Genomic DNA, 66525 nt, shown 5'->3' on the forward strand with positions numbered 1-66525 from the left:
ATATTTGTAGCTCTGAAAATAACAATATTGAATTTAATGCCTGAATCGGAATCATGATAAATTGTTTTTTTTAGCTCTTTTACAAACTAGACTCAACATCAAGGGTATCTGGCTAATTCTCTTCTTACTGTTTATTTGGGGAAAAGGGTAAATTTAACCTGTGTTTGGACACTTGTGTGACTGCAGGATTGTATTATTCAACAGGTGAATGTTCCACAGGTTTGATTCCCTGCAGTCTTGCGGTGACCGTTCTGCATTTTTACCCGTTCCTCTCCAGCTCCTGGCTGTCCTTTTACCCATGTTTTTGTGGAGGATCTTCTCTCTAGCCTCATGCTCCACTGCTGCAATGTTTGGCGTGTGAGATGAAAAGCCGCTCCACCACCAACAGAGCTGAATGGTCATTGTGAGGTTCACAAAGGCGGCTGCAGGGGAACACAAGACTCACTCGTCTCAATGGTTCACTTTGGGAGCTCAGACAAAGGCGTAAAAAACACAGATAGAGGCTCCAAAAGAGAAGCACCACTCGAATCTGAGGGACTCATCTGGGATTGTGCTCTCTGTTAAAGACGCCATCAATCACCCCATCAGTCGTGCTCCGGCTGACTTGATTTACATGTTCGCACAGAAGCATCAATCATCCCAAACCTGCAGAAGTGTTCCCAAAAAGCTGAGAGGGAAAGTTTACCTCACCTGACCTGCCACCTTCACTTAGCATCATGAGGTTGTGGTGCGTTTAGGCGCTAAAATGTTGTCAGGAGAGAAGCGGACATGTCGTTCAGGATGAAAACAAATCCCACGCTTTGAGTCTTGGTCAGTGTTTGCAGGAGACGGCTTGATTAGACCTGTTGTGCATGAAAATTACAAATCTGACAGGATAAATGACAGTATTTAAAAAAAAAATACAATCACAATAGATAAGGGTGGTATTTCTTATCTCCTTATGTTTTCCAGCAGAGCCCTGATGACTTCATAAGCACAGGAGACATGCACATGGAAATTTCAGGGCTGAAGAACACATTTAAGCTCCGTTTGAAACTCAAACCAAATCAATTTTACACCCACTCCAAGTCGTCTTCTTCTTCTGTTGGCTACTCTCTTTAGAGGTCGCTACAGTGGATCATCCAGCTCACCATATCCCAGCATCCTCCTCTGTGACTCAGGCTTTCAACTTGTTTTTTTTTTAACAATCAGCTCTGAGTGTCAGTATTACAGGATCTATCATAGCTTCAGTTAAATGCTCCAGTTTAATGTCTGTGGTGTCGTTGAACAGAAACAAACATTGATATCCTGCAAGTTTGATCTGTTTCTGATCGTTCTCTGGAGAAAACTTAAAAAAGTGCATTTTGGGTAAATTTTCAAGGCTCGTATTATCATGTTGCATAAATAGTTGCCCACAACAGGTTAGAGCATATGAAAGGCCTCCCTTTCACCTACATTTAGACACCAAGATCATCTAAATCCTTCTAGCTCAAAGCAATTTTCTAATAGAGTCGTTTTATGGATCATTCAGTGTCTGAGTTTGACCTATGAAAGTTGACCAAAAAGTTACATGTTTCTGCATGTGTTTGAACCCAGACTGAGATGAGATATCCCTGCTTTGGGTAGATCTCTAATGCAGTGGTTTTCGTTTTATTTCCGGAGCAGTCCCACTCAAAAAGCTGACATGATGAGTGGAGAGCGAGCAGGCAGAGGAGGGGCTGGGTGGAAACCTGCAGACAGACAAACGAGGAGCACAAGTAGAGCCAGGAGGAAAGGAAAGTGTTGCCTGTATTCAGTGAGCACATGTGCCGATCTTCAAATACTGCAGGTAAAAGACACGCCTCACAAACACAGAGGAAGCTAACCTGTGATACACTGGCCGACAGTCAAAGCAAAGTGGTTCAGGAATAAACTTTTAAAAGAAAATGTCCAGTTAAACTAAAGAAGAATCTTAAAATTTTAAATTCAACTAAATTTTGGCTAAGTTACATGAAATTTGTGAATTAATTGGTGACACTTAAATCCCACATGCTTTGGTCTGTTAGTTTTGTTAGTTTGCTACTGGAGCTGTGTCTGTTAAGTGATGTGAAGCCAAGCGCACTTTAACCGAGCGCATGGTTCACTATTGAAGTTCAAACATTTGACCGGTGTGCTGTGGTGAGACCAACTCGACCATGTTGTGCTGAAGTTAGTGTGAAAATGGTGCAAAACGTTTATCCACCGTTTCCAGGTTTTACTACGTTTCATGTGGCATGCAACAACCCGTGAGCAGTGTTGGTCAAGTTACTTGAAAAAAGTAATCAGTAACTAATTACTGATTACTTCCCCCCAAAAGTAATCCCGTTACTTTACTGATTACTTATTTTCAAAAGTAATTAATTACTTAGTTACTTAGTTACTTTTTAAAAACACAATTTACAACCTGAAGAGGTGATAAAGTGATAGATCTTTCAGCCCAATTCTACTTTTTCTGCATAATCCATCATACAAAATGTAATCAAATGGAAAAGTCTCTTTTTAAAACTTGTTTTATTAGTTTTAATCTTTTAACTTTATGCATCAAGTAAAAATTTAATTATATGCAACATTCTCTGACTTGAATAAATTAGTTTAACATTTAAACCTATTTTCTACACATTCCAGCACATAAAATAAAATATTTTTTGTGTTTACACTCAGTCTTTCAAATAGATGCAAGTAAAACACAGCAGAAAATAAATAAAGTCAAAGACTCAGCGGTCCTGTTGCTCTATTTTCACCTGTAAAGCAGGACTGCGGTAGGCGGAGGTTTACCCTGGTGCAGGTGTGCCGCGGTCAGTTGAAGAATCCGCGAGTTTCTCTGTGAATTTCCCATTACGTGGTAGCGCACTCGGTGCTTGCTTGGAAGTTTAGGGGTTTTTTCGCTGTAAAAAGAAGTTTTCTTCCCACGCACGATGGACGCTAATGTTTTTGTCACTTTGTATGGAATCAAACTCAAAGTAAGGTCAGTACTTCCATGCTTTAAACGCTGCATGCTCATACTCTCTCCCACAATAGATATGTGATCCATTGTTGATCTGCACACAGCTGTTGTCACTAACGGCGCACTCGCTTACGTCACTGTCATGAGACATTCTTGCAAAAAATCACGGTTTTAGTAACGCAGTAACGCAGCGTTACTACGGGAAAGTAACGGTAATCTAATTACCGTTTTTGCAATAGTAATCCCTTATTTTACTCGTTACTTGAAAAAAGTAATCAGATTACAGTAACGCATTACAAGTAACGCGTTACTGCCCATCTCTGCCCGTGAGCTACACTTTTCTCTTCTTCTGTGGTGTATGTAAACTTACATTAATTAGGCGTTGTATGTATGACATCCTATTCACAATTATAATATATTTGAAAACAGAATAGAATTTAATTTTTTATTTATTTATTTTGCTTTAGTTGTGAAGGCACCATGTGACTATCCTCCTCACTGCTGCTGATATAATGATGCTTTGCAGTGAGACTTGCTGAACACATCCATGTGGTTTCAGTCCTGAACAGGTGAATGAGGTTTTGAATATTAATCAGACACTGATAATTATAATAATAAAAAATGTGAACATTTCTGAGTAGCCTTGTGACAAACCCGTCACCGCGTCATACCGAAGACTGGAATGAATATAAAGTAAAACTAATAAACTAAGACATATTAGTAAAAACACACTGAGGACTAAATTGAGGACAGAGGACTAAATAGAAATTATAAACAGAGACACAGGCGCACATCGATCCGACAGACAGGAAGTAAAAACTGAAAGAAGATGCACAAGAGAAAACCAACTTTGAGAGTATAACAAGTGATAGAAGCACAGAGACAGAGGGACACTGGGCAGAGGAGAGAATAAGATCCCAAAACTCAAAGCCAGGAAAAAAAAAAAGAGTAAAATCAAAACCAGGACCACATTTTAAATTTTTAACAAAAACCCAGAAACTCATTCGTAAAGAGGTCAGACCATGAGTCGGCATGAGGGAATGAGAGTGTGTCATAAACCTGCAAACACAGGCACAGGAAAGCGCACGGATAAGACCTGAGAGATAATTTTAGTTCAGCACAAAACGTTTTGTGTGTAATTATCTGAAAGAACGCGAATCTGAGGGACTCTTGGAGATTGCTCTGCTCCAGCCTGAAGTGTGTTGATGTCCACCGCTTGCAGAAGCAGCGGTCGTTTGTTTTGGAAACAAACAGCACATTTTTCTTGTGCGTCCTGTCAGCAAGGACGGACGGACGGAGGAGGAGGACGAAGCAGTGATTATTCCTCCCTCAGAGTCCTCCCATCTGTCCCCGTTTCTGCTGGCCTCAGCCTCTTTCACTGCGACTGACAGGAGGGGGGTCCACCTCACCTCTCTTCCACCCCCCCCCATACACACACAAACACACACACACGCATATACACACCTCATCCCACCAAACCCCACCCCGCAGACCCCCGATTGTGTTCCTGTGCACCAAAGCACTCTTCTATAGCTTTTTGATTGGCTTTCAATCCCCACACCACTGACAAGGTTCTGTATGGGAGGAGTGTGCGTGTGTGTGTGTGTCTGTGTGTGTGGTGGGCTTACTAAGGAGATTTAGTGAAGGGCAAGGGGGGCACAGAGGTGATTTTTCAGGGGGAGGAGGAGGACGAAAGTAAAAACTGGGACAGATGGGGCTGATTGTTGCTCTTTACGCAAATTAAGGAGCGAGACATCTGCAGAGAGACGGAGCAGCCGACCGAGGCAATTAAGACAGAGGAGAGAGAGTCCGTTCCACAAGTGAGAATACGTTCAGTTCACAGTCAAACCCTGGAACAAGAAAACAGCAAATTTATGCAAAAATTTAAAAAACAGCCCTGACAATTCTGAAAATGTCTTATTTGAGAGTGACTCTGAGCTGAGCTGCCTTTGACCCTTCACAGTTTTCCTCGCTGTCCAAATAACTCATTTAGCAAAGTCTGAAATGGAATTCATTAGTGTGTGTGCAGCTTTCTTCTTCAAAGAGTCCAGAATAAAAAAGAGTTTAGAGTAAAAAGTCCAACTAATGGGAAAACTTCAGAGATCACCTTAAACGACTTCCTTCAGATCACACACTTTTTTATGTGGCGTCGTCCTTTTCATCACATCTAACAATCTTTTAATCATTTGTGTATCATTTTTAAAAGTTTCATGTATAATTTTTCACTTTTAATTGAATTAAATTTAATAACCATGAAACTTGAAACTCAGATTTTAAAGGTGCTTTATGATTAAATGTATTATTATTGTAATAACTCGATCATTTCAATATTAGATGCAATGCTTTTCTGCCCCTTTGTGCTCCTGGTGCGTGCACACACACACACAGTCCTCCATTGTAATGTGAGCCTGATTGAATCTCTGCATCTCCCACACTTGTTGACATTGTTCTTGCGCCATGTCTGCATGTCCTTTTTTTAAACCACAGCAACAGAAAATCCTGCTCTCTGATTGGCCGGGAGCAACAGCATCTCCTCCAGCTCAATCCAGTGAAAGGATTCAGATTCATTTCAGATGTGAAGTTTTCACAAACACACAAGCTTTGCTTCCAAGAAGAAAGCATCACAAACTGAAATCTTGAGTTACATTTTATAAATCTTGAATGTATAAACGTGTGAAACCATGGCACCTTTTGAGCAGATCTGATAAATTAAAAACTTGCAGGAGGTTTAAGCTCAGCGTAAATCCGCAAACAAGTCGGTCTCTAAAAAGAAATTCTCAGAGCGTACAGCAGGAAATTTGCGAACTTTAACTTTTAAAGTTAACTTTTAACTTTTTCTGAAGCTCTGATCTCAAATTTGGGGTAAAGCTGGTGAAAACAGGATGTCCACTGAGAGATACAAAGTTGCAGCCGGCCTCAGAGCCTTCTGGAGGTGCATCTAAAGATGACCTTGATGAGGTATGATTATAATTCATAATTTTAAAGGACCTTAAAATAACTTTCAAGTTAACTCTATCACCCAGAAAATAAACGGAGTAAAATAAGTGGTCAAAAAAAAACAAGCTGGAGGTGGTGGAGAGCGGAAATCCAGAAGACAATGGGAGACGAGAAAAAGGGAAGCAAGGAAAGGGATACACCAAAGCACCTGGCAAAAATGAAACACAAGACAACACAAAAAAAGAATTACTAAAAATAAAAATACCAACCAAATCTCAACGACAAGACCTTGAGATCACAGTGACTACAGAAGTTTCTCTGCTGTGTGTCACGTGTGAGACAGGAAAACCGCCACAATGCTGTCCAGCAACAGAGTTAACATTTTTAACCGTGCTAAGTAGCATCCCAATAAAATCCCAGAATTTCAACCACAAAAACTGGAGCTCAGACTTTTTGAATGATTTGTCAATACAATTAACCTCCCAGCAGCCGTATTACTGGTCAGATAAAAGGCTCCAACAGCACAAAGGGGTCCAGAGGTCCAGTTCAGGGACTGCAATTAGCTGAGGTGAAGCCAGCAGACAGCTAGCAGCTACAGCTGGCTGTCAGTCAAAGAGGCCACGCCCCTAATATTGCAACCATTAATTGGACTCTTCCAGTTACAGTAAGTGCAGCAGAGCTGAAGCAGGAAGTTAGTGATGGTTTCATTTCCCTTTAAAGTCATGTGGTTAGACCTGCTGGTTTGTTCCTGACCTTCTTGTGAGTTCTTGTGACTCTTTCCTGTTGAACTTCCTGTTTTGTGTCAGAAAAGATGACCAAACTACTAAAAAAAGAGCTGCAAAGCTAAATGAATCAACCTGCATGTCTTGTGAAAAGAAAAGCAGAAGAGGCAGGAGGAGAGTGATGGAAGAGAGGAGCAGCTCAGCTCTCTGCAGCGATCAGAGGTCGCAGCATAGGCGAGCAGTGTGCTGGATTTAATGTGAGCTTTCTTCCCTTTTTGTCTCTGCTTGTTTTGTTTGTTCCACTGGCGCACACACTTGGAGACCTTGTGTGACAAAGCAAGGTCATCGGCAGGATTACTGCAGTCGGACGCTGCTCTTATTGGACCGTTTGGAGCTGCAGCAGCAGCGGAAGAAGAAGAAAACGTTAGCCATAGGGTAATCTTCAAAATAAAGTTTAAGCCATCAGTTATTCTGCGTGTTTTGTAATGACACTGTTTTTGTTGTAAAGTGGGTCCAACAGTCTGAACTCATGAATTCTCCTTTGTTTCATATGTAGGTTTGCAGACTGACACACGAGCGTGAACAAAGACTGAATCTCTGCTGCTGAATCGTTAATCCCAAACAAGGCCTGAGCCTCTTCATTCACTGTCAGCAAAGCAACAATACAACAGCCCCCTCCACCCCCAGAATGTCTAAACACGCACACACACTCACTTCTAAAAACACTGTAAATCATCAACTACAGCATGCCCCAGCTATAATAGGTGCTGAGTTTTCACAATGTTGCTCTCCTAATGGGATTTTTACCATCAATCTGAACATGTAATCTAGTTACACTGGCTGTAAGGGTCACATTTTCAATGACTCTTTGACATTTCATTTTTAACATGGCCTGCAAGTGTGATATAGACTCTCTGCTGCAGGAAGCATGCTATATTTGCAACCTGTTGCCCTTCATTTTTTTTAAAACAACCAAATGAAGCCCAGCTGTGAAGTTACGGCATCTCAAAATGCCTCATTCTGTCGAGGAAATCTGAACGCATTCAGATGGTGATGCACAAAAAACTGGTTATAATCGGCTGCTAACTCATATGTAGTCAGTAAATGTTTTTTCTGTCTAATCCAGTAACAAATTGAAGCAATTTCCCCGTCTCCTTCATTAGATCATCAAACTGTGACAGAGCTGAATGTAACGAGAGTCACAAACTGCAGTGTGCTTGGATTGTGAGATAAGAAAGAGACAAAGTGCAGTACGGACAGTTTCCAAAAAAGAAGAGCCAGACATAAATCTGATAAGCAAAGATTCAAAGACACGAGGAAGCCAGAAACACTACAGTATCCCTGTAGTGTACCCCAATGATAGGTGACAATCCATAAGTAAAAACCATGTTTTTCACATTATTTTTTAAATATTTTAAACCATTAAACCCCTCCCACATTCTTGTAAACCCTCTCTGCACTCTTAAACACTTTTGAGACACATCCTTACGAAAAGTTATCATCCAAGTCAAGAGCCTCGACCAGGTTTCTGCTCATCACTGATTCAGATGAACCGTGGCTTTAGTTTTTGTTCGCTCTCCTGCCACCCATGCACATACCCAACGGCCCCATCTTTGCCACAATACCCTCCCGGGGAGCTCTGCTTTACCCTCAAACTCTGTTATCTGTAACTGTCACATACAGAGTAGCCCAAAGCTTTCGGTTGTTGATCAGACACAAGTGAAATGTGAAAACGGTGCATGATACTCTGCCATTCGTACTTCCTGAAAAGGCTGCAGCTGGAAAGTGATAAATGTTTGCAGATATCCAGAACTTCCTTGGCATGATCTGGATCACGATACCAAGCGCCCCCCTTCTGTCTTCCAATCTGGTGGCTTGAGCACCTCGTCTGACACATCTTTTCCCAGCAGGTCAGTCACCTCAGAGCGTGGGGACACAAAACACAAACCCTGGAGTCAAAAGGGTGTCGAGAGAGACAGAAAGAAAGGAGAGAATCCCTCCTCAGTCCAGAGATAAGAGCCCTTTGTTATCTCCGTGTTGCCTCACAGGAAGCTTTTGTGAACCGACTCAGAGGTGATATTAACTCTCCGAGCTAGGATCACTTCTCTCTCCAGACACTGTGCCATTAATCCAGAATCACAGAGAAAGATCTGGAATAAGAGCGAGCCGAGTAAAACCTAATCCGGTGGTTCACTTCTGAGTTCAGGAAACACATGAGCCCCGAACGCCTTTAACCTTTTTATTAGTTACACCTGTGAGTCTGATAGTGCAGCAGGTAATGAAAAATCATCTGGTGACACAAATTAAAAGGCTTCATTCCTGTTTACGATTAAATCTCATTGCTAAATATCTCAGTCCAGCACCAGATGCACTCAGTAATTAGCTTACTTCATGGTGTTTGATAATCTATCCACTAAATAAATAATTTCAACAGATTAAACTACAAAATGTTTGTATTCTGCTGTAGATTTCTCAGTGCTTAAATAGCTTTCTAGATTTCTTAATACATTTTTAATGCTAGACTTATTGATTAATAAACAATACAAAATTCTTGATAGATTCAATTGACTGATTTATTAAAAGACTTCATAGACTCCTTGATCAATACACTTCAATAGATTTCTTCATAGGTGATTTTACAACAGGTTTTTTAACTAGCTTGATTTGACAATAGATCCCTTCATGCATCTTGATAGACATCTCGATCTTGATAGATTTCTTCATCGCCTTCTCGGTCGATTTCTTGATAATTAAACTTTTTGATGAACTAATTGATCAACTGGTTTCTTTGTGTGTTTATTCTTTATTTGATATTTGATAAATCAGTCTACCGATATATAAAGGGATGCTTTTATATGTTAACTCTCTGAAGGTCAGTTTTTTATACTGATCCCTAAGTTTCAGTTTTTTTAAACTTTACACCTCATTCTTCTGCCTGTATTGAGAACAAACCTTTCCCATTTTCAATTCTCAAAGCATTTTTTCGTCATATGGACAAAGCTTTTGCCCCAAATTAACTGTAAATTACCAGTTTGACACGTTAAAGCCCGGGAGAGAAAAACTGATAAACCAAGCAGGTGTTTTACCACCAACGAGGTCTCTGCAGAAATGTGCTGTGGTTTAAAGAGATGAGGGGACTTTCTGGAAGCTAAATCAGCTTCAGTCTGCTCAGCAGCAGCTTTAATGAATCCTTCTGGGATCCTTTCACACTTGTAAAGGAGCCGGTGGGAGCGAGGAGGTTTTAACAAGCTCTGTTTGTTCATGAAGGAGGCTCCGGCGTGATGATCTGCTCTCAGCTCGGAGATAATACCGAGGGCAAACGGCACACAGAAAGGACCGGCCTGATTGGGAGTGAAGAGCTGTTAATGAGATGGAGGCTGCTGGTGGAGAGTCGGCGTATTGTGCTGAAGGGTGGTCCGAGGACACGGAGCCGGGTTCAAGAGGCCAAGACCGTCTCACTGAGAAACCATTTTTTTATGACCAGGAAAAACTGAACAGGTTCTACAGCAGAGACAAAGAGTAGCATCACGTCGAAGCAAAACTCTGATGGCTTAAAGAACATTTTCAAAGTCATGCTCCTCAGACGGCAAACAGCTGAGGTCACTGACGAGCTTCAGGTGCTTGGACAACTGATGTAATCAAAGAAAGAAAGACATTTACCAGAAAACCAAATAACATTAAGATAAGAAATGATTCAGGTTTACGTATATTTGATCTTCATTTAGCTCATTCTTGGAGGATTTTTGAAATCACAGAAATCTGGTGTGTAGCAGACGAGAACATGAAGAAAAATAAAGACAAATAAACCTCAAATCCATCAGAAAGCAAAGACACTGCTGATGAACTTTAAGCACTCGCACTGATCCTACTTTTAAAGACAGTGAATACATTATAATTACATTCTAAATGTGTTGTTATATAACGGAGGAGTGGCCTCTTTGGCTGACAGCTGGATGGTCACGCAAGCGGCTGTAGCTGCTTGGCTTCAACTAAGCCAATTGGAGTCCCTGAACTGGACCTCTGAACCGTGTTTGTGCTGTTGGAGCCTTTTGATGCGATTATCTGACCAATAATGTGCCTGCTGGGCAGTTAATTGTACAAATAAACATTTAAGAAGTCTGGGCTCCAGTTTTGGTGAAATTCCAGGATTTTACTTGGAGGTTACTCAGCACTTAGCATGGTGTAAAATGGTAACGCTAAGGCTAAAAATATAGAAAAATAGTGGATGGTGTTATGGTAGCTACATAGGTATTCAAATGACTACTTTTGGGATATTTTCACAGTTTTCCTTTCTCACATGTGACACACAGCAAAGAAAGTCTGTAGCTGTCACAGTTTTGGGTTCTTTGGTAGAGTTTATAGAGAAATTTATTTAGATTTTATTTTAGATTTTTATTAATATCCTTTCTTGTGTTTCCTTGTTCATTTTTTCCTGGTACCTCTGGTATTTCCCCGTTTGCCTCCCACTATTTTCCATATTTCTGCCTTTTACCCCTCTACCACCTCCAGCTTGATTTTCTCACCACTTGCTTTGGTGAGTGAAATTCTAGGATTTTATTTGGATGTTACTGACGCTTAGTAACAGCATCACTCCACCGTTGCATCACTTCTGACAACAAAAATCTTACATGGTGATGTCACAAGCTCCATAGTCAAGGGTTCTGAATGTGAAGTGTCCATCTTTGATATACAGTCTGTGGGAACAGTGCACCTACTTTTTCTGGTTCTGGTTGAAATTTTGAGTTATGGATGGCAAAAACATGTATTTTTTTTCAGAGGTGGAAACAAGTTTCCATACTTTTCTCCCATATAAGAGTAGAGCAGAAGGTCCGGTAGCGCTTCTCCATCTTCAGTGAACCTGCTGCAAACTCTGCTGAACCTGTGAACGCAGCCGGGTGTGGACATGAAGACGAAACAGATTCAGTTTCAGTTTTCAGTCTGACGCCTCAGGATGTTTCAGGGTTCACTGGACTGGATCTCTCTCTCTCTCTCTCTCTCTCTCTCTCTCTCTCTCACACACACACACACACACACACACACACACACAGTGCAGGATCTCCATCCTTATGAGGTCTTTCCATTGACTGGGCTCAATCCTGAGGCCCCCCCCCCCCCCCCCCCCCCCCACGTATGTGTGTGTGTTTGAATTAATGTGCGCGTGAGCGAAGTGTGTTTGTGCAGATGCTTTTTCATTCAGGCTGGCAGTGAGAATGAACTTAATCCTCTAAGCTCTTGTCGGGGCTTGTCCTCGTTCTCTTCAATAAAGCAAGAAGAGGAAAAAAAAAACTAAAGCGATGAAACTTTAAAAACAAAATCCCCAAAACAATTCCACAACTTTCTGATTTACAGGCTGTTTACTGAAGCCGTGAAAGAAGAAGACTCGAAAAGGAAATGTTGCACCTTCAGTAGCACTGAACTTAAAGTTATGGATGTCCACAAAGTCCTGTTTGGCAGCCATCTTGGAACAAATCCAGGAGGTTATTTTGAAGCCTCAGTTTAAATGCAAGCAAGTTAAGTGCAAAGTGGTTCATACTTATAGTAATAACACTCTAACACCTTGTAAAGGCTGTAACCCTGTTACTGCTGGTTTGGTTAGAAAGAGATCAGCTTTTGCTTTAATGCAAATGTAATTTCATCTCTTTGGACTCTTCTGGAGAAAAATAAACCACTACCATCCTCCCTGAACCCAAACAAGACCTGCTGGAGTCTGAGCAGAGCCAGGAAAACTGGTCCAGAGAGGTGCAGAAGTGGTGGTTCCTCTGCAACCCCCATCATAGGGGCAGACCGTGTTTGTCCAGTACTGATCGTCTGGTAACTTCAGCATACACTAAAATCTAAAGGTCAAATTAATGTTTTACCTGTTTTATTTTTGTATTTGCCCAAATACACAATGTCTTCTGATCCTACAACTTTAAATCTAGGAGAAACAGTGCAGATTTGAACTCTTTTGGTCCTCAAAAACAAAGGCATTATCACTTTTAGGTTCTTAGGAGGTACATTTAACTAACTACCTGCGGGGATAGAAATGTGTAGCACATGTGTGCCTGTGTTTCTGAGACCTGTAAGCTGATTTCCAGGATCTGATTAGAAGGGAAAACTAATGAAGCACACTGTCAGTAAAAATTTCACACATTCATTCATTAAATGTGTTTTTCCTCACTTTTGGAGAAAAGACACAAAGCTTTGCATTTTTACCTACATTTATAAACCAGGATCATCTTCAAGAGTTAAAATGTCAGTCCGGAAAATGTCATGCATACATCTCAAGGCTAAAAAAATGATGGAAAAATGATTTGAGTTAAAAAACTCTAAATTAAAGTTGTTACTGTTGTAAGTACTGAAAGTGTGGTGGAAACATTTATTGTATGGTTTCATTAAATTTACTACTCAGCTGACTGTGAGGGGGTCTGGTGGGTGGCACTGAGTTCTGATGGACCACCATTGGTTTCCCAACATGTCCTTACTCTGTTTTAGTCTCGTAAAAGCTGAAACTCAGTCTGTCTGTGTTTGACATTTGAAATGAAAAGCCTGTAAACGTGCGTTCCAGCCTCCTGACTTTGCTGACACTCGGTCATCATACTTGCTCTTGGACTTGTGTTGAACTCGACTGAGGTGGTCTGATCAGACACAGCGCTGCTCTTCGCTGCAGCTGTCCACACATCACAGACAAAGTCAGGAGTGTTTCTACCTCGTCCAGCTGCCTCACAGTGTGTGTGTGTGTCACCTCAGGGCATTTTGTCACTTAAGAGTGGGACATTTGGCTGATCGGTTTTCCTCCCCCTGAAGTGCACGCTTCAAAGGCCGGATGAGCAGATTAGAGGTCAGGATGGGCTCAGGACTAACTGATTTAGGAAGGTTTAGGCTTCAGTCTGAAATCCATCCTCTTTGTTTGGCCTCATCGCCCCACCGGCTCTGTTCCTGTTGGCAGCTTCTTCTCGCCTCTTTAATTCGTTTTTCTCTGCTTCAGTAAGCTACAGGGGCCTACACGGGACAATAATTGATCCTCATGTTCGCATGAGATCAGTAAATACATGCAGCGAAGCCCAGAGGACACAGGTAACCAATACAGGAGACTTTTCCTGCCCTTCAGAGAGAAAGTTGATTTCTTCAGTTTTACTTCTTGTTGGGGTTTTTGTTTTTACTTTGAAGATTTTAGATGTTTGACTTTTAATTCTCGTACTCCTGTTTAAAGTACTGAGGTTGTTATTCTTGCACCTGTGGACAGGATCGTCTGTTGTTCTGGAGAAGCAAACCTAAAGACGCTCTGCAGAGAAACGTAAAAGTCTGCTGCCACCTGTTGTTCACTCAGAGCATCGCATCCTGTAATATCTCTTACAGGGAGATGTCATGGTTTCACAACATATAAATAACCGTTAATACAAAACAGTTATCACTAAATGGTTGTATGTTTAGTTTAGTTTCCAGAATGAGTTTTAGTTCAGTTTTTATTTGTTTCTTTATTTGTTTTATTTGTTTGTTACGAGTTTAAGTGTTCTGTAAAAACATTTGAGACAACGTAAAATCCCATTCTTAAAAATCCTTACATTTTCTTTTTTCTCTTTTATTTAAGTTAATTGAAGATTTTCACACTGTTTTATAATAATAATAATAATAATGGATTGTATTTATATAGCGCTTTTCAGGACCCTCAAAGCACTTTACAATTCCACTATTCATTCACTCTCACACTGGTGGAGGCTACAGTTGTAGCCACAGCTGCCCAGGGGCAGACTGACAGAAGCGAGGCTGCCATATCGCGCCATCAGCCAACACCAGTAGGCTGTAGGTGAAGTGTCTTGCCCAAGGACACAATGACCAAGACAGACAGAGCAGGGGATCAAACCGGCAACCTTCCGGTTACAAGATGAGCATCCCAAGCCCCTGAACCATGGTCGCCCTTAGTGCAATTTTAAATTACTTTTCATTTGTTAGAAAATCAGGTAATTCCATCATAACTACAAAAGCAAAGAGAAGTTTAAGAATCTCGGGGTCTTGTTCACAAGTGACGGGAGAAGGGAGCGGGAAATCGACAGACAGATTGGTGCAGCAGCTGCAGTGAGGCAGACGCTGTACCGGTCTGTTATGGTGAAGAGAGAGCAGAGTGTAAAAGCAAAGCTCTCAATTTACCAGTTGATCTACGTCCCTACCCTCACCTATGGTCACGAGCTGTGGGTAGTGACCAAAAGAATGAGATCACGGATACAAGAGGCAGAAATGGCTTCCTCCAAAGGATGGCTAGCCTCTCCCTTAGAGATAGGGTGAGTTCCACCATCCGGGAGGGGCTCAGAGTAGAGCCGCTGCTCCTTCACATCGAAAGGAGCCAGTTGAGGTGGTTCAGGCATCTGACAAGGATGCCTCCTGGGTGAGGTGTTCCGGGCATGTCCCACAGGACACGCTGGAGAGAATCTCTCGGCTGGCCTGGGAACGCCTTGGTGTTCCCCCAGACAAACTGAAGGAGGTGGCCGGGAAGAAGGAGGTCTGCGCTTCTCTGCTTAGGCTGCTGCCCCCACGACCTGGCCCCGGATAAGCAGACGAAGATGGATGGATGAAAATATGACTCAGAGCTAAAAGATAATCCTCGTGTAAAAAGGAGACCCATCATATGCTCTGACTTGTTTTGAGCTGCCATACAGTGGGGCAAAAAAGTATTTAGTGAGCCACCGATTGTGCAAGTTCCCCCACTTAAAATGATGACAGAGGTCAGTAATTTGCACCAGAGGTACACTTCAACTGTGAGAGACAGAATGTGAAAAAAAAATCCATGAATTCACATGGTAGGATTTGTAAAGAATTTATTCGTAAATCAGGGTGGAAAATAAGTATTTGGTCACCTCAAACAAGGAAAATCTCTGGCTCTCACAGACCTGTAACGTCTTCTGTAAGAAGCTTTTCTGTCCCCCACTCGTTACCTGTATGAATGGCACCTGTTTGAACCCATCATCTGTATAAAAGACACCTGTCCACAGCCTCAAACAGTCAGACTCCAAACTCCGCCATGGCCAAGACCAAAGAGCTTTCGAAGGACACCAGGAAAAGTATTGTAGACCTGCACCAGACTGGGAAGAGTGAATCTACAATAGGCAAGCAGCTTGGTGTGAAAAAATCAACTGTGGGAGCAATCATCAGAAAATGGAAGACATACAAGACCACTGATAATCTCCCTCGATCTGGGGCTCCACGCAAGATCTCATCCCGTGGGGTCAAAATGATCATGAGAACGGTGAGCAAAGATCCCAGAACCACACGGGGGGACCTGGTGAATGACCTGCAGAGAGCTGGGACCAAAGTAACAAAGGTCACCATCAGTAACACACTACAACGGCAGGGAATCAAATCCCGCAGTGCCAGACGTGTTCCTGCTGCTGAAGCCAGTGCATGTCCAGGCCCGTCTGAAGTTTGCCAGAGAGCACATGGATGATACAGCAGAGGATTGGGAGAATGTCATGTGGTCAGATGAAACCAAAGTAGAACTTTTTGGTATAAACTCAACTCGTCGTGTTTGGAGGAAGACGAATACTAAGTTGCATCCCAAGAACACCATACCTACTGTGAAGCATGGGGGTGGAAACATCATGCTATGGGGCTGTTTTTCTGCCAAGGGGACAGGACGACTGATCCGTGTTAAGGACAGAATGAATGGGGCCATGTATCGTGAGATTTTGAGCCAAAACCTCCTTCCATCAGTGAGAACTTTGAAGATGAAACGAGGCTGGGTCTTCCAACATGACAATGATCCAAAACACACCGCCCGGGCAACAAAGGAGTGGCTCCGTAAGAAGCATTTGAAAGTCCTGGAGTGGCCTAGCCAGTCTCCAGACCTCAACCCCATAGAAAATCTGTGGCGGGAGTTGAAAGTCCGTGTTGCTCGGCGACAGCCCCAAAACATCACTGCTCTCGAGAAGATCTGCATGGAGGAATGGGCCAAAATACCAGCTACTGTGTGTGCAAACCTGGTAAAGACCTATAGTAAACGTTTGACCTCTGTTATTGCCAACAAAGGTTATTTTACAAAGTATTGAGTTGTATTTTTGTTATTGACCAAATACTTATTTTCCACCCTGATTTACGAATAAATTCTTTACAAATCCTACCATGTGGATTCATGGATTTTTTTTTTCACATTCTGTCTCTCACAGTTGAAGTGTACCTCTGGTGCAAATTACTGACCTCTGTCATCATTTTAGGTGGGGGAACTTGCACAATCGGTGGCTGACTAAATACTTTTTTGCCCCACTGTATATCTCACATGTTGATATGAGCATAGAACATTTACCTGAAAATGCACTTTCTGAAGTTTTCTTCAGTAAATCATCAGAAAATAGATCAAACATCTGGAGTACAGAGTACAGAAAAAGTGAGCATTTTGTCTTGGAATGGATGCAAAATTTACTTTCTTGCTGATTTTTAATAAAAAATAATTGTGTTTTCAGGTAAAATGAAGATAAAGGTAAAATTTTGTATGTCTTCATTAAATTTCTAATGCTACTGAAACAAAATTGTAGTTTGTTACTCTTGATTTTCCTGATGTAGGTGTGTTAATGTGGCGCTGTTCAGACTGAAATCAGAATCCTGTCTCAGAGTGATGCTGCAAAACCAGCTCATGCATCACTTGGACTACAGTAATTAGTTTTATGACAAAGGCAGTAAAATGCATGAGGGAGGACGTGACAAAGAACAGAGCGAGACACAGACGGAGACCAGAATGGACGCACCTGGGAGCACGGCTGAACACAACTAACTGATGAGACAGGGGAAGCAGAGCTGAACATCACACACACGAGCCGAGGGATTGTAAAAAGTAGCACACACACACTGAGGCGTGTGAACTTGACACAGGGACCGACAACAAACAGACATGACAGACAAAGGTATGACACACAGAGAAATGATCCCGGGAACACAACTGACTTCCAAAAGAGATGCTGATGACAAGACAGAGACGAGACAAGAACTAGAAATGTGAATAACCAAATTATTCTTCCCACTGATTCTTCATGGCCACACTGGTGCTGGTGCTTTAATTCCAGGTCCAGCAGACTGCAAAGTGTGCCACCGCTTTGTTCTTCAACACAACACACTAAAACTTTGGCTGTGAATGATGAAGGTGGAGTGATCTGAATGTGGGGCTCGGACATGGACAGAAGTCATGGATAGTTAGTCATGGACTCCTTCCTCTGTGCCCTCTGTAGAACAGAATGAGCTGCTCATGCATCCTTCATCCATCATCATCAAAACCAAATAGAAACAAATCATCTAACAGCTTCCATGCAGAGGAGAAGAGCTGTTTATGCTTAAGGCTCATATCTAAGAAAACACACTTACAATGAAGAACAAAATAAATTCATGCAGCTTTGGTGCAGATGAGATCACTTCTCACTTTGTCACAGGTCTTTATACAGACAAACTAAAAACACCCCCTGATTCAGTAGCTTGTAGGACCTCCTTTAAAACCAGCAGATTGAAAGGAGATCACAGGTGTCTCAGTTACTGCCAGAACTGGATCCTGATTCCAGACTATTTTATTTTATTTTATCATTCACATGTTTGTTTCTTAAGTTTTCTTGTGTTCCATAAAATTATGCCTGGCTCCCCATCCTCTACTGGGAAAATGGGATCTGGATTAGACTGCTTTGTGGATGCGATCCCCCACACTGTTGTTTTTCCTGCTGCCAGCAGATGGAGACAAACTTTAACTTCATGTTCTCTGATTTTAGTCAGGCTTAGTTTCTGTAGTGGAAATAATAAGTGTGATTATATGCTATGACTATGACATGTATGCACATATAATTCGTTCGGTAAAATAAATTAAACAGTGTTCATGTTGTACCTCTCTCCTAACCCACTCCATACTTACCGGTGATTTGAACAAAAAATTTTAAAATTGGATTCATTGCTCCATCAGACCCGTTGCCACTGATCTTCAGATGAGTTTGTTGTGGAATTTGACATACTGCAGCCCCTTCTCCCTTTCATTAAGAATGACTTCCTGACAGCCTGATGAGGCTTCAGTGATCAGTAGATGGATTACCTGAAGGTCAAGATGCTTCTCTCAAGTCCTGTGTCAATCTTTTTAAAGACACACTGCACACCATGCTGAGATATGCCAGTGTAACAGGGCGGCCCTTAGCGGCTGGAAACACAGTGAGATGGACCAATAAATATAGTAAGGGAGTCCTCTTCCTTACAGCCAGCTAATAGTTTTTTAGGATTCGCCTTGTCGTTTCAAAAATACAATTTTATGCTGTCAAACTGTCTAATCTTTGATATTTTTCATAGATGTAACCAAAGGAATGGAACAAATGATATATTTTATGACAGGCTGCCTAAAGACACAGTTTAAAATTAGCTCTTTGCTAAGTTGTGTGTAGACACAACACTGATTCATCTCGTTATCTGCCTTTTTTATGTTTGAATGACTCATAGGTGAGCGTTGAAGTTGCTTATAAACAAACCAAAAACATTGCTCTAAAATGGTCTAGTACAGGAGGTGTACTGAAAATGAATGAAAGAGGAGCCAATGTCCAAAGAAAAGCATTGACAGTTCTTCAGAAAGTATGAAGAAATACTGCTCAAGAAGGTCTGGACGCTTGGGAGCAAAAAATAAAAAAATGACGAGCGGCTTAAAACTTTTTAAACAGTTCTGTAATTAGTGAAGTTAAAAAAGTGAAATAAAATATTTCAAGTGCAAGTGTTCCTAAAAAGTTCCTCGTCTAGCTATTAAGTAGCGTGAATTCTTTTGATGTTACAAAAGTACACATTATTTTGAAGATCACAGGAACTTTTCCAAAACTGGTCTTATTTTGAAATTTCTTACCGGAAGTTACGTCTTCGCTCCGTGTTGTTGGGCCGTGGCGCTGAAAGGAGCGCTCCCAGCCGCAGGGGTGGATGGCAAGGAGCCGGAAGAAAGAGAAGTCAGAATAAAGGGACGTAAAGCAGAAAAGAAGAAGAACACTAGGAGGAGGAGAGGAACGAGGAGAGGGAGAAGTCCAGAGGAGGAGAAGAAGTGAGGAGCTGGTGGAGTGACTCAGTGTGATTTCTTTAACAGCTGCAGCAGCTGTCAGTCAAACACGAACAGACCCGCCAGGTGGGCTCAGGCCCCACCCCTTCAGGTAAACCCTCAACTGTTTCTGCTGTTCCAGAAGTCCTTAAATATCAAAGTAATAATAAGTAATCAAAGTAACAGTGGAGTTCTGCTGAGTGGAAAAATTACTTTAATGTGTGTGTAAGTATGAGCGGGAGTAGACACGTGTAGAGACTTTGTACTGAGAGGAAGGACGATTTAAAAGTATTTTTCACAGTTTTGTATGAAGTACTGCAGTAATTACCAGTGAGTGTGTGTGTGTGTGTGTGTGAGAGAGAGAGAGAGAGAGAGAGAGAGAGAGAGAGAGAGAGAGAGAGCGAGAGAGAGAATGGGATCAGTGAGCATAAGCAGCTTTCCTAAAAGCATGAAGTATTTGCTCACTTCCTATCAGGCTGCCGGTGTTGTGCTGCATTCTGTGACCGGATCAACTGCGTTCCTGCCTGCTGCTGATGTTTCCATCACTTCATGCTCAAAAAGCAAAGTCAGTGATGCTCTTCATCAGTCAGAGATCCACCTCCAAAACGTACAAGAAAAATACATCTGATTTCAGTTATGACGAGCTGTTTGTACTAACGTCATAAAACAAAAAGTCTTTCTAGAAGACACATGAAACAAATGTCCCGAAGTCAGAGCCAGTGTTGTGTCAAAAAGTGATTGTCTGCCAAAAACTGATTGTTTGTATTTAAACTGCTATAAATAACTTGTTGGTCTATAATATGTGAAACATATGTCAAATGTATCCCTCATGAGTGATATCAAGTCATCTTAAGCAACAAACAACATTTCTGTAACAAGGTAGAAGCTGCAATCAGTTTTTGGCAGTGACTTTTATGTATCCTTTATTTATGCAGTTAAAAAAATTCTTGTTGACTATAAAAAGATCTCTTTCAGGAGTAATCTGGCCGAGAGGACAGCTGAAATTGCAACAAATGCAAAAATAGTTCCGTAAACATATTTTAAGTGGACAAAAAGGAGCTGATTGATTATAATGTAAGTACAATAACACAGGTATTTTTTTTTATTTTATATACACCTTTGTAATACCTGTTCACCAAAGTCTATTTAGCAACATATATAATGATATTACACATAAAAAAAAAACACACGGAAACATTGGAAATCAGTTTTTGGCACAACACCTGTCTGCAGAGCATCTCAGTTGAGCATGGCTAAAAATCAGTAAACAGGCAGAATTATGTTAATAAACCAACCAGCAGAGGGTGCTCTATAGGTTGGCTAAGTTTGTAGTTTTGCATTAAATTAGACAAGAGCCACTAGCACTTCTTCCTGGTGCCTTACAGTGGTTGCTAGAGGTTGCTGGCCGTTTTGGGGTGATATTGGTTGCAAACAGGGTGCTGCACCAGAAAAACTCCTTTTAATTGCTGTGGTTACTAGGAAGTTGCCATAGTCACCCATGTTTTGCGTGCAAGGTGGCCACTTGTCTGCAAACACTCACTAACTAACCACTAGCAGTAGTGCAATCCAAACAGGAAACAGATAACTTTCAAAGTAAAGGTTGGGCCTCATTGCCAGACACATTCCACAAGACATGAATGACTTTTACTTTGAAGGCACAGTCTTTGTTTTAACTAACTTAGCTAGCAGCTGTCAAATGTTTGCAAACAAGATGGCATCTTCCACCCAAACTACAGGCAACTGCAGCAATCTGTCAGCAACCAAAGCAGTTTCACTTTGCAACAGCAACTTTCTGCAACCACTTGTAAATCAATCAGAGAATATGGATTTTTCCTTTGCAGCCTGGGATTGCCATGGCGTAACTGTTCACGCTGATGGATAAACATCATATACATGACTTCCACACAGAGAGGTGACAGTGTCTGTTGTTTCTGTTAGATGAAATAACATGGAGTCACTCATAAATATCTCACAGTTGTAAGTCATTACCAAAGGATAGAGCAACAGGAGTAAAATAAGCTTAATGAGTAGTAGGCTCAAACTGTCATAAACCTCTGACGTGCTTGAGGGTTTGGCTTTGGGTTGGGCCTTCGGGGGCAGTGCAGTGAGCTGTGAGAATGCCAAAACTTTTCCAAGTCAAACAACATTTAGATAACAAGACATATTGGCCAAAGCTGCTGCCGCAAACATGAATCATTTCATGCTCGCTCAGATGACAAGCAGTATGCTGTGGGACCGACACGGCGAACTCTAAAAGCGGTCACACCTGCAGCGGAGCAGCCCCAACTGAAACAAGTCACGTGCAGACCATCGCTTGTTTTTTCTCCAGCACTTAAAATGCTTGCGTTACGTTCCTGGAAGCAGCGCTTAGGCTTTTAAATCAGTACTGTCTCAGCTTTTCCAGTTAGCACGCTCTGAACACACACCAATACTTAAATAGCATGAGAGGAAATACAGGCATGAGACACACCACTGCTGAAAGGAATTTGTCCTAGGTGAAGAATTTCCCATGAACGTCTTCTTTAGCATTGCTTGGATCCTTTTCCCCCCTGTTGAACACTTAATTTGATTTGAAGCAATTTTCTTTTCTCACCCTTTAGTGTCATGCAGATCTAACCTTTTCAGCTTTCTTACTCTTCCTGCCAGTCTAATATTAGCCTGGTAGTTTCATCTGGAACTGGATCCAAAACCTGACATGTACAAAACAGCATTGAGGGAAAAGCTCCCCCCAGAAGCTAAATGTCTTTTGAAATGGCCACAGCACACTCTTGCTTTAAATCGGTGGTTTTTAAGGGTTCCCAACCTATCTCACACTTTAGTGTTAGCCATTGTCCCATGATGACGATTGCATCAAGCACACTCTGAATCAGCGCAGTTAGATCAGTTTCCATACAATGACCCACAAAATCCCAAGCAGGTGTTCATAAACAGCTGACACTAAGTGTGACAACACAATAGAATTTGTTTTAAAAAAAAGATCTTCAGTCTGTCACAGTGATTCTCAGAAAACTATGATAAAAAACAAACACACTATTCTGAAGCATTTTAAAAATATTACACATTAAACAAAGTGAAGTAACTTAAATGAATGGTAAGTCAACAAAAGTGAAAGTTGGGAGAATCAGGATTGTGAGAGGTGCAAGGAAGAAAAACAAAGAACTAACTCAGAGCAAGTACTAGCAACAGCTTTATAGACTGGAAAACCCAGTCAGCCCTGCCCTCCAGGTAGCTGAAACACCTGCAGAGGAAGGTGAAGGCATTAAATGATGGGATCGGTCAGACTAAATTAAAGGAAAGGAAATCTCTCCGAACTTAGTGCTTCTTTGAATGAATTCAAGTCTCTGGAGTGTGAATCAGCGCTGACACCAAATGCCGCACCACTGCTTACACAAACTAAATGTCAAATACCTCGAACTGGAAGCACATGCTCTACAAACACTGTCAGACAAAGGCAGAATGTGGGGAACCTTTACCATCTTCCCCTTTCAGCTGTTTGAATAAAATGAGTCTAGTAGTCAATAGAAAATTAAAGGGCAGCTGGTTTTCCTATCTGAAACCCGTTTAACTGAAAGCCAACAGTCCATACAGGACGCGGCCTCCTTCCAAACTCATTGAAGGCTGTCTGGAAAAATCCATGAATATAACAGCAGTCAGTAACATGCATGATCTGCACAGCACAGCTCTGCAGTTAAGCTGAACTGGATATTCCACAAATACGTGTGGGCTGACCTGCCACATGAGAAGGTCATGCCACGCTTACGAGTCAAGAGCCGCTACTCTAGTTTGGCTTTCCCCCTTCATATCTGTGTGTATAGAGATGCAGAGATATGGATCGTCATTTAGATGTTTTGCTTCCCTGGACCTGAACCACTTCCTGTAATTAGGTCCCATTACTTTAGAACTCATCAGATTTGTGCTTATTTTGGTGCTTTTCTTCAGTAGAAGAAGGATTCAGGTCCTCCACTGCAGGAAAAAAACACTAAAACGTGTTTTTAGAGCTTCACGCATCATGGTGCTCTGCTCCTGGACCACCAACGGGTGAATAAAGAGTCGAACACACATTTTAGACTATATACAAACACGTGACTTCAGTAAAAGAAGAAAGAATGGAAAAATAATTATTTACAGGTTTGGTCCTATTTGATTTTTATTTCTCAGAAGAGAAAAAACTTTTAGCATTCTCAGCTGAATTTTAAAATGATGATCCACAGACTGTATACCTTCATATACATATACAGTAGGCACTATACTGTACATTAAGACACTGACTACGCTTGCCATTGCACGCACAACAAAATCCACACCCAAAGCAAAGCTGATGTTTCTCTAAACAGGAAAATGTTGTCAGCCCAGCACTTAGAAATAACAATACAACTCTCTTTTTTTCTGTCCACTTGCAGCACGCTCTTACTATTTATGGATTCTTTTCTCTTTAAATGGTTTTTAGTTTTACAATTTAAAGCATGAACTTCGAAATAGAACCAATAGAATTTCATCACCAGCCCCAGGGCTTTAAAAAAAGACAGAAAAAACTGCAGTTCTTCTAATGTCCACTAGAGGCTACAGCATAGACTCCCATGTTATTCTTGATTACAGCGTGCTTCAAAAGGGGTGTGGCCTCTTTGGCTGACCTGCAGATAGTTCACAGAAGTGGCTGCAGCTGCTAGCTGTCTGCTAGGCTTCACCTCAGCTAATTGGAGACCTCTGGGCCATGTTTGTGCTGTTAGAGCCTTTTGTTGTTATTTTAATAATTATTATTATTATCTAGCCAACAATATGGCTGCTGTGTGCATAATCGTACTAACAGACCATTCAGTAAGTCCATTTTTAAAAGTAAACTTTTATTTAGATGTTACTGTGCAGTAATTAGCAGGTATGTGTCTGTGTGATGCTGTTGTACTGTCTGTGAATGCAGCTTGACAGTCAAGCTAGCTAGCATTTAGCTAATAACATAACACTCCATCCTGTCATACAGATATGGTCTATATGCTATCTCTGAGGTTGAAGGCAGATACTAAAACTAATGAGTGGCATTAAGGTGGGTATAGTCATCTTTTATTTACAGTCTATATAAGGTAAACACTCAGAAAGTAAGCAAATCAATTTTAAAAAATCATTTAAAAAATAAATGAGTTTGAGGAACCTTGGCTGTCCACATGATTTTACTCCATACAGGTGATATTGCATATTTCAACACAAACTGATGTGTATCTGAATGTGTAACTGGTTTACTTTGAATTTGTGTCCCTGCATTTCTTCTCCTGCTGGCTATGTTTTCTTTTTTCCAAATGCAGCCTTTATTTATACTCCTTGTCTGGAAAAAGGCACTTAGTGTGGATTTGAAATTCTCAGAATCCAGTTTGATGGTTTACCGCCAAACGTCTCCTCACAAACATCATTAAACTCCATTTCCTTCCTCCGTCTTTCTTTTTGCAGGATGAATGGAAGCGGCTCAGCAGGAAATCCCAGCGCTGCCTCGTCTTGCTCACTTCCTGCCCACGCTAACGAGGGGACGCTGAAGACAGAGTCTCCGAAGAAGGACCACCAGAGCAGAGAGCCTGCCAGTGTGCCTGGGTCACAGAAGAACCAGAGGCCAGGAGGGAACAAACAGGCTAAAGAGAAAACAGACCGGCGGGATCCTCACACGGAGAAAACCTCAGAAAATACTCCAGAGACAAACAGGCTAAAGGCTAAAGATTCAACTTCTTCAAAAAATGAATCAAAACCAGATCGACCACAACCAGAAAACCTCTTTCCAGACCAAACCGAACTAGATCCTCTTCCTGAATCAACAGATTCTGGTTTGGGGGCAGATCAGAGGAACCTTGGAGATCCTGTCAGACCAAAACATGAACAAGAACCGGGTGACTCTCAGGACTGTCAAAACCACAAAGATCTTTTTTGTGCAGATCAGAAAACTAAAGATGAGAAAAGAAACTCATTTATAACTTTGCTAACAGATGAAAAGGATGTCCAGAATAAGCTCCATATTTCTGAGTCCATAGAGGAGAAAAAACCTGAGAGGCTTCAGCATTTCCAAGATCCTCCTCACCTAAACACCCACAAGTCTCCTCCCCCTTCTCCTGCAGACCAGAAAAGACACTTGGATCCTCCAGCTAAAAGATCCGCCCTGGCTCCACCAGCTCCACCTCTCACCATTGAGGCTTTCTGTGACCAGATGCAGCCCGGCCCTGCAGGTTTTCCTTCCGGGGAGCCCAAACTGTGCGGCTTCCTGATGAAGCAGGGCGGGCCTCTGAGGGCCTGGAAGCAGCGCTGGTTCACTTACGAGGAGAAGAAGAACCAGCTGTTCTACTACCGCACACCAAACGACGTGATGCCGCTCGGGTGGGTGGAGCTCAGCGGTGCCACCTTCACCTACCCACTGAAGTCAGAGCCGGGTACCTTCCAAATTAAGACACCTGAACGCACTTTCATACTGAAGGTAGGAGGCCAAATGTTGCTTAAAGCATTTTTGGATTTGAGTCGCAAGTGTTTGGAGTCTCTTAATCCACCTGCACCCTCTCCAGGCTGTGACCGAGGAGCTGATGCTCTATTGGCTGCAGCAACTACAGGTGAAGCGCTGGCAGCACCGAATGATGTCCATGTGCTCAGACCCAACGAACAACAACAACAACACTGCAGGTGAGAAACCAGCGCGAGCTGCTGCTCGAGCTTCTACATGGAACGCTGAGACATGAACTTAACTGTTTTAAAATCTCTCCAGGATGTAGTTACAGCAAGCAACAATAAAAGTTTATTTAAAACAAAAGCCCTGAACACTGACAGAAGATCTGCTTTGTCTAATCTTATTATGAAAATATCAGTAAATTACAGTTTGGTGAGCTTCAACCACCGTCCACTAGAGGCTCCAGCAGACCCCATAGTGAAGGGGTGGGCAACTCCAGGCCTCGAGGGCCGGTGTCCCTGCAGGTTTTAGATGTGTCCTTGAACCAACACAGCTGATTTAAATGGCTAAATTAGCTCCTGCAGTTCTCCAGAGGCCTGGTAATGAACTAATCATGTGATTCAGGTGTGTTGACCCAAGGTGAGATCTAAAACCTGCAGGACACCGGCCCTTGGGGCCTGGAATTGCCCACCCCTGCCATAGTGAGTCAGTCCCGAAAGAAAAACATGTTTACAGCCTGATTTTTAAAAAGGGGGCGTATCCGTTTATGACTGCCAGGTGGCTGTAGCTAGTAGTGTTCACCTCAGCTAATTGGAGTCCCTGAACTGGACCTGTGGACTGCGTTTGTGCTGTGGGAGCCTTTTTAATGCTAACAGATATTATTAATTTCGTTGACTCATAATTTGCATCATAACTTTCGTCAGGACGAATTTGGCGGCGATCCAATCTGAATCAACTTTTGATTTAGTCTCCTAGTCTGATGATGTTCAGTTGACTAAAACTAAACTTTCAGCATTTGCTGTCCAAATGAGTTGTGGTCCCAGAAGAAGTCTGAGCTCTGTGTCTGTGTGATGCACCTGTACAGTGTATGCCTCTCATCCACACGTGGTCACTTCTAGCTCTATTAATGTTGAGGCTTCAGAATGCAGAAGCTATAAAGCTGTGAGTTTCCCATCTCATTTTTATACCCAGTCTGTGGTTGAAACAGACTTTCAGTCTCTAACTTGCTTTTCCCGTGACTCTCACCAGAAGCTTCTTCAGACCTTTTCTGGTGTGCTTTCACCTCTTTTGTCTTTATCGGCCCTCTCATGTTCATGTTTGGTCTCTCATGTTCAGGAAGTGAGGGACTGCTGTGGTTTATCTTCCTCTTCCTCCTTTGTGTCCCGGCAAGAATTGGGAAATCCTTCCATGAGGCATGGGAGGGGCTCAGACTGACTCACTGTTCCCTGAAAGTCTAAAATTGCGTCAGAATAAAGGATCGAGCGAGTCATTTAGCATGCACTGACTGGTTTTATGTTCCTCTTTTCATAGAAATATTTCAGGTTATACTTTTGTCACAGAGAAGAAGCTGCTTTTCCTTTCATTGTGTCTTCATATATGTGGCTGTTTTTTTTTGTTTAGGTCAGCATGAAGGAGTTTACAGGGTCTCTCTCTGTGCTTCTTACACCCTTATCATCCTAATTAGGACCTGAGTTTAGAGATGGAGATCATCAAAATCCCAGCAGGGCCATTAAAAATTAAGCAGAGGAGCAGGTGAGGAAATTCACCGCTCCCTCCCCACTGAAAGGCACTAAACATGAATCCAGTCTGGTTTTATTTCTCTGTGCATTATGTTGGGATTCACTGATCAGCTTTTAGTTGAACATCTTGTACAGACAGCCTACGGTCAGTTATCCGTCAGTGTTAAGCAGGCAGAGACTAGCGGAAGCTAAGCACAGCATTCCTATGACAGCAGTGGTAAACACGGTCATGCTGTGCAATGCAGCCTCCAACTGACGGACGAGGTTAAAATTGGTGACAGTGTTCACTGACTCAAACTAATTGAAAATATTAAGCACTCTGATGAGCTCTTTCAGCCTTTTGAGTTTCTGTGTTTGATCAAATAAACCATTTTTTAATGGTAAATGGCCTGCATTTGTATAGCGCTTTACTTAGTCCCTAAGGACCCCAAAGCGCTTTACACTACATTCAGTCATTCACCCATCCACACACACATTCACACACTGGTGATGGCAAGCTACATTGTAGCCACAGCCACCCTGGGGCGCACTGACAGAGGCGAGGCTGCCGGACACTGGCGCCACCGGGCCCTCTGACCACCACCAGTAGGCAACGGGTGAAGTGTCTTGCCCAAGGACACAACGACCGGGACTGTCCAAGCCGGGGCTCGAACCGGCAATCTTCCGATTACAAGACGAACTCCCAACTCTTGAGCCACAATCGCCCGTGGCTTAATCTTAAATTATACTTTTGCAGATGAAGTAAAAAGTGTGATTTTTACTTCTGTTGTGTGCCTCTACTGTCATCTATTAACAAGTAAGCACATTAGAGGGTTAAAAAGGTTAAAAATTGAATCTTCACTTAGCAAAAATTATGCAAATGTGATTAAATGAAATCATGAATGAAGCTTGTACTAAAAAGTGTTATGTATAGCGTATAAGTATCAGTCCAAGTACTTCATGTAGCATGCAGTCAAATACTTCAGCTCTGAAAATATTTGACTTTTAAGAGGCCATCACGGCTCATTTCACCAAATATTGGTGGTGCTCGATATGCTCTGTGATGTCGCCCTGTGGAGCTGAGGATCATTTCCTGTTATGGTTCAGTTACATCATCATCTGGACAGGAAGTGATTCTGACTGCAGATCAGCTGCATGCGACTGAATGAGAGGAAACCCCCACAGACTAAATATAAACTGGCGAGCAAACACCTGCTGGAAGGAAAAAAAACTGAGTCGCACAGCTCAGAGCTTCATTCTTTCATTTTTTTATCGTGAGATAAAATTTGTATAAAACAAGCATTGAACCTCCTCTGTTTATCAGTCTGACTACTGGAGCAGCTCACCTGGCTCTCAGGTATTCAGTACATGTCCCAGCTTGTTCAGCACTTTTCCGTCTCAGCTCAGCTCACAGAGACGGCTCCATTGTTTGTTTGTTTTTAATTATCCTTCATGTAGGTGTTCAGAGCCTAATCTGACAGCGTGGAGATCTTTCAGTGCCCCCTGCAGGGTCTTTATGACATGGCCTGGAGATCCTCCCAGACTCATCCCAATATATACAGTGAAAATCGCAAAATTTCTTAATTTTTGAAAGAATCATTTTTTAAAAATTGTTTTTATCTACGTTTGTGTTGTTTAGGCATCAGAATTACTCAACTGCTTCAGTAAATCATTCCTATTATATTATAAAACACCTTTCAGGCACACACATTTCTGGATTATACCTTTTTGTAGCGGTTTCTTTTATTTATAGTCTAAACATTATTTATTAATACAATCTGCAACTCTTTCACAATTTTAGTCTTGCTTTCTACTTTTCTTTAACTTAAACTTATTTTTATTTTTTATTTTTGTTTTATCACTGTTGTGCATATAATACCTATTTGTCGAGCTATCTTATCCATCTAACTAACTAGCTAGCTTTTTATCTATCTAGCAATCTAGCTAACTATCTAGAATTCACATTAATCACATTATTGGACATCTAGTATGGAAAATTTTAAAAGAAAAAGATAATAGGGGTAGAAGTGCAAATAATTTTACATAAGGGGGACAAAAAATACACTGAACAAAAATATAAATGCAACACTTTTGTTTTTGCTCCAATTTTTCACGAGCTGAACTTAAAGATCTGAAATATTTTCTACATACACAAAGGACCCATTACTATCAAATATTGTTCACAAATCTGTCTAAACTGAGTTAGTGAGAACATCTCGTTTGCTCAGATAATCCATCCCACCTCACAGGTGTGGCATGTCAAGGTGCTGATTAGACAGCATGAATATTGCACAGGTGTGCCTTAGACTGCCCACAATAAAAAGTAGGGATGGGTACCGGTGTCCGGTGCCATGATGGCACCGGTTCTGACATAAACGGTAGTAACCAGACCGAAAAGCAGCGCACATTTCGGTGCTTTATTTCGGTGCTTTTTTTTCCTGAGCTGTGATACACTTCTAGCCAATCATTTTACGTTTCCGAGGATAGTAGGCGGGTCCAGGTACGTACGTTCTTTTAGAGCAGAGCTACAGATTAAAAATGTCCAAGGCGAAGCGGTCAAAAGTCTGGCTGTACTTCACAGCAAAATATGCAAACTCAGCAGCCTGCAACAAGTGCTTTAAGCTGATACTGTGATACTGTCAAAGGAGGTAACACCTCAAATCCGATGAAACACCTGGCAACGCATAGCGGGTTTTTTTTAAAGCCCAGAAATGCGCCGTATTTGATAGCTTGCTGCGAGACCTCACACCGAGCGCATCTACTGCGGGTGGGTTGCCTGTTATGCAACATCCCCCAAAAACACGAAGAGGAGAGTCCTGGCCCCTAGCCCTGCCAGTGTAGCAGAAATGATGAGGATGATGATGCAGCAGCAGCCGTTCTTCTCTGCGTGAGTAGCTTAATGTTGTTCGTGTGTAATTTACGTTGAGTAGGCTAACCATGTTATTACATTAATGCATGTAAGGTGAACTAGCAAACATCATCATAGCATCATAGCTACATGCGGCTGTCTTCTTGTTTGATGGCAGATACTCCCTTCACCCTGGCCAAAAAGGCTAAAATGACCAAAGAAAAAGTGGAAAACAGTAAACATGAGAGGTTTTGGACAAAGTTTGTTGTTTTTCCATTTTAAGCACTGCTTCCAGCCAAGTGATACCCATATATGCCCCATAGCTGCAGAAAGGCTAACATTGTTATCTTTTTACAAAAAAAAACAGCTGAACATGAGAGGTTTTTGGACCAATTTTGTGTTCTCCATTCTTTAAGCACCGGTTTGAGCACCGGCACCGTTTCAAAAGTACCGATTTGGCACCGGTATCGGATAAAACCTAAACGATACCCATCCCTAATAAAAAGCCACTCTGAAATATGCAGTTTAATCACACAGCACAATGATACAGAAGTCGCAAAACCCGTCAGTATCTGGTGTGGCCACCATTTGCCTCACACAGTGCAACACATCTATGTGTTGCACTGTGTGAGGCAAATGGTGTGCAATGGGCATAGAGTTGATCAGGTTGTTGATTGTGGGCTGTTGGTCCACTCTTCTTCAATACTTGTGTAAAGTTGCTGAACATTAGCAGGAACTGGAACACGCTTTCATGTGACAAACTGCTGTCATGTGACGACCTGCAGTCAGGTCCAGTCCCTGATAAGGACGACGGGCATGCAGATGAGCTTCCCTGAGACGGTTTCAGACAGTTTTCGCAAAAATTCTTTTTTATGCAAACTGATTGTTGCTGCAGCTGTCCGGGTGGCTGGTCTCCACCTGGTCGACCATCCTAGAGGTGAACGTGCTGGATGTGGAGGTTCTGGGCTGGTGTGGTTACATGTGGTCTGCGATTGTGAGGCCGGTTGGATGTACTGCCAAATTCTCCGAAACGCCTTTGAGGACGGCTTATGGCAGAGAAATTAACATTCATTTCACAGGCAAGAGTTCTGGTAGACATTCCTGCAGTCAGCATGCCAATTGCACGCTCCCTCAAAAGCTGCGACTTCTGTATCATTGTGCTGTGTGATCAAACTGCATATTTCAGAGTGTCCTTTTATTGTAGGCAATCTAAGGCACACATGTGCAATATTTATGCTGTCTAATCAGCACCTTGACATGCCACACCTGTGAGGTGGGATGGATTATCTGGGCAAACGAGAAGTTCTCACTAACACAGATTTAGGCTACGTCCACATGTACACGGATATTTTTGAAAACTGAGATTTTCCGTTTACGTTTTAAAAAATAATCCCGTCCACACGTAAACGCAAAAGTGAAGGAAAACGCTGCTAGGAACATGCCAAAGCAACAGGTGGCGATATTCCTAAACGTGTAGAAATGTTGGCCAATCAGAAGTCTAGAAGCCTCGGTGGGAAATAGTAAACAAAGATGGCACAAAGAAGCAGAACCTATGTGTGCAGGGACAGTAACTGTGTGTGTATGTGTAAGCATTTAAACACTGCAGAGAGTACAGTTAACAGTATTTTGTCTAAGTCCCCCCATTGTAGAAATTAATTTCACCGAAACAATAACATGGCACACACCTTTGACGCTGCGTTTTCTCAGTTTTCCTCATCCACAGGTAAATTCAAAAACTGAGTTTTCGAAAATATCCACCCTGGCAGGCGTTTTTAAAAAAATCTCCGTTTTCAGTGACCGACAACGCCGTTTACGTGTGGACGAAAGGTGCAAACTCATAGAAAAATCTGCGTTTTCAAAAATACCCGGGTACGTGTGGACGTAGCCTCAGACAGATTTGTGAACAATATTTGATAGTAATGGGTCCTTTGTGTATGTAGCAAATGTTTCAGATCTTTAAGTTCTGGGGTCCGTTCTTCGTACCTTGCTTACTACATCCAAGATCAAATCATCGCGCTAACTTTGAGCTCGCTATTCCGGTTCTTCGAACACACCTGTTGTTGACGATTAGTATAGCTGGATGAAGTAATGTGAGATCACTGGGTGGCTTAACAGGGGCTACGCATCGATAGTAGAAACATTGATCGGCAACCCTTTGATTGGTTGGCGAAAATGTCGAAGGAGCGCGCTCGGTATTTTTCGGCAGCAGAGCAAGAACTCTTGATTGAGGGATTTCAGGAGTTTCAGAGTTTAATTAAAACGCAAGGGAACACTGCAAAGGCTGCAAAAGCAAGGAGAGAGGGCTGGCAGAAAGTTGCTGACAAATTAAACTCGTAAGTAATTTAATAATAATAATAATAATAATAATAATAATAATAATAATAATGGATTGGATTTATATAGCGCTTTTCAAGGCACCCAAAGCGTTTTACAATGCCACTATTCATTCACTCTCACATTCACACACTGGTGGAAGCAGCTACGGTTGTACCCACAGCTGCCCTGGGGCAGACTGACAGAAGCGAGGCTGCCATATCGCGCCATCGGCCCCTCTTGCCAACACCAGTAGGCGGTAGGGTAAATTTATTATATTACACTATATTATATTATATTATATTATAATATATTATATTATATTATATTATATTATATTACATTATATCCTCTTTCACATTAGAGCCACAACAGGACACACTAGAACATGGGAACAAGTAAAAGTGAAATATAAGAATATCCTACAGAATGGTAATATTTATCACTTATATTGCTTTTAGTCTCTTGAAAAGAGACCCTGAAATAATCTGTTTGTTTGTTTATAGCAGCAACCAAGAAAAGGGCAGAGCAAAAAAAGACAGGTGGTGGTCCTGCACCCCCTCGTCAACAAGTTGGTTAAGTAAATAATACCCTCACGGGAAAATCGATATGAGCACACTGTCGCGCTGAGCTAAAGGATCCTGTCTATCCCGCAATATACGCTGAGTTCTGAAAACTCTCCTTATCAATCTTGCACCTTCCGCAATGGGTTGCTTGCGTATACGGACAGGACATGGCTGCGACAGACTTCCCAAATCCACCTTCGCTTTTATAGCCGTGGTCTCTCATCTTGATTACACGGAGTAATTTACTATTACTACTCTAAAATATGAAATACATCTGAAATAATCAAATACATGAAATAGAATGATTAATAGTACATTTCCCTTTTTTAGGAAATGACCTGTATGCATCTGTATGGAATTAATAAAAGGATCAAATAGTGCATTATCTTTAGTTACATTGATAATATTTATTTATGGAAAAACAGTGGTGAAATATCGCTGTTGCTTTCGTATAAATGAAGCGGACATACCTGAGTGGCCGCGATCTAATCTTGTTTACATAAAGTAAGCCTGCTCCCAAGCAGGTTTACGCTTACAGATCTGTTGCTATGACAGCAAGTCCCGGATGAGCTTCGGAGAACCGAACGATCCAAGATCACGCGAAATCGTCAACAATCAAATCCAGCTAACTTACTTAGCGAGGTACGAAGAACGGACCCCAGCTCATGAAAAATGGGAGCAACAAAAGTGTTGCGTTTATATTTTTGTTCAGTGTAATAATTAAACAATTTAAGACCCGTCAGTGAAGTGTGCTAAGGTTCAGACTCGTAAAACAATTAGCCTGAGCTTTTTTCCAACAGTTTTAAAAAGAGTGAACATCTTTATATTCCTGTCACCTTTCTTTTTTTGCCTGGACGCAAGAGTCATAGCTGAGCCAGTGTTGATGTGTTTTGATCTTTCCATACAACAGAACCCTTTACCAGAGATTTGGAAGTGTGCCTTTTTTTTACTCCCCCTACTGAAAACTGGTGATTCTTCAATGGTCAATAACTACAGACCAGTTTCCAAACTCTGGATCTTAGTCTGGTAAATAATCAACTTAGAGTTTCCTGGATTACAGTAGTTTTTCTTTATCTCCTTCTCTGTCTGGCTTTAGGAAATTGCAATGCTATGAAACTGCTTTCTTAAAAGTTCTTAATGATGTCTATTGAGCCTTGAAAGCCTTCAAAGAACTACTGTGCTGCTCTTTTTATTGGTTTTTCAAAAGCCTTTAGCACTATTGACCATGGCATTTTATGCCAGAGGCTACTGGTCGTAGGCCTTTCAGACCAAGCAGTTTGGTGTATTACTAATGACTTTTCTGACCATCAGCAGTGCATGTAGCTCAGTGGCCTCTCTTCCAGAGAGTGCCCCAGGGTTATGTAGTGGGGCCTGCACTATTTACTATTTATGTTAATGGGTATGGACAAAATCTTAATGCTTCGGTTAATTTTTACACAGATGATACAATTATTTATTGTATAATTTTATCTGTAAATCTATGTATGGTTTACTCCCTTCTTATTTATCAGAGTACACATCATGCAAACAGTTTAGTCATAGTCTGCAGTCTCAGGACTTCATTACAGTCACCATCAGTTCATACAGAACTCAGAAAGAAGGCATTCCTCTTTTTCTGCCCCATCTTTGTGGGATACACGATATGACATCAGCTGATGTCACTTGTAGACTTTAAAAGACGTACAAATGACTTTGTGAAATCATCCCTGGGAACTTGTTCCTGTTTTTGACATGAATGTGTAAACGTTAGACAAGTTTAGCTATTCTATTGTTTCTTCAATTGCTGCGATTTTAATGTTTGTCTGACACAGGTCACTCTTGTAAATGAGACACTGAGTCTTAATGAGACTATATAAGAGAGTGTATAAGTAAAGGTCAAATAAAAAGTATTGAAACATCAAACACACATTCATTGAAAATAAGCAGCTAGAAGAAAACACACAGGCTTTGCGTGTGTGTCTAAGGTGTTGAATGTCTGTGTGTGTTTGTGCAGATGACTTCCTGCCAGTGTTGAAGAGCCCCATCGGTCTGGTCGGGGAGGGGGCCGCCAGTGTGCCGATGACGCGAATTCCCCTCGCCAACGTGTCGCTCAAGCATCCGCTCATCGAGATCCAGTGAGTCCCCTCGGCCACAAATCTGAGACATTTAAACGGCTCAGACAGTCTGATGTCTTCCACTTGTTGTTTTGTTGTTGGTCTTCATGTTTCTTCTTTCTGAGTACAGAAACTCAGTCCACTGTCTGCGTAAGAGGTCATCCCAGGACTGGAGTCAGAGCGTGTTTCATGTAGAAGCTCCTCCCTGGATTCCCCCGAACATTGCAGACACAGTCAACACCCCCAGTATGTATATACAGTACTACAGCAGTACTACAGTAACTAGTCAGAGCTTAGAGTACACCAGTAATACCATTTTTATTCATCTATGAAACCACATGACGCAAATCAGTTAAACTACAGTCATAACTTAAAGACTTGAATGATGTTAAATTTTCTCCTTTTAAATTCACACAAACGGAAGTTTTTTATTGTACGCGGCCCTAAAAACCTCAGAAACTTGGTGTCCAACCAGATCCTTACTCTGAATGGTGTTACCTTTGCCTCCAGCAGCCCTGTGAGGAGTCTCGGAGTCACTTATGTCCGTCAGTGCGCACATTAGACAAATATGTAGGCCTTTTTTGTTTCATATATGCAACATCAACAAAATTAAGAACATCGCCTCAAAGTGATGCTGAAATATTAGTTCACGGATTTCCTACTTCTAGGCTGGACTGTTGGAATTCATTATTGTCAGGTTGTTCTTAAAGCTCGTTGAAAAGCCTTCAGCTGTTTGAAATTCTGCAGAATATAACAGACGAGCTCCCCAGTTTGGATTCAGGAACACTCTCTACTTTTCCTATTAGATTTCTCTTTTTAATAAACCTTGTAGTTAGTGTTGTGTAGGTGACAGGTGACAGTGAACCAAACCATGTTATGAATGTTTCCACCCACATTTGGTCGAGACAGATTGCTGCCCCACTCTGATCCTGCTTCTGTTGAAGGCATCTTCTGTCATAAAGTGCTCCACATGGAGGATCATGTAATCACGGAAGTCTCTCTAATACTGTAAGGCCTTTACTTTGAGATAATAAGGCAGCATTTTTGTGATTTTGGGGTTATATAGAAATAAAGTTGAGGCCTGCGGTGCCCATCAGATGTGGAAGGAAGAAGATGCATCTATAGTTACCTGTGACTTTAAGTTGGACTTGAACTGGGACTTTTTCATTTTGACTTCAGACTAAACACATAAACATCAGCCTGAACTGTGACTCACCTGTACTGAGTATTTTGTACCTGATTTGGGCCGTGGTCCGCTTCAGTCCTCGGGTTTTTATTAAGAGCTTGTTAGTCTGTGTTTGTCCTGTAAATTACCACCATCAGTTTCTTTACAATTCAATTCAATTTTATTTATATAGCACCAAATCACAACAAAAGTCACCTCAAGGCACTTCATAGATACAGAGAAAAACCCAACAATCATATGACCCCCTATGAGCAAGCACTTTGGCGACAGTGGGAAGGAAAAACTCCCTTTTAACAGGAAGAAACCTCCGGCAGAACCAGGCTCAGGGAGGGGCGGGGCCATCTGCTGCGACCGGTTGGGGTGAGAGAAGGAAGACAGGATAAAGACATGCTGTGGAAGAGAGACAGAGGTTAATAACAGATATGACTATGCAGAGAGGTCTATTAATACATAGTGAGTGAGAAAGGTGACTGTAAAGGAAAAACTCAATGCATCATGGGAATCCCCCGGCAGCCTACGTCTATTGCAGCATAACTAAGGGAGGATTCAGGGTCACCTGGTCCAGCCCTAACTATATGCTTTAACAAAAAGGAAAGTTTTAAGCCTAATCTTAAAAGTAGAGATAGTGTCTGTCTCCTCAATCCAAACTGGAAGCTGGTTCCACAGAAGAGGGGCCTGAAAACTGAAGGCTCTCCCTCCCATTCTACTTTTAAATACTCTAGGAACAACAAGTAGGCCTGCAGAGCGAGAGCGAAGCGCTCTAATAGGGTGATATGGTACTACAAGGTCATTAAGATAAGATGGGGCCTGATTATTTAAGACCTTGTATGTGAGGAGCAGGATTTTGAATTCAATTCTGGATTTAACAGGAAGCCAATGAAGGGAAGCCAAAACAGGAGAAATATGCTCTCTCTTTCTAGTCCCTGTCAGTACTCTTGCTGCAGCATTTTGGATTAGCTGAAGGCTTTTCAGCGAGTTTTTTGGACATCCTGATAATAATGAATTACAGTAGTCCAGCCTGGAAGTAATAAATGCATGAACTAGTTTTTCAGTCACTCTGAGACATGATATTTCTAATTTTAGAGATGTTGCGCAAATGGAAGAACGCAGTCTTACATATTTGTTTAATATGTGCGTTCAAGGACATGTCCTGGTCAAAAATCACACCAAGGTTCCTCACAGCGTTACTGGAGGCCAAGGTAATGCCATCCAGAGTAAGAATCTGGTTAGATACCATATTTCTAAGATTTTCAGGGCCGAGTACAATAACCTCAGTTTTATCTGAATTAAGAAGCAGAAAGTTAGCTGCCATCCAGGTCTTTATGTCTTTAAGACATTCCTGCAGTTTAACTAATTGGTGTGTGTTATCTGGCTTCATAGATCGATAGAGCTGGGTGTCATCTGCATAGCAGTGAAAATTTATACTATGTCTTTCTAACGATGCTGCCTAGGGGAAGCATGTATAGTGTAAACAGAATTGGTCCTAGCACTGAACCCTGTGGCACTAAGGTCTAGCAGGACAAGCACAGAGATGAGTTCACTGTCAGAGGCCATAAGAAGATCATTTGTAACCTTCACTAAAGCTGTTTCTGTGCTGTGCTGAGCTCTGAAACCTGACTGAAACTCTTCAAATAAGCCATTCCTCTGCAGATGATCTGTTAGCTGTTTGACAACTACTCTTTCACGGATGTTTGATATGAAAGGAAGGTTGGAGATTGGCCTATAATTAGCTAAGACTGCTGGGTCTAGAGATGGCTTTTTGAGTAAAGGTTTAACTACAGCCAGCTTGAAGGCCTGTGGTACACAGCTGATTATTAGAGATAAATTGATCATATTTAAGATCGAATAATTAATTAATGGCAGGACTCTTTGAGCAGTTTTGTAGGAATGGGGTCTAAAAGACACGTTGATGGTTTGGAGGAAGTAATTATTGAAGTTAACTCAGAAAGATAAATTGGAGAAAAAGAGTCTAACTTAACATCAATGGTACTAAAAGTAGCTGTAGATAATATTACATCTGTAGGATGATTATTGGTAATTTTTTCTCTAATGATAAAAATTTTATTTGTGAAGAAGTTTACCCGCTTCAGCATCCAGGCGTGTGACTTCTTTTAATCCTTCTCTGTCACTTCTCAGCTTCTCCAACCCTCAGCACTCCCTCTGAATCCCCGAGCCTCTCCCCTCCTCTACCATTGCTCAATGCCGCTGATCAGGCGCCCCCTACAGATGGCAGGGAGTCACCATCACTGTTTGAGAGTTGCAGCCGCAGGGTGAAGGCTCGCAGCGCGTCCACCTTGCCTGTCCGCCACAGAGACATGGCGTCTCAGTCCTCAGACCGGATAGGCCGCTTGCAGCAGGAGAAAGAGATGCTGATGGAGGAGGTCAAAGCTCAGAAGGTGATCAGTCGTTCAGTAATCATAAAATTTTATTGATCTCTGCTGCCACTGAAAAAAGTGACAAACACAGCGCCTCCTGTAGGAGCTGGTGTGGATCCTCCACAAAGCACTGGAGGCTTCTCAGCTGGAGAAGCGAACCTGTGCCGAGTTTTTGGCAGAGGAGGGTGAGCAGGAACGTCTGGAGCTGCTCCGACACCGCGAGCGGCAGGCGGCCGACCTCCGGGGGCGGCTCGATGAGGCCAAGATGGAGGTGGAGGTGGTGAAGAAGAGTCTGGCTGAGAAGGCCACGCAGGTCGCCGAGCTGCAGCACAACAACAGGATGCTGAAGGAGAAGAACAACGCCAAACAGGAGGTGAGGACAAACCAGAGGTTGCTGTCAGACTGACCTCTCGTTGGTCACGTTAAAATAACCCGTGCACGTTTGTTTCCATGACTGAAAGTTTCTCTGAGATCTGGAGCTGTTCCTGGAGCTGCTGCTGGCTCAGGAAAAAAAGCACAAAACAAACCGAATGTGGGTGGATGTTGATTAGATCAGACAGAGGGCCTCTCCTGTGCATTCAACGCTTCACCTACAGTGGGGCAAAAAAGTATTTAGTCAGCCACCGATTGTGCAAGTTCCCCCACTTAAAATGATGACAGAGGTCAGTAATTTGCACCAGAGGTACACTTCAACTGTGAGAGACAGAATGTGAAAAAAAAAAATCCATGAATTCACATGGTAGGATTTGTAAAGAATTTATTCGTAAATTAGGGTGGAAAATAAGTATTTGGTCACCTCAAACAAGGAAAATCTCTGGCTCTCACAGACCTGTAACGTCTTCTGTAAGAAGCTTTTCTGTCCCCCACTCGTTACCTGTATGAATGGCACCTGTTTGAACTCATCATCTGTATAAAAGACACCTGTCCACAGCCTCAAACAGTCAGACTCCAAACTCCGCCATGGCCAAGACCAAAGAGCTTTCGAAGGACACCAGGAAAAGTATTGTAGACCTGCACCAGACTGGGAAGAGTGAATCTACAATAGGCAAGCAGCTTGGTGTGAAAAAATCAACTGTGGGAGCAATCATCAGAAAATGGAAGACATACAAGACCACTGATAATCTCCCTCGATCTGGGGCTCCACGCAAGATCTCATCCCGTGGGGTCAAAATGATCATGAGAACGGTGAGCAAAGATCCCAGAACCACACGGGGGGACCTGGTGAATGACCTGCAGAGAGCTGGGACCAAAGTAACAAAGGTCACCATCAGTAACACACTACAACGGCAGGGAATCAAATCCCGCAGTGCCAGACGTGTTCCGCTGCTGAATCCAGTGCATGTCCAGGCCCGTCTGAAGTTTGCCAGAGAGCACATGGATGATACAGCAGAGGATTGGGAGAATGTCATGTGGTCAGATGAAACCAAAGTAGAACTTTTTGGTATAAACTCAACTCGTCGTGTTTGGAGGAAGACGAATACTGAGTTGCATCCCAAGAACACCATACCTACTGTGAAGCATGGGGGTGGAAACATCATGCTATGGGGCTGTTTTTCTGCCAAGGGGACAGGACGACTGATCCGTGTTAAGGACAGAATGAATGGGGCCATGTATCGTGAGATTTTGAGCCAAAACCTCCTTCCATCAGTGAGAACTTTGAAGATGAAACGAGGCTGGGTCTCCCAACATGACAATGATCCAAAACACACCGCCCGGGCAACAAAGGAGTGGCTCCGTAAGAAGCATTTGAAAGTCCTGGAGTGGCCTAGCCAGTCTCCAGACCTCAACCCCATAGAAAATCTGTGGCGGGAGTTGAAAGTCCGTGTTGCTCGGCGACAGCCCCAAAACATCACTGCTCTCGAGAAGATCTGCATGGAGGAATGGGCCAAAATACCAGCTACTGTGTGTGCAAACCTGGTAAAGACCTATAGTAAACGTTTGACCTCTGTTATTGCCAACAAAGGTTATTTTACAAAGTATTGAGTTGTATTTTTGTTATTGACCAAATACTTATTTTCCACCCTGATTTACGAATAAAATTCTTTACAAATCCTACCATGTGAATTCATGGATTTTTTTTCCCACATTCTGTCTCTCACAGTTGAAGTGTACCTCTGGTGCAAATTACTGACCTCTGTCATCATTTTAGGTGGGGGAACTTGCACAATCGGTGGCTGACTAAATACTTTTTTGCCCCACTGTAAATGACCAGCCCAGATGATGGATGTGTCATGTGATTCGTTGGAAAACTGAGAATTGTAGCCAAAAGAACAAAAAGGGAACGTTTAAGGAAGATCACAGAGCAAAATGCTCATTGAGCGAGCTCCGTGTCTCCACTTTTAAAGAGCGGTTGGCAGGTTGGTGTTCTGCGATGTTACTTAGGTCTCTTCAGAGGTGTTTTTTTTTTTTTTTTTTTTTTTTTTTAATATTTTCTGATTCTTCAAGTTTGTGCCTCCTTATTTGGACCGTCCTCCTACCTTTGACCTGGATTTGAATTTCTGTACGCCATACTGAAACATCTCAATTCCTAAAATTCATCAGGAGGAGAGAGGAGGCTGCAGGAGTTATGACTGACGATCAAAAAAAAAAAAAACGCGCTGAGAGTAGGGTTCTTTAGGTAGCTCGTCCTTCATAATCATGAGTTGTTTCAGTTATTTAAAATGATCAGCGGTGTCAAATACACTGCAGTTTGATCTCAAATTGGTGTGAAATTAGTTTACTGCAGATTTCTGAATCCAAGACAAATATTTAGAAAGAAATTATGTCCCTTTAAGTCCAAACACATTCTGAAAAGGTTCATGTTTAATATGCTGCGAGCTGCTTACGAAATCTAAAACATACAACTTCACTCAGTTTTCTGCTGTCGCAGGTTTAAATAGCATTTCGTTATCATTCAAGCAGTAGTCTTCTGCTCCTGTGCTGGCTTTCTCACACCGTGAGTAGGAGATGATTTTATTTTCCAGGTATCTGAACTTTTAAATTTTCACTTCATTCAAAGCCACCCAAGACTGCACTGGGACCTTTGGTGGGCCTAATCCGGCCCCCGGGCTGCATATTTGACTCTGTCAGGGTTTCATTTTAATTCTGTTTTATGTGTGGCGTGCATTATGACCATATAGCTCAATCAACTGCTCCACCCAGTGGTCACGTATCGTATCTAGGCAGTAACTGGCTCTGTGACTCAGCTTCTTCTTCCTGCCTGAACCAAAACAGGACGCACCCACACAACATGAGAACGGCTGAAATGAAGCTGAACGATTCTTTATTCTAGTTTTGTGTTGTTGAATCACCGCCTGCAGCTGGCAGACAAATAGAAAGTGCTTAGAGTTACAAGCACTTCTACTTGAGTAAATGTACTCAGTTACTTTTTCTTGCTTCCTGTGAGCTTTGTGTGACAGTAAAACATGAAGTCTATCTGCAGCTGTACTCACTGTGCGACTGTTTCCTGTCAGGTGATCATAAAGCTGTCCAATCAGGTGACAGCGTGTCTGTCAGAACCGCGGCGCCCCGACTCGTCCTCTGCCGGCCGCATCAACTCTCAGACTCTCAGACAGCTTCGGCAGGAGAACAACAACCTCAAGGTGAAGCACAGTGATAACTTACAGCGAATTAAAGTTTTACTTGAAGGTACAGAGTGTAAGTGATTGTGTTTTAAAGAAAGTTTAAAAACCTTCCAAAATGAGCTGAAGCTATCAACAGTAAAGAAACAGCCGATATTACGTTACTGAGTCTAAAACCTCTTAAACCTCCCAGGTTGTCTGTGTTTGTGTCTGCAGGATGACATCGAGGCATATAAGACTCAGAACAAGTTTCTGAACTCTGAGATCTACCAGCTGACCAAACTGTGGAGGAAAAGCTCAGAGCAGGAGAAAACCCTAATGGTGAAGGTCGGTCTGATGCCATTTCTGTTCATTTAAACACTCCACTACCACACAGAGCTGCTATGGGCCAGCTACAGCCCACAGCCTACAGCACAGTGATTAATCAGTGATTAATGCCCCTTTTCCTGCCCTCTGATTGGCTGCAGTGTGCTTTCCTGGAGGCCACTAACTGTCAGGTGGAGAGCCGTTACCTGGGAGTCCTGCGGAGGCTGCAGGAGATCAAATCTCTGCATCCGGCCCAGCGGGAGGCCGTGCAAAAAATGATTGAGGACGCTCTGAAGGGAGAGCTGAAGAGCGTCACGAAGCTCAGCGTGGACAGGTACGAGCACCTGAACAGCAGGGTAGACAAAATAACAGACACAATCTGCTTCTTTCTCATTCAAGAGTCACTTGACATGACAATTAAAAACTCAGAAGAAGAAACTCTAAATAGATCAAATTTTTCACTGTTTACCCCAGACCTGATGAATGTGTTAAACATCTGCTGTGTCCTCAGGGATCATGATGAGTACGGCTTTAAGATCATCCCAGACTACGAGGTAGAGGACATGAAGCTGTTGGCAAAGATCCAGGCGCTGGAGATTCGCTCCCACAACCTGCTGCACCAGGTCCGAGAAACCAAAGCTTACAGCCGCTCATCCGGGGGAGGTTAAATAAACTCAGCGCGACACCCCCTCAGCAGGCTAGCAGGGCCTGCAGTCACTAATCAGGGCTAAAAAATCAGCCCAAACCTTCTTTCAGCTGCTCCCTTTAAGGGGGTTGCCAGAGCCAATCATCTGTCTCCACCTGTCCCCTATTAAAGATTTAGTCTTTATAGTCATAACCAACATTATTTTGTATGTTTAATGCTATTTATTAATTATATTTTATATTATTTGCCCATCATGTCCTGTTCAGAGCCGACCGACAGTCCAGAACCGGAAAGCAGTTTCCTACAAAGAAACTTTTTCCAGTTTTGATCAAGAGCTACGATGTTCAGTAACTGGCGATCTCGTTTGTCCCTGTAGGAGGGTCTGGAGCACCCCCTGCTGAGCCGCTGGGCTCAGTACCTTGCAGGCAGGTCCGACGATGACTTCATCATCACACCTGAGCTCAAAATTCTGGTGCGTGAAGGCGTCCCTCGGGAGTATCGGCAGAGAGTGTGGCGCTGTTTGGTCCGAGCCAGAACTTTGACAAGCCAAGAGCGCCACCCGCAACGCTATCAGCAGGTACAGCTGTAGAGAGAGAGAGTGCTTTATCCGCACCTGAGCACAGGTGGCTCCTCCTTCTTCCTGTTGGGAATGCTGGCGAGCACTCAGTAATCCTGTTCTGTTTCCAGCTGTGTGAGAAGAGTCGGACAGCTCCTAATCCTGCCTCCAGGCAGATCCAGCTGGACCTTCACCGAACCCTGACGACCAATCAGCACTTCTCCTCGCCGTCCAGCCCCGCCCTCCAGCAGCTCCGCCGCATCCTTCTGGCCTTCTCCTGGCATAACCCTGCCATTGGCTACTGCCAGGGACTCAACAGGTCAGAACAAAAGTATAAATTTTATATCTGAGTTCTTATGTGGACCCGCCTTTCAGGCAGAACCTCACCTTCCATGAATGTCCACAGGTTAGCGGCCCTCGCTCTGCTGGTCCTCCAAAGTGAAGAAGATGCCTTCTGGTGTCTGGTGGCAGTGGTGGAAGCCATCATGCCTCAGGACTACTACACCAAGAATCTGGTGGCCTCTCAGGTCAGCAGACACACTCACCTGCTTGCCTGCTGTGATCTGTTTTAGTGATCAGTGAGGCTGATCTCTGTGAGTCTTTGTGCTCAGGCGGACCAGCGCGTGCTGAAGGACTTCATGGCGGAGAAGCTTCCTCGCCTGGCATCTCACTTTGAGGATCACAACATTGACGTCTCTCTGGTCACCTTCAACTGGTTCCTGGTGGTTTTTGTGGAGAGTCTGCCCAGCGACATCCTGATGCCTCTGTGGGACGCCTTCCTGTATGAGGGTACCAAGGTACCATACACCCGAACACACCATGACAGAAATGCAGACAACACTTGAATGCACCACAGTAGTGTCCATGGAAACAAAAATGATTTTGTTTTGACCTTTAGATGTCTTTATTTACATTTTAGGAGTAATAAGACATTGTTTACTAAGCATGGGGAACTGTCATGTGACATGAAATAGGAGTGGGAAAGCAGATAATTCTAGTAACGACCTCACAGTCTACCACAAGCAGCGTAAATCCAGACGATGAGCGGGACAATGCCTTTGGGCTTGTTTCTGCAATGTGACAAATGCAGCACAGCTTTTACATCGTTTGTCTCAGGAAATAAAATCACAGTGCAGACACAGAAATATATACCACACAGGGATAAATGCTGACAACAGCTTCAGCCACGTAGATCCAACCCAAAAGTTTCATTTAAACTTAAAGCTCAACTACCAAGTAAGTTAATATTATCTGGCAACTGAGGAACCAAGTGGCTTATTGGAAATCGATCAGAGCTGTAATGAGTAAAGGGCCCAACTGCACCACAACTGAAAGAGTAATTTTCTGACTCACCTCCTCAAAGTTTCCAATTAATTGTGTGGCGTGAGTGTCCTGTTATGAAATGCGTGTCTGTGCTGCAGGTGATCTTCAGATACACTCTGGCTCTGTTCAAATACAAAGAGGACGACATCCTGAAGATTCACGACAGCGTGGAGATCTACCAGTACCTACGCTTCTTCACAAAGACAGTCTCCAATGCCAGGTACGCACTCGCCTCCACCCGCCTTAATCTACGAGCTGTTACACTCTCAGAAGTGTAGCGGATGTAGCTGTTGAATCTTTGAGCTTCAAACCCTTTTTACTGAAATTTTGTGAGAAGTTTAAATTTCCCTGATCACAGTAACAACGATTTAAAGATTTTTAAGTATCTGCAGCTCTCGGATACATGTGGTCCAGTCAGTCCAGTATTTCCTGCTCAAACTGCAGTACCTGAAGTATCAAGCAGCATAAAACAGAAACACTCAAGCTGATCAGTTTCCAGTTCCTCTGTGTTGGTGATCGAGTCCTTTCCACCTGCGTGTGTCCATGCAGGAAGCTGACCAGCATCGCCTTCAACGACATGAACCCATTCCCCAGCCGGCTGCTGAGGAACCGGCGAGTGCTCCACCTGGAGCGCCTGCAGGCGGAGCTGCGTGAGCTGGAGGAGCAGCAGAAGGAGTTCATCACCGAGAGCGTCGTACGGAAAGACAAAGAGCTCGACGTCATGGTGAGCGAGGACGACGAGGACCTCTGATCACACGGGACGCTTCAGCTGCTCACTTCGAGACGACGATGAGTTTTCCATGAGTTCAAGAGAATTTCACTAAACCGGCTGTTAACTGGTTTCCGTCACACTAAACACAGGATTGTGTCAGGTTCACCATCTCTACTAACACTACAAGGAAACAGACACATACAGATTTAACTGCATCACATCTCTGAAACAAGCTTGCAGTAAACAAATGTGTACTGTGTTCACGTGTGTAATAAGTCAGGCTGCAGAAATGTGCAGATGTATTTCAGTGAATTCATTTGGATTAATATGTGATAGCTTATTTATTTCATTGCATCTTTTGCTTTATACCTAAAAATGTGTGACATTTCTAAATGTAGTCACATCCCTATGAAACATGGTTGATTATCACCTGTAGTCACAGCTGGTGATAAAGTAATTAAAATGTCCAGCTATTCAAAAATAGGGCATTCTGCACAATGAGTACTTTTTGGTACTTGAAGTATATTTTGATGCTGATGCTTCAGGGCATTGTGCTGCATTGTCGAAGCTCTCTGGGCTTCCGGTTAGAACGACCTCACAGTGTTTTATTTTGATCTGGTGTAAAGTGCATTGTGCGGAAATGACAGCATGATAGTCACATGATAAAACTGACTTTTCTTTTTTTTAAAAAAACATTTACTGGGTGTGCATCTTGTTCAGATGTCTTTTTCAGCATTTGTTCATAAATATTCTGTATATAAATATTTGATTTTCATTTATTTTACAGAGTCCTTTATTTTGTTTCACAAATATGACATTCATGTCAAATGACATCTGCAGACTTTATAATGACCAGCAGGGGGCAGTGTATTGCAGTCTATGAGAACATTTACTGAGACCTGTTTCATGTCTCATTGAATCCAACATGATGTTGATTTTGTAAATTAAGGTCACATCTTCATCACATCTAATTTCAAAACACTGATCAATTTTTAAAAAAAAATGAATTCCATACCAATTGCAGGAATAAAATAGGAATAAATAACAAACGAGAAATACATACAAAACAAGAGAAAGGCACACATGAGAGAACAGGTCACATGACAGCACAGCATTATCTACCCACACTTTGAACTAAATAACAGATAGCACATATTTATTCAACTTGCAGGCAATGAAAACAAACGGAAATCAGAGTAAAATTTAAAAACTTTTATTGATGTTAACTTGAAGTGCTGAATTAGCCCTGTTGTCAGTTCAAATCACTTCAATCTATAGCGCACTTTAAGGTCTGTAGACCTTAAAAAGTAATACACTGCAAGGTAAGCTTGCAGCATCTTACTTTAAGGTCAACTGTGAAACTTTGTGGAAAGCCTGAGACAAGTTGATGAGTCAGTGAAGCGCACTTCCTTCTGATGACGGCTATACTGAGGTGAGTTTTTAAGCATATCCTGAACTTTAATCATTATTAGACTTCTGACACCTGGCAAATAAACTCTCGTGCGATATGAGAACATAACAGCAAAAAGCCAGTAGCTGGTACATGAATGGATAAAAATTGGATCCCTCTTCGATTGAATTGGTTGCCCTCTCATATTACGTTGTTGGAACCTAACCGCATCCACTGAATTAATGCAGTTTTCAGGACAGTAAAAACAGAGAACTCTGATATACACAATTTCTGATTGCTGATAGTGTTTCTTAATGCAAAATGGGCTTCCATTTAATATGCAATTGCTTTATGTTCGATCTTTAGTGAAGAAGGGTCATTTTTGATTCTGTGGACAAGGGATGCAAATGGAATGTGAAGACAACAGGTAGTAGGGTGAATTAGGGTTTCGTGTGGTCTTCAGTGCATGAATTTTAGTGCCACTTTATTTCAACTTTTTATTAATGTACTCAAAAGAAAAACAAGAACCACAAAGGAGATTCTTGTGATTCTTGTTTGTGCTATCTGTTTGTGAAAGAAAGCACATTTTACCACATCATACTGTGTTTGCTGCCATTTATTTTACTCGTCCTGCCTGAGTGTCTGGGCTGCGTTTGTCTGTGCACCTTTGTTCTGGCCTTCTGCTGATGGGTTTCACATGCTGGGCTTTCCCTCTTGGTCCAGACCCAGCAGCCTGCTGCTGACCACACACAGCCTACAAACTGATCCATCCATGCATCCATGCATGCATGGCCTGGTTATTGTTGAGTTATCACCTCCAGCTCCTTGCTCATAACCAGGTAGATACTGGGCTGGGCCTGATCTCTGAGCTCAATAACAATGACAAAAATGCCAAACACTTTACTCTTCATGGTAAAAAATGTTTATAATACAGTAAAAACTGGATGTAGCCAAAATCAGTGTTTTATATACAGTGTAAGTGAACAACATTGCTACACTGCTGGTGTTTGATTGATTGAGGCTTTCTTTATAAGAACTATGATATCATTTCTTTTGCTGATTGACAGTTTTTATATAATTTTTATATCATATATAGCTTTCAAGAAGCCAAAGATCACTGGACTAAAAGACTACAGACCTGTGGCTCTGACATCTGGTCATGAAGTCTTTTGAGCGCCTGGTTCTCTCCTATCTTAAGACCCTCACGGCCCCCCTCCTGGACCCCCTGCAGTTTGCATACAGAGCCAACAGGTCTGTAGACGATGCCATCAACATGGCTCTACACTTCGTCCTGCAGAATCTACGCCAGGATCCTGTTTGTGGACTTCAGCTCTACCTTCAACACCATCCTTTCAGACCTTCTTCAAGGATTGCTTTCCCAGATGAATGTGCCTGATCCCATCTGCCGGTGGATCACTGACTTCCTGACGGACAGGAAACAACCAGTGAGGCTGGGGAAGAATGTCTTGGACTCCCGGACCATCAGCACGAGCTCCCCTCAGGGCTGTGTTCTTTCTTCTATGCCCTTCTCCCTGTACACCAACTGCCGCACCCTCCAACCACCAGTCTGTCAAATTAATTAAGCTTGCAGATGACACCACCATTATTGGACTCCTCTCAGACGGGGATAAGTCTGCCTACAGGATGGAGGCTGAACATCTGGTGTCCTGATGCAGCCGCAACAACCAGGTGCTGAATAAGTGTTATTTTCATTTACCACAAGAGGGAGATGCACTTAAATCTCTGAAGCACAATTGCTTAAGGTTAAAAACCAGGTGGATCTCATGAATAATACCCTTATATAAGTATTGGATCCTCAAGGCTATAGATGCAGGTTAGTGGCTCTGAGTTTTACTGGCCCAAGTACATTTTTATTGGCTTGTGAACAAAGCTGTAGTTTTTGTATTTTTAAATATTAACGCAATTTAATTGAGACATTATTTATATTATTTCACTTTCAATGTGAAAAATGCTGTAAAAACGTTGAAAATAATAGTCACCCCTGTTCGCTGCAATGTAAAATAGTACAACTGCTGTCAGCCTTCATTAAGTTGCATCATTTAAACATTTGCATATTTTTATTCAACTTCTGCAGGATGCTTTGATGAAAGACTCCCTTTTCCCAAGTAAAGGCTTTACTAGAGGTCACAGGAACAGCGCTGCTGTTTTGGATGCGGAAAAATGTTGTCTTTCACTCTACCTGAGCTCAGTGTCTCAGTAAGGGCTCCGCCTCATTGTAGCTGACGCTGAAATGTTTGTGTGGGTTGCCATGACAACACCAGAAGTGCGTCTGAGATCGTGTCCAAATTCATGGGCTGCATCCTCCTGAGGACTCGGTGTCCTGACAAAACGTCTTACTTTGGCAAAACGTCCTACCGTAAGTAGTTCATGCGTTCTCGGCGGCTCTAGTGACCCTCGAACTCTCGGCTAGCTATCCAGGTGGTGGATAACATACGTCTCCCCCACAAGAGCACAAATCTACAACTTTTCTACTACTGGTTTTACAAGGCGTACACGGTAAAAACATTATGCTGTTATTTGTTAAGCACTTGTGCACCTTGTGAAAAGAAATAAGTGGCTGAGATGGATGTCATATGTGCTATTGATATTATTTTACTTGTTTCTAGTTTTCACGGTGCTCCATGATTGTGAGAGGAATAAAAAAGAATTGTGGACATCAGTACGAAGCATGGATTCTTTTGACCAGAGTAGATACACTGGTCCCTTGAATATACTAATCTTTTTGAGGTGGGTGACTGTTCCTGTGTATTTACAGAAACAATGGTTGTGATAACCTCAGCTGTTTCAGAGGGTGACTGTTCGTTGCTTTGCGCACTTTTAAATCTGTATACAATGCTTTGTTCCCTTTTTGTGTTCTGAGGTTTAAACAAAGATGTACTAGATGTATTATACCGGTCCCTCGAATCTACAAATCTTTTAGATGTGGATGACTGTTCATTTTCATCTGTGTTTACAGAAACACTGGGTGTTGGAACCTCAGTAGTTTCTTTTTGGCTGACAGACTCTGGAGCTGTACAAGAGGAATAAAGAGCTGCAATTCTTTCATGAACCTGACCTGGGAAGGGAGAGAAATATATTTTTCTTTTGTTTTTGTTTGTCTTCTTGTTTTATTTGATTCCTTGTGGGATTTGGATCCAACAAGTAAAGTATGCATATTATGCACACACACAAACACACATGCAGCTATTACCATTTCTTGTATTCTTGAATAAAGACATTGATCTGACACATTTAAAATGCAGCCAATTGTTTTTATTGTTATATTATTAAGAAAAAAGAAAAGATGGGGGTGGGGGGGATGTAAAGAAGAGCTTAAAGGAAAGGGCTAGAGGAGAGAAAACCCCAACAATTAGCAGGGCATTTTTTTACTTGGACAAATTGTTAATAAAGTTTCCATATCTGTAACAATGATGACAGTATAATTGTTTATAAACAATTATATTGACAATTATATGTGTCCAGTATGTTGGCTCATTTTCTTTTACTTTTTGCATTTGAAAATAAAAGTTGGGCTGATTTTGACACCATTACAAGAAGTGTTGTTAATGATTCTTTTTGAATTAAAATCAGGTTACCACAAATTGTTTTTTAATTTAGTAGAACTTGAAATGTTTGTCAGTGGGTAAACCATTCGTAATGCAAAGTCAGAAACATCGACTTATCTTACGTAGGTGAGCTTATTCTTGTCCTAACACAGTGCATTGAAAGAAACTCTGGACTGTGCAGTGATGACTAATATGTGCTTCTAAAGCAAGTCAGTCAAAGTGCGTCTTGGACAAGAAAACGTATGCTAAATTTACTTTGAGTTTTGCTTGTTGACTGCACACAAAAAATGACTAGGCACTATGCTATGAAGCTTTTTTTTTGTCTGTTTGTTTTGTTGGTTTTTGTTTTTTGCCCTTTATCACCATTCCTCTTCCCTGCTGTTTTTCTTTCCCTCTTTCTTTCTCCCCTTTCTTTCCCCCAGTCATGTCTGTCCTATGTGTAGCAAATGAAAATAAAATAAACAATAAAAACAAAGGTGAATCAAATAGACCAATACGGCAAGGCCGGGATGGTCCATTTGGTAAAGTAAATCCGTTAGTTATATTTAACATAATGTAAAATGGTAACATTATGTTTACAATGTTACCATTTTACATTTTGTTAAATGGTAACATTCTGTTTACAATGTTACCATTTTACATTATGTTAAATGGTAACATTATGTCTACAATGTTACCATTTTACATTATGTTAAATTGTAACATTCTGTTTACAATGCAATGTTACCATTTTACATTATGTTAAATGGTAACATTCTGTTTACAATGCAATGTTACCATTTTACATTATGTTAAATGGTAACATTCTGTTTACAATGCAATGTTACCATTTTACATTATGTTAAATGGTAACATTCTGTTTACAATGTTACCATTTTACATTATGTTAAATGGTAACATTATGTCTACAATGTTACCATTTTACATTATGTTAAATGGTAACATTATGTTTACAATGTTACCATTTTACATTATGTTAAATGGTAACATTATGTCTACAATGTTACCATTTTACATTATGTTAAATGGTAACATTATGTCTACAATGTTACCATTTTACATTATGTTAAATGGTAACATTCTGTTTACAATGTTACCATTTTACATTATGTTAAATGGTAACATTCTGTTTACAATGTTACCATTTTACATTATGTTAAATGGTAACATTCTGTTTACAATGCAATGTTACCATTTTACATCACACACATCAGAACCGGTCAAGATCTTCAACTCAACCAGACGTTGTAAGATAACGCCCTTAATTTCCTTCTTCACACTATATTTCTTTACTGGAATATCAAAGTGTGCCGCAATACTCAATAAGTCGTCTTTGCGACATAACTCAAACTTCTCAGGTCTCGGAGCACGAATAAATTCTTCTAAGTCGAACTCCATACTTAATGACCAGTCTGTAACAATGTTGCGAGACACGGGTGGTTCACAGTCCATCATTCGAGAGGGTATTTTGCCTTTGTCTGTTGAGTCATCCTGTCGGTCTAGTGTTGTGGTCCAGGGTATTGGAATGACTTTTGTGTCTGCACCTTTGCACAATGTTCATATCACTTCTTCTGTGTTCAGTGGAGTTGGTAAGGTCGCTGTCCTCCCCTCGCTGCCAATAAAAGGGGTTGATTTCATCCTAGGGAATGATTTAGCAGGTGGAAAAGTGATGCCTGTCCCTGAGATGCTGGATAAGCCTGAAACAGGCTTGGAAGTTAGCCAGCAAGAAAATGCTAACATTTTTCCTGCTTGTGTGGTGACTAGATCTCGGTCCAGGAGGTATGACCTTGATTTGTCTGACTCTTTCCTCGTTGTGACAGAAGGACCTGATAGTGTTAGACCAGAAGCTACGCTAAAAGATGAGTCTGGAAGGATGTTTTCTCTTACTGACGCAGACATAAAACTGCCTGCTTCTAGAGAGGAATTTATTGTTGCACAGCATGAAATATGATGTACTGAAGGAGTCCATCCTTCGTGCTTATGAGCTTGTACCTGAGGCCTACCGACAAAAGTTCAGGAATCATAAGAAGTCTAATGGTCAAACATATGTAGAGTTCGCACGTGAGAAGGCAGTTCTTTTTGACAAGTGGTGCACAGCAAGTGAAGTGAAGAAAGAGTTTGAAGCGCTTCGTCAGCTAGTCCTGTTGGAAGATTTTAAGAATCTATTACCAGAGAAGCTTGTAATGTTTTTAAATGAGCAAAAGGTTGCCTCACTGTCAAAAGCAGCCGTTTTGGCTGATGAGTTCACTTTGACTCACAGAAATGTGTTTGCATCACCCCCTCGTTCAGATAAAGTGTTGATCACACGCTCACTGAAGCCTGATCGGGGTCAGCCTGAACCCAGAGCTATGGACAACGCTGGTGCTTGGTACAGTGTTACTGCCTTGTAATTAAGTATGGAGTTCGACTTAGAAGAATTTATTCGTGCTCCGAGACCTGAGAAGTTTGAGTTATGTCGCAAAGACGACTTATTGAGTATTGCGGCACACTTTGATATTCCAGTAAAGAAATATAGTGCGAAGAAGGAAATTAAGGGCGTTATCGTACAACGTCTGGTTGAGTTGAAGATCTTGACCGGTTCTGATGTGTGTGATAGTAACGTTCTCTCTGTTGAGCAAGGTGTCGCACCTCTGAAGGCGGAGGATGGTGCTATAGCCACTCCCCCCAAAGTCCAGGTGGAGCCTACGGTTCCTCCCACTCTACCTCGCTTTGATCCTCTGTCCCCAGACTTCAGTGGGTCAAATGGACATGCTAGACTTAAGGTGCGTCTAGCTCACCTTCGGCTGGAAACACCGCAAAACACTCAGCTCACTAGCTGTACCCACACAAATGGCACTCTGGCCCAGAGCTCACCCTGCTCTGGGCTTAAATACCCTTAATTGCTGATGGGAGTCAGCTGTACAGGAGGGAAAGGTGGCACCTCAGGCAGGGGAGGTAGTGGGACACGCCCACACAGGCACCCTCAGGAGAGAGAGAGAGGCTAGGGCCGTAACATGGTTTTTGTTTTTTGCCCTTTATCACCATTCCTCTTCCCTGCTGTTTTTCTTTCCCTCTTTCTTTCTCCCCTTTCTTTCCCCCAGTCATGTCTGTCCTATGTGTAGCAAGTGAAAATAAAATAAACAATAAAAACAAAGGTGAATCAAATAGACCAATACGGCAAGGCCGGGATGGTCCATTTGGTAAAGTAAATCCGTTAGTTATATTTAACATAATGTAAAATGGTAACATTCTGTTTACTATGTTACCATTTTACATTATGTTAAATGGTAACATTCTGTTTACAATGTTACCATTTTACATTATGTTAAATGGTAACATTATGTCTACAATGTTACCATTTTACATTATGTTAAATGGTAACATTATGTCTACAATGTCTACAAGTCATCTCGGACGGGGATGAGTCTGCCTATAGGAGGGAGGTTGAACGTCTGGTGACCTGGTGCAGCCACAACAACCTGGTGCTGAATGCCCAGAAGACAGTGGAGATTATTGTGGACTTCAGGAAGCACACAGCCCCACTCCCCCCCATCATCCTGACTGACACCCCCATCACCTCTGTAGACTCATTCCGCTTCCTGGGTACCACCATCACCCAGGACCTGAAGTGGGAGCCCACCATCACCTCCGTCATCAAGAAAGCCCAGCAGAGGATGTACTTCCTGAGGCAGCTGAAGAAATTCAACCTGCCAACACGGACGATGATGCAATTCTACACTGCAATCATCGAGTCCATCCTCACCTCCTCCATCACTGTGTGGTACGCTGGAGCCACTATCAGGGACAAACAGAGACTGCAGCGTGTTGTGCGCTCTGCTGAGAAGGTGATTGGCTGCAGACTCCCATCTCTGCAGGACCTGTACACCTCCAGGACACTGCGGCGTGCAGCTCGGATCTCAGCTGACCCTTCTCACCCTGGACACAGTCTGTTTGACCTGCTCCCCTCAGGCAGGAGGCTCCGGTCCATTCGCACCAGAACCTCTCGCCATAAGAACAGTTTCTTCCCCTCTGCTGTTGGACACATGAACAATAACCACATGACTGTCCCCGCCACTAACACATGACCCTACGCTGTGTCACTGCATCATTTCATGTTTGGCACCGATCACCACCTGCACTCATGTATATATCTTTCTACGTAGCACTCATAAGTCTTATTCTCATGTATATATCTCATGTATATCTCATGCACATATCTTTCTTTCTACATAGCACTTTAATTCTTATTGTTTGCACTGAAGCACCGCAGCAATTTCCTAATGTTGTAAACCTCAACATCTGGCAATAAACCCCATTCTGATTCTCTGACAATGTTACCATTTTACATTATGTTAAATGGTAACATTATGTTTACAATGTTACCATTTTACATTATGTTAAATGGTAACATTCTGTTTACAATGTTACCATTTTACATTATGTTAAATGGTAACATTCTGTTTACAATGTTACCATTTTACATTATGTTAAATGGTAACATTCTGTTTACAATGTTACCATTTTACATTTTGTTAAATGGTAACATTATGTTTACAATGTTACCATTTCACATTATGTTAAATTGTAACATTATGTTTACAATGTTACCATTTTACATTATGTTAAATGGTAACATTATGTTTACGATGTTACCATTTTACGTTATGTTAAATTGTCAGTAGGCCTGGTACCGGAACCGAGCTGGACCCGCTTTTACTTTCAGCCATCAGAAGAGGGTACACTGTGGTCATAACAATACTCAGACTGTAGCATTTAAAGGTCCCAAAGTGTACCAGGAAAATATCCCCCGCACGATTACACCAGCAGCCTGAATTGTGAATGTGAGGGAGGATGGACCCATGCTTTCATGTCGTTCACTCCAGGCTGATATAAAAATGATATAACTAATACTACTTCTACTAATAATGACAATAACAACAAAATAATAATAATAATGTCAAAAATACCAGTAACAATAATAACAATAACAACATAAACAACAACATTACTAATAATAATAATAAAGATAAACAAATGTATTAAAAAAATTAATAATGATAATAATAATAAAACTGATCATAACAGTAACAATATCAATCATAACAACAACAGTACTAACAACAATAATAACAATAACAATGAAGGATGAGAGGCGAAACGTCTTCAAAAAAGTTAAAGAAGTCCGCTTGCTTTTTTTCCCCAAGCTCCTTAGAGTTCTCTGAAAATGGTCAGGTAGAAGGACTGGACTGAAAATGAGCAAAAAAGCGGCCAAAGCCCAAGGAAGTTGAAAGACTGGAAACTATTGCTGAGGTCATGTCAGTGTAAAAAGTTACCTACAAGTCTGGCACCTTGGAAGCAAAACATAAAGAAATAAGGTGTAAGGCCAAATGTTTGGTCCTGCAGCCAACCGGACCATGAAATATAGAGCACAGGTGAACAAAGTGAGGCAGCAGTTTGCTGATTTCCACCTTGTGTCTTTCATGTTGATCAGCTTAGTAGTTTGCCAGCTTTCTAGCTGTTAAAGACTTTTGGCGAGAGGTTATTCATATTTGAACTCTAATTGAACCCCTCTTTTTTTTTACTGTTTTTTTGTATGTTTGTTTTATGGGTTTTTTGTTGTCTTAGATGGCCTGACTCAGCAGGTGGGGGCAGTTTCTGAGTTCACCTTCATTCAAACAGTGCAGAAATGGTTTCGCTATGCTCCAGACCGGATGGGTGGTGCAGGATGCCCGATATCCAGCCCCGTCATGGAGTAAACTAAAAACAGTAAATAATACATTTAACAAACAAGCAAGCTCTAAATTTAAGCGGAGAGACTGCAGACGTAGCCACACCATTCCAGGGCTTTTTGGTTAGCATGAGGGGTCTAGCCAGGACCCTTACTGGATACTGGGTGGGAATCGAACTTGCGACTCCAAAGACGTGTAGTCTTACCACTACACTATCCAGCTGCGCTACACTATCCACCAAAAAAGTTTTTAGAAAATTTGATAAAGTCTGATGCTTAATATTGTAGGGATATTAATATCCCTATGATATTAATAGGGATTAATAACACAGAGAAGTCATACTTCTGTTATGACAGAATTAATTTGGTGAATTATATTTACAATTGTAACATTGTAAACATAATGTTACGATTTTACATTATGTTAAATTGTAACATAATGTATGCGACAAACACATATGCAGCTATTACCATTTCTTGTATTCTTGAATAAAGAAATTGATCTCTCTCTCATCTCTCGCTCTGCTTTTTCTCCGCTGCGATTGTTACGCGGTCGCGTAGCAACGAGAGACCTCCGACCCGTAAGTGCTGCCGCTCTGAGCCTTCTCCTGGCATAACCCTGCCATTGGCTACTGCCAGGGACTCAACAGGTCAGAACAAAAGTATAAATTTTATATCTGAGTTCTTATGTGGACCCGCCTTTCAGGCAGAACCTCACCTTCCATGAATGTCCACAGGTTAGCGGCCCTCGCTCTGCTGGTCCTCCAAAGTGAAGAAGACGCCTTCTGGTGTCTGGTGGCAGTGGCGGAAGCCATCATGCCTCAGGACTACTACACCAAGAATCTGGTGGCCTCTCAGGTCAGCAGACACACTCACCTGCTTGCCTGCTGTGATCTGTTTTAGTGATCAGTGAGGCTGATCTCTGTGAGTCTTTGTGCTCAGGCGGACCAGCGCGTGCTGAAGGACTTCATGGCGGAGAAGCTTCCTCGCCTGGCATCTCACTTTGAGGATCACAACATTGACGTCTCTCTGGTCACCTTCAACTGGTTCCTGGTGGTTTTTGTGGAGAGTCTGCCCAGCGACATCCTGATGCCTCTGTGGGACGCCTTCCTGTATGAGGGTACCAAGGTACCATACACCCGAACGCACCATGACAGAAATGCAGACAACACTTGAATGCACCACAGTAGTGTCCATGGAAACAAAAATGATTTTGTTTTGACCTTTAGATGTCTTTATTTACATTTTAGGAGTAATAAGACATTGTTTACTAAGCATGGGGAACTGTCATGTGACATGAAATAGGAGTGGGAAAGCAGATAATTCTAGTAACGACCTCACAGTCTACCACAAGCAGCGTAAATCCAGACGATGAGCGGGACAATGCCTTTGGGCTTGTTTCTGCAATGTGACAAATGCAGCACAGCTTTTACATCGTTTGTCTCAGGAAATAAAATCACAGTGCAGACACAGAAATATATACCACACAGGGATAAATGCTGACAACAGCTTCAGCCACATAGATCCAACCCAAAAGTTTCATTTAAACTTAAAGCTCAACTACCAAGTAAGTTAATATTATCTGGCAACTGAGGAACCAAGTGGCTTATTGGAAATCGATCAGAGCTGTAATGAGTAAAGGGCCCAACTGCACCACAACTGAAAGAGTAATTTTCTGACTCACCTCCTCAAAGTTTCCAATTAATTGTGTGGCGTGAGTGTCCTGTTATGAAATGCGTGTCTGTGCTGCAGGTGATCTTCAGATACACTCTGGCTCTGTTCAAATACAAAGAGGACGACATCCTGAAGATTCACGACAGCGTGGAGATCTACCAGTACCTACGCTTCTTCACAAAGACCGTCTCCAATGCCAGGTACGCACTCGCCTCCACCCGCCTTAATCTACGAGCTGTTACACTCTCAGAAGTGTAGCGGATGTAGCTGTTGAATCTTTGAGCTTCAAACCCTTTTTACTGAAATTTTGTGAGAAGTTTAAATTTCCCTGATCACAGTAACAACGATTTAAAGATTTTTAAGTATCTGCAGCTCTCGGATACATGTGGTCCAGTCAGTCCAGTATTTCCTGCTCAAACTGCAGTACCTGAAGTATCAAGCAGCATAAAACAGAAACACTCAAGCTGATCAGTTTCCAGTTCCTCTGTGTTGGTGATCGAGTCCTTTCCACCTGCGTGTGTCCATGCAGGAAGCTGACCAGCATCGCCTTCAACGACATGAACCCATTCCCCAGCCGGCTGCTGAGGAACCGGCGAGTGCTCCACCTGGAGCGCCTGCAGGCGGAGCTGCGTGAGCTGGAGGAGCAGCACAAGGAGTTCATCACCGAGAGCGTCGTACGGAAAGACAAAGAGCTCGACGTCATGGTGAGCGAGGACGACGAGGACCTCTGATCACACGGGACGCTTCAGCTGCTCACTTCGAGACGTCGATGAGTTTTCCATGAGTTCAAGAGAATTTCACTAAACCGGCTGTTAACTGGTTTCCGTCACACTAAACACAGGATTGTGTCAGGTTCACCATCTCTACTAACACTACAAGGAAACAGACACATACAGATTTAACTGCATCACATCTCTGAAACAAGCTTGCAGTAAACAAATGTGTACTGTGTTCACGTGTGTAATAAGTCAGGCTGCAGAAATGTGCAGATGTATTTCAGTGAATTCATTTGGATTAATATGTGATAGCTTATTTATTTCATTGCATCTTTTGCTTTATACCTAAAAATGTGTGACATTTCTAAATGTAGTCACATCCCTATGAAACATGGTTGATTATCACCTGTAGTCACAGCTGGTGATAAAGTAATTAAAATGTCCAGCTATTCAAAAATAGGGCATTCTGCACAATGAGTACTTTTTGGTACTTGAAGTATATTTTGATGCTGATGCTTCAGGGCATTGTGCTGCATTGTCGAAGCTCTCTGGGCTTCCGGTTAGAACGACCTCACAGTGTTTTATTTTGATCTGGTGTAAAGTGCATTGTGCGGAAATGACAGCATGATAGTCACATGATAAAACTGACTTTTCTTTTTTTTTTTAAAAACATTTACTGGGTGTGCATCTTGTTCAGATGTCTTTTTCAGCATTTGTTCATAAATATTCTGTATATAAATATTTGATTTTCATTTATTTTACAGAGTCCTTTATTTTGTTTCACAAATATGACATTCATGTCAAATGACATCTGCAGACTTTATAATGACCAGCAGGGGGCAGTGTATTGCAGTCTATGAGAACATTTACTGAGACCTATTTCATGCACTAGTTTCATGTCTCATTGAATCCAACATGATGTTGATTTTGTAAATTAAGGTCACATCTTCATCACATCTAATTTCAAAACACTGATCAATTTTTTAAAAAAAAATGAATTCCATACCAATTGCAGGAATAAAATAGGAATAAATAACAAACGAGAAATACATACAAAACAAGAGAAAGGCACACATGAGAGAACAGGTCACATGACAGCACAGCATTATCTACCCACAATTTGAACTAAATAACAGATAGCACATATTTATTCAACTTGCAGGCAATGAAAACAAACGGAAATCAGAGTAAAATTTAAAAACTTTTATTGATGTTAACTTGAAGTGCTGAATTAGCCCTGTTGTCAGTTCAAATCACTTCAATCTATAGCGCACTTTAAGGTCTGTAGACCTTAAAAAGTAATACACTGCAAGGTAAGCTTGCAGCATCTTACTTTAAGGTCAACTGTGAAACTTTGTGGAAAGCCTGAGACAAGTTGATGAGTCAGTGAAGCGCACTTCCTTCTGATGACGGCTATACTGAGGTGAGTTTTTAAGCATATCCTGAACTTTAATCATTATTAGACTTCTGACACCTGGCAAATAAACTCTCGTGCGATATGAGAACATAACAGCAAAAAGCCAGTAGCTGGTACATGAATGGATAAAAATTGGATCCCTCTTCGATTGAATTGGTTGCCCTCTCATATTACGTTGTTGGAACCTAACCGCATCCACTGAATTAATGCAGTTTTCAGGACAGTAAAAACAGAGAACTCTGATATACACAATTTCTGATTGCTGATAGTGTTTCTTAATGCAAAATGGGCTTCCATTTAATATGCAATTGCTTTATGTTCGATCTTTAGTGAAGAAGGGTCATTTTTGATTCTGTGGACAAGGGATGCAAATGGAATGTGAAGACAACAGGTAGTAGGGTGAATTAGGGTTTCGTGTGGTCTTCAGTGCATGAATTTTAGTGCCACTTTATTTCAACTTTTTATTAATGTACTCAAAAGAAAAACAAGAACCACAAAGGAGATTCTTGTGATTCTTGTTTGTGCTATCTGTTTGTGAAAGAAAGCACATTTTACCACATCATACTGTGTTTGCTGCCATTTATTTTACTCGTCCTGCCTGAGTGTCTGGGCTGCGTTTGTCTGTGCACCTTTGTTCTGGCCTTCTGCTGATGGGTTTCACATGCTGGGCTTTCCCTCTTGGTCCAGACCCAGCAGCCTGCTGCTGACCACACACAGCCTACAAACTGATCCATCCATGCATCCATCCATGCATGCATGGCCTGGTTATTGTTGAGTTATCACCTCCAGCTCCTTGCTCATAACCAGGTAGATACTGGGCTGGGCCTGATCTCTGAGCTCAATAACAATGACAAAAATGCCAAACACTTTACTCTTCATGGTAAAAAATGTTTATAATACAGTAAAAACTGGATGTAGCCAAAATCAGTGTTTTATATACAGTGTAAGTGAACAACATTGCTACACTGCTGGTGTTTGATTGATTGAGGCTTTCTTTATAAGAACTATGATATCATTTCTTTTGCTGATTGACAGTTTTTATATAATTTTTATATCATATATAGCTTTCAAGAAGCCAAAGATCACTGGACTAAAAGACTACAGACCTGTGGCTCTGACATCTGGTCATGAAGTCTTTTGAGCGCCTGGTTCTCTCCTATCTTAAGACCCTCACGGCCCCCCTCCTGGACCCCCTGCAGTTTGCATACAGAGCCAACAGGTCTGTAGACGATGCCATCAACATGGCTCTACACTTCGTCCTGCAGAATCTACGCCAGGATCCTGTTTGTGGACTTCAGCTCTACCTTCAACACCATCCTTTCAGACCTTCTTCAAGGATTGCTTTCCCAGATGAATGTGCCTGATCCCATCTGCCGGTGGATCACTGACTTCCTGACGGACAGGAAACAACCAGTGAGGCTGGGGAAGAATGTCTTGGACTCCCGGACCATAAGCACGAGCTCCCCTCAGGGCTGTGTTCTTTCTTCTATGCCCTTCTCCCTGTACACCAACTGCCGCACCCCCAACCACCAGTCTGTCAAATTAATTAAGCTTGCAGATGACACCACCATTATTGGACTCCTCTCAGACGGGGATAAGTCTGCCTACAGGATGGAGGCTGAACATCTGGTGTCCTGATGCAGCCGCAACAACCAGGTGCTGAATAAGTGTTATTTTCATTTACCACAAGAGGGAGATGCACTTAAATCTCTGAAGCACGATTGCTTAAGGTTAAAAATCAGGTGGATCTCATGAATAATACCCTTATATAAGTATTGGATCCTCAAGGCTATAGATGCAGGTTAGTGGCTCTGAGTTTTACTGGCCCAAGTACATTTTTATTGGCTTGTGAACAAAGCTGTAGTTTTTGTATTTTTAAATATTAACGCAATTTAATTGAGACATTATTTATATTATTTCACTTTCAATGTGAAAAATGCTGTAAAAACGTTGAAAATAATAGTCACCCCTGTTCGCTGCAATGTAAAATAGTACAGCTGCTGTCAGCCTTCATTAAGTTGCATCATTTAAACATTTGCATATTTTTATTCAACTTCTGCAGGATGCTTTGATGAAAGACTCCCTTTTCCCAAGTAAAGGCTTTACTAGAGGTCACAGGAACAGCGCTGCTGTTTTGGATGCGGAAAAATGTTGTCTTTCACTCTACCTGAGCTCAGTGTCTCAGTAAGGGCTCCGCCTCATTGTAGCTGACGCTGAAATGTTTGTGTGGGTTGCCATGACAACACCAGAAGTGCGTCTGAGATCGTGTCCAAATTCATGGGCTGCATCCTCCTGAGGACTCGGTGTCCTGACAAAACGTCTTACTTTGGCAAAACGTCCTACCGTAAGTAGTTCATGCGTTCTCGGCGGCTCTAGTGACCCTCGAACTCTCGGCTAGCTATCCAGGTGGTGGATAACATACGTCTCCCCCACAAGAGCACAAATCTACAACTTTTCTACTACTGGTTTTACAAGGCGTACACGGTAAAAACATTATGCTGTTATTTGTTAAGCACTTGTGCACCTTGTGAAAAGAAATAAGTGGCTGAGATGGATGTCATATGTGCTATTGATATTATTTTACTTGTTTCTAGTTTTCACGGTGCTCCATGATTGTGAGAGGAATCAAAACGAATTGTGGACATCAGTACGAAGCATGGATTCTTTTGACCAGAGTAGATACACTGGTCCCTTGAATATACTAATCTTTTTGAGGTGGGTGACTGTTCCTGTGTATTTACAGAAACAATGGTTGTGATAACCTCAGCTGTTTCAGAGGGTGACTGTTCGTTGCTTTGCGCACTTTTAAATCTGTATACAATGCTTTGTTCCCTTTTTGTGTTCTGAGGTTTAAACAAAGATGTACTAGATGTATTATACCGGTCCCTCGAATCTACAAATCTTTTAGATGTGGATGACTGTTCATTTTCATCTGTGTTTACAGAAACACTGAGTGTTGGAACCTCAGTAGTTTCTTTTTGGCTGACAGACTCTGGAGCTGTACAAGAGGAATAAAGAGCTGCAATTCTTTCATGAACCTGACCTGGGAAGGGAGAGAAATATATTTTTCTTTTGTTTTTGTTTGTCTTCTTGTTTTATTTGATTCCTTGTGGGATTTGGATCCAACAAGTAAAGTATGCATATTATGCACACACACAAACACACATGCAGCTATTACCATTTCTTGTATTCTTGAATAAAGACATTGATCTGACACATTTAAAATGCAGCCAATTGTTTTTATTGTTATATTATTAAGAAAAAAGAAAAGGTGGGGGTGGGGGGGATGTAAAGAAGAGCTTAAAGGAAAGGGCTAGAGGAGAGAAAACCCCAACAATTAGCAGGGCATTTTTTACTTGGACAAATTGTTAATAAAGTTTCCATATCTGTAACAACGATGACAGTATAATTGTTTATAAACAATTATATTGACAATTATATGTGTCCAGTATGTTGGCTCATTTTCTTTTACTTTTTGCATTTGAAAATAAAAGTTGGGCTGATTTTGACACCATTACAAGAAGTGTTGTTAATGATTCTTTTTGAATTAAAATCAGGTTACCACAAATTGTTTTTTAATTTAGTAGAACTTGAAATGTTTTTCAGTGGGTAAACCATTCGTAATGCAAAGTCAGAAACATCGAGTTATTCTTTACTGTCATGCTGGCAAAAATAAAGTGTTCCTAGACAGTCATCAACTGGAGGAGCTTGCGAAGGCCGCGTCTGGACTTCTTTGATTTAACCGTGACTGATATATAGTTTTTTGTCGTTTGTTTTGTTGGTTTTTGTTTTGCCCGTTTCACACCTTCCTCTTCACACTGCGTGTTTCATTTCCGCTTTCTTTCTCCCGCTTTCTGCCCCGCAAGGCACTGTCCATTACTGTGTGTAGCACGTGAACTAAAATAAACAATAAAAACAACGGGAGTCAAATAGACCAAAGAAACGGGAACTTCTTGGGATGACGGTATAAATTTTTTGTCGGGAGTTTGGTCCTGTTTTTGGTCCACCATTCGTTAAATGTTCCTAGTGTACAGTGTTAACATTAATGTCAAATGACAATGCTCCATGGTCCATTTGTAAAATGGTAAATTACTATGTAAATGGTAACATTCTGTTTACTATGTTACCATTTAACATTATGTTAAATGGTAACATTATGTCTACAATGTTACAATTTTACATTATGTTAAATTGTAACATAATGTAAAATTGTAACATTGTTTACAGTGTTATATTATGTTAAATTGTAACATTATGTGTACAATGTTACAATTTTACATTATGTTAAATTGTAACATAATGCTTAATAGATAATGGTTTTCCTATTTTTATATCATACACAGTTGTCTTTTTCACAGGTATTGATGGTAATTTGCAGTGGTTTATTATTGATTGAAATACCTGTGAAGTCCTGTTGGTTTTTAATGATGATTTCATTGTTGTTTCAATATTATCCAAGGGTGCAAACGTGGTGGAAAATCAGAATCAGAATTTAACATTGATCCAAGATCAGACCCTAACATTGTTTCAATATAGGACAGCGAACTGGATGAAAGTGACAGCGAGTATGAGAGGATCCCGGAGTCAGGCCTAAGGAACAGTTAGGAGATCAGGGGTCAGTTAAAAGGTTATCAATATCTGATGTGTGTAGGTAAGCAATAGTGTGTGTGTGTGTGTGTATGTATGTACTTCTATGAACATCAACTTGGTGTTTCTTAAAATGATAACTTATTCTTATATAAACAAGGGGCCCAAAGCTCCTAACAAGTAGGGGTATTGTATTGGCTTGAGGCAGTCAGGTCATTTGACATCAACACCACCCAACCGGCCTGTCTAGCATGGACAACCACATCACGAGTCCATTAAATCATCTTTCTTCCACATCCAGTTCCACACTTTGACCTTCAGCAGGTCGTCTTGCTCATGTCTAGAGTTGCACTCATCTGAAATGGGTTAACAGCTGAACAGTTGTACCTAATAAATCGGCCAGTCAGTATGTGGATTTTGGCTAAAAGAAAAATTTTAAGTGTCACAAAAGGGTAAGAAGACAGATTATTGTTCAGATCAACAGAAAAATAACCAACAATGTGTCCTGTCAGGTTGTGTACATACATTTCCACGTGGGACCATTTGTTGGATATTTTCGGGCATTTCGGAGGCCAAACGATTAATCTGTCAATCATATTCCCTTCTGATATGATAACACACAGATCTTGAAAGTCAACAAAGATACCAAGCACAGATTCAAATTTTCCTTTTTATTATTTTTCTTAAAAAACAAATATACATAAGAAATGATAAATATAAAAAAACAACCCAGAGCCAAAGAAAAAGTTCTTCAATGTTACAAACCACTTCGTACTGCAGAGAAAACAAACACTAGTGTTACACCTGACAGTTAAACTTGTGTTGCCTAAAGTCTTAACTTGTTCTTGTTGCTATGAAGCCGTCCCTCATGAAGACAAAGAGTCACATCCGAAGGAAACAAAGACGTCAGAGTTTTTAGTGCTGTGGATCTAACAGCAGATTATTCACACCGTACGAAGACGACGCGCTGCAATACGGAGCTGGGACACATGGACATGCAACTTTACTACAACACCGGCCCTTCATCTGCTCCGATCCGGGCCCGAGGAAGCAGGCAAACAGTCTCAGATTGCCTTATTTAAAACCTACAACCGAAGTGAGAAGGGTGGCATGTAGAGGACGAGTTAGAGACACTCCAATGTTAAAGAAAGATCACTGCCAAGGCTCAGAAAATCACATCTGAATAAAAATAAATAACCTGTAACTGGTTTGGTTGGTCTGTTAACAGGATTACTCAAAGAGCTGTGCACAGACTTAAATGTT

General features: G+C 41.8%; 2 protein-coding genes and 2 long non-coding RNA genes across 7 annotated transcripts; 2 read left to right on the top strand and 2 right to left on the bottom strand.

Annotated features, from left to right (window-relative positions):
* Positions 1–19424: 19424 nt before the first annotated feature.
* Positions 19425–46984, top strand: LOC120740664 (TBC1 domain family member 2A-like). 4 transcript variants are annotated; one of them, XM_040043144.1, is made up of 18 exons: positions 19425–19709; positions 20073–20162; positions 25034–26039; positions 26125–26239; positions 35442–35562; positions 35672–35787; positions 38864–39123; positions 39206–39475; positions 42555–42683; positions 42879–42989; positions 43130–43302; positions 43480–43591; positions 43991–44191; positions 44302–44489; positions 44577–44697; positions 44782–44967; positions 45592–45713; positions 46043–46984. In XM_040043144.1, the coding sequence occupies exons 2-18, from the start codon at positions 20131–20133 to the stop codon at positions 46242–46244; spliced, it is 3465 nt and encodes a 1154-aa protein (XP_039899078.1). In that variant the 5' UTR covers positions 19425–19709; positions 20073–20130; the 3' UTR covers positions 46245–46984. The 4 variants fall into 4 exon arrangements, with proteins under 4 accessions (XP_039899078.1, XP_039899079.1, XP_039899080.1 ...); XM_040043145.1 differs by lacking the exon at positions 20073–20162; XM_040043146.1 differs by lacking the exons at positions 19425–19709; positions 20073–20162 and adding an exon at positions 23759–24412.
* A 219-nt stretch (positions 46985–47203) lies between these two features.
* Positions 47204–54675, bottom strand: LOC120740665. The gene is made up of 2 exons (XR_005697436.1): positions 54601–54675; positions 47204–49262 (listed from the first exon to the last, which is right to left on the bottom strand). It is a non-coding gene; the product is annotated as an uncharacterized LOC120740665 (long non-coding RNA).
* A 2071-nt stretch (positions 54676–56746) lies between these two features.
* On the bottom strand, positions 56747–58650 carry LOC120740688. The gene is made up of 2 exons (XR_005697445.1): positions 58553–58650; positions 56747–56897 (listed from the first exon to the last, which is right to left on the bottom strand). It is a non-coding gene; the product is annotated as an uncharacterized LOC120740688 (long non-coding RNA).
* On the top strand, positions 57457–59921 carry LOC120740687 (TBC1 domain family member 2A-like). Its single transcript, XM_040043176.1, has 5 exons — positions 57457–57518; positions 57606–57726; positions 57811–57996; positions 58621–58742; positions 59072–59921. Exons 2-5 carry the CDS (start codon positions 57685–57687, stop codon positions 59271–59273), a joined length of 552 nt encoding a protein of 183 aa, XP_039899110.1. The 5' UTR covers positions 57457–57518; positions 57606–57684; the 3' UTR covers positions 59274–59921.
* The last annotated feature ends 6604 nt before the right edge of the window (positions 59922–66525 follow it).

Source organism: Simochromis diagramma, unplaced genomic scaffold, assembly GCF_900408965.1.
Source record: "Simochromis diagramma unplaced genomic scaffold, fSimDia1.1 OVJJ01000433.1, whole genome shotgun sequence".
Classification (NCBI taxonomy): domain Eukaryota; kingdom Metazoa; phylum Chordata; class Actinopteri; order Cichliformes; family Cichlidae; genus Simochromis; species Simochromis diagramma.

Excerpts from the sequence above, each read along its gene's own strand:
- LOC120740664 (XM_040043144.1), top strand. The coding sequence starts at position 20,131 with ATGTTTCCATCACTTCATGCTCAAAAAGCAAA. Across the intron at positions 26,240-35,441 it reads CAACAACAACAACACTGCAG|ATGACTTCCTGCCAGTGTTG; the intron begins GTGAGAAACCAG and ends GTGTTTGTGCAG. Across the intron at positions 43,592-43,990 it reads CCCACAACCTGCTGCACCAG|GAGGGTCTGGAGCACCCCCT; the intron begins GTCCGAGAAACC and ends TTGTCCCTGTAG.
- LOC120740687 (XM_040043176.1), top strand. The coding sequence starts at position 57,685 with ATGCCTCAGGACTACTACACCAAGAATCTGGTGGCCTCTCAG. Across the intron at positions 57,727-57,810 it reads AGAATCTGGTGGCCTCTCAG|GCGGACCAGCGCGTGCTGAA; the intron begins GTCAGCAGACAC and ends CTTTGTGCTCAG. Across the intron at positions 57,997-58,620 it reads TCCTGTATGAGGGTACCAAG|GTGATCTTCAGATACACTCT; the intron begins GTACCATACACC and ends TCTGTGCTGCAG.